General features: G+C 38.1%; 1 protein-coding gene across 3 annotated transcripts; it reads right to left on the bottom strand.

Moving 5' to 3' along the window:
- Positions 1-50,754: 50,754 nt before the first annotated feature.
- Positions 50,755-60,230, bottom strand: MKRN3 (makorin ring finger protein 3). 3 transcript variants are annotated; one of them, XM_053566914.1, is made up of 2 exons: positions 59,193-60,230; positions 50,755-51,000 (listed from the first exon to the last, which is right to left on the bottom strand). In XM_053566914.1, the coding sequence occupies exons 1-2, from the start codon at positions 60,138-60,140 to the stop codon at positions 50,962-50,964; spliced, it is 987 nt and encodes a 328-aa protein (XP_053422889.1). In that variant the 5' UTR covers positions 60,141-60,230; the 3' UTR covers positions 50,755-50,961. The 3 variants fall into 3 exon arrangements, with proteins under 3 accessions (XP_053422889.1, XP_053422897.1, XP_053422880.1); XM_053566922.1 differs by having other exon boundaries at positions 59,204-60,230; XM_053566905.1 differs by lacking the exon at positions 50,755-51,000 and having other exon boundaries at positions 57,863-60,230.
- Positions 60,231-72,089: the final 11,859 nt, after the last annotated feature.

The following is a 72,089-nucleotide window of genomic DNA, read 5'->3' as shown; positions in this document are numbered from 1 at the left end:
AAAAATGTCCACTGGACTTACGAAAAACTTGATACCCATAATTTTACCAGACTTATCAATATTCTCCATTAATGTGAACTGCTCAAACTGTCCTCTAAAGGGGCATAGGTTAGATGACTGTATACAAAAACTCAGGCCAGATATTTGTTGCATACAAGGGTCACATCTTACCTTAAAAGACAAATATAGACTCAGGGTGAAAGGATGGTCATCAATGTTTCAGGCAAATGGTAATCATAAAAAACAGGTGTTGCAATTTTATTTGCAGATACACTAGGCTTTGAACCAACAAAAGTAAGGAAGGATAAGAATGGTCACTTCATATTTGTTCAGGGTAATACTCAATATGATGAGATTTCAATTATGAATATCTATGCACCCAACCAGAATGCACCTCAGTTTATAAGAGAAACTATGACAGACATGAGCAACTTGATTTCATCCAGTGCCATAATAGTTGGAGATTTCAACACTTTTTTGGCAGTGTTGGATTTATCCTCCAATAAGAAGCAGGCACAGAAATTTTAGATTTAAACCTAATCAGCCAACATTTGGATCTAGCGGACATCTTCAGAACATTTCATCCCAACAAAACTGAATACACATACTTCTCATCAGCCCACAGAACATATTCCAAAATTGATCACATCATAGGTCACAAGTCTAACCTAAGTAAATTTAAAGGAATAGAAATTATTCCTTGCATCTTCTTGGACCACCATGGAATAAAATTTGAACTCAGTAATAACACGAATCTGCATACTCATACAAAAACATGAAAGTTAAATAACCTTATGCTGAATGATAGCTGGGTCAGACATGGGATTAAGAAGGAAATTGCCAAAGTTTTGGAACAAAATGACAATGAAGACACAAATTATCGGAACCTCTAGGATACCGCAAAGACAGTCATAAACGGAAAATTTCTAGCACTGAATGCCTTCATCAAGAGAACGGAAAGATAGGAAGTTAAGAACTTAATGGGACATCTCAAGCAACTGGAAAAGGAAGAACATTCCAACCCCAAACCCAGAAGAAGAAAAGAAATAACCAACATTAGAGTGGAATTAAATGAAATTGAAAACAAAAGAATAATACAACAGATCAATAAATCAAAAAGTTGGTTTTTTGAAAAGGTCAATAAAATAGATTAACCTTTGGCTAACCTAACCAGGAAAATAACAGTAAAATCTCTAATCTTATCAATCAGAAACGACAAAGACAAAATAACAACAGACTCCTCAAAAATTCAAAAAATCCTTAATGAATATTACAAGAAACTTTATTCTCAGAAATATGAAAATTTGAAGGAAATTGATCAATACTTGGAAGCATGTCACTTTCCAAGACTTAGCCACAGTCAAGTGGAAATGTTGAACAGGCCCATATCAAGTTCTGAAATAGCACCAAGAATACAAAACCTCCCTGAAAAGAAAAGCCCGGGACCAGATGGATTCACATCAGAATTCTACCAAACCTTTGAAGAGGAATTACTACCTACATTACTCAACCTGTTCCAAAAGGTAGAAAAAGAAGGAAGACTACCCATCATGTTCAATGAAGCAAACATCATCCCGATACCCAAACCAGGAAAAGACCCAACAAGGAAAGAAAATTATATATCAGCATCACACTTTATGGGGGCAAGACATGATTGCAAGAGGGACTTTACCTAACAATTGCAATCAGTGTAACTGGCTTATTGTACCCTCAATGAATCCCCAACAATAAAAAAGAAAAAGAAAAAAATAATAAAATAAAAAAAAAAGAAAGAAAATAGATGCAAAATTATTCAACAAGATCCTAACAAACAGAATCCAGCAACACATAAAACAAATTATACATCATGACCAAGGTGGTTTTATCCCATGTTCTCAAGGCTGGTTCAATATTCGTAAATCTATAAGTATAATTCAGCATATAAAGAAATTAAAAAAACAAAAATCATATGATTCTTTCAATTGATGCAGAAAAAGCTTTTGATAATATTCAGCATCCCTTCATGATCAGAACACTTAAGAAAATTGGCACCGAAGGGATATTTAACAAATGGAAAAACATACCATTCTCATGGCTGGAAAGAATCAACATTGTTAAAATGTCCATAGTACCCAAAGCAATATATAATTTTAATGCAATCCCTATTAAAGGCTCCACTGTCATACTTTAAAGATCTTGAAAAAACAATACTTTGTTTTATTTGGAATCAGAAAAAAACTCAAATAGCCAATACATTAGTCAGAAATAAAAACAAAGCAGGAGGAATCACACTACCAGACCTCAGACTATATTACAAATTGATAGTGATCAAAACAGCATGGTCCTGGCACAAAAACAGAGAAGTAGATGTCTGGAGTAGAATAAGCAACCAAGAGATGAATCCAGCTACTTACCATTATCTGATCTTTGACAAGCCAATTAAAAACATTCAGTGGGGAAAAGATTCCCTGTTTAACAAATGGTGCTGGGTTAACTGGCTGGCAACCTGTAGAAGACTGAAACTACACCCACACCTTTCGCCATTAACTAAGATAGACTAACTGGATTAAAGATTAAAACTGAAGACATGAATCTATAAAAATACTAGAAGAGAGTGCAGGGAATACCCTTGATGAAATCGGTTTGGGCAAGTATTTTATGAGGACCCCCCAGTTAATTGAAGCAGCTTCAAAAATACCGAACTGGAACTTTATCAAACTAAAAAGCTTCTGCACAGCCAAGAACACAGTACACAGCTACGATTGAATAAAAAAAATAATAATAACCTTTGTTGGAGACATAACCTGCAAATATCTTCCTCCATTCTGATGGCTGTCTGCTTGCTTTACTTACTGTGTTCTTGGCTGTGCAGAAGCTTTTTGTTTGAAGGATTAATAAACTGTGGTGTATGTACACCATGGAATATTATGCAGCCTTAAAGAAAGTTTGAGACTTTACCTCTTTCATGTTTACATGGATGGAGCTGGTACATCTTCTTCATAGTAAAATATCTCAAGAATGGAAGAGAAAGTATCCAATGTACTCAGCCCTACTATTAAACTAATTTTTGGCTTTCATATGAAAGCTATATCACACGTATAACCTAAGAATATGGGGAATTGGGGGAAGGAGGGGAGGGAGTGGGGAGGTGTACGGAGGGATGGTGATTGTTGGGATTACACCTCGGTGCATCTTACGAAGATACATGTGAATCTTATTAAATGTAGAATGTAATTGTCTTAACACAATAACTGTGAAAATGCCAGGAGGTCTATGTTAACCAGTGTGATGAAAATGTGTCAAACTGTTTATAAAACCAGTTTATGATGCCCCATGATTGCATTAATGTACACAGCTATAATTTCATATTAATAAAAAAAATGTTAAAAGATTTCAGTGTATCAAAAAAAATTTGTAAAGAAGGTACATTTCTTAAACTGATAGAAGCCATCTATAACAAACCCAAGGCAATATCGTTTTGAATGGAATTAAACTGAAATCATTTTCACTCTTATCAGGAACCAGACAAGGCTGCCCATTGTCTCCACTGATCTTTAACATTGTGATGGAAGTTTTAGCCATCGTAATTAGGGAAGAAAACGTGATCAAGTGAATCCATATAGGGTCAGAAAAGATAAAACTTTCCCTCTTTGCAGATGATATGATTGTATATCTGGAAACCAGGGATTCTACTACAAAACTCTTAGAAGTGATAAATGCATACAGCAGCATCTCAGGTTACAAAATCAACATTCATAAATCTGTAGCCTTTATATATACCAACAACAGTCAAGCTGGAAGAAGTGTCAAGGACTCTCTTCCATTCACAGTCATGCCAAAGAAGATGAAATATTTGGGAGTTTATGTAACAAAGGACGCAAAAGATCTCTATAAAGAGAACTATGAAACTCTAAGAAAATAAATAGCTGAAAATGTTAGCAAATGGAAAAACATACCATGCTCATGGCTGGGAAGAATCAACATTGTTAAAATGTCCATACTACCCAAAGCAATATACAATGTTAATGCCATCCCTATTAAAGCTTCACTGTCATACTTTCAAAATCTTGAAAAAATAATATTTTGTTTTATATAGAATCAGAAAAAAGTTCAAATAGCCAAGATATTACTCAGAAATAAAAACAAAGCAGGAGAAATCACGCTATTGAACCTCAGACTATACTATAAATCAATAATGATCAAAACAGCATTATACTGGCACAAAAACAGAGATGTAGATGTCTGGAACAGAATAGACGCCCAAGAGATGAATCCAGCTACTTAACGTTTTTTGATCTTTGACAAGGCAATTAAAAACATTCAGTGGGGAAACTATTTCCTATTTAATGAATGGTGCTGTGTGAACTGGCCAGCAACCTGTAGAAGAAAAAAACTGGACCCACACCTTTCACCATTAACTAAGATAGACTCTAACTGGATTAAAGATGTAAACTTAAGACATGAAACTATAAAAATACTAGAAGAAAGTGCAGAGAAAACCCTTGAAGAAATCGGTCTGGGCGAGTATTTTATGAGGAGGTCACCCCAGGCAATTAAAGCAGCTTCAAAAATACACTACTGGGACATGATCAAACTAAAAAGCCCCTGGACAGCCAAGAACACAGTAAGTAAAGGAAACAAACAGACCTCAGAATGGAAGAAGACATTTGTACGTTTGTCTCCGACAAAGGTTTAATAACCAGAAGATGACTGAAAAGAAAAATACCTTGGATTGTTTCACCTTACAAAACACGGGTAATCTTGGTCAGGGCACCAGGACAAATAGCAGCAAACACAAATCAGTTTTCCCAAAAGAATGACAGAGATTAAAGCTCCTCCTTTGTGCAAAGCTGGGAAAGTTAAGTGGAAGTTCAGACTCCAAAATCTCCAGATATCACTTCCTCCAAATATCAGATGCACACAGAGCATTGGCATCCAATGACCACAAACAGAGGCCAAATGTTCATAACATTTAATGTCACAGGTCACTCAGCCTGTCTGGGAACAGTGTTTTTGCAAGGACTTCCTACATAGGTTCAGCACCTGTGCCAAGAGCAGGCCAGAGTCTGCTTGGCCAAGCAAAACCAGGCATGCCAAGAAAGCTGGCATGGATGTTCCTGGACATAGATCCAGCCCAGAGCTCAATGGGACGTGGTGATGGGGGAGTTACCAGGCTGGTTCAACAGAAAACTACACTTTGGTCATTTCCTACTGAAACCTGGGTTTTGATAAGCCAGTTAAAGTGTTTGAAAAAGGAGCTTCAGAAGAGGAAAAAGACAGTAGCAGCAGCAGCAGCAGCAGCAGCAATGAGGACAGTGAGGTGGGACAGTAGCCAGGGGACTGTGCTAACTCCAGATCAGGAATCCAGGCTTTCTTGGAAGTATCTTGGGATGAGTATTGAGCAGCATCAGGGGCTGTGGGTACAGGAGGGCCCTATGTGTAGGTCAGGAAGAAGCAAGTATAAGTCTGAGAGCTAGAGGGATGAGTCCAGTCTTGGCTGTCCTCTATCCCTAGACCCCTTTCAGTTGGAAGGATGCAGAGAAGTGTCTTTCTCATCAGAAGTTGAAATATTTAGTACATAGAATAGACATCAGGTGGTTGGCAGCACAATGAATGAGGTATTGGGCAGCCCAGGACCCGTGAAGGGAATGGTGTCTTTAAGATCAAATGGCACAAAGCCAGTGTTTCCATCCCATCTGGCTGAGCTGAGAAGCCCCGGGAAAAGTCAGAAACTCACTCATGCTTACAGTTCTGTGTAACCCAGCCCATCAGATTCTCTGAAAGACAGGAGTGAGAGACAAAGGAGCAAGAGGGTTCTTGGCACCAAAATTACAGTATGTGAGGCTCTCCATGGGATAACTGCAGAGCACCAGCAATGTAAATGGGTCTTTGGGTGAAGCAAGAGAAATCCCCACAGGCAAGTACCTGAAGTGTGGGCTCTAAGTATTTTGAGAACTGAGGTGCTGTGGCAATCTTTCTGTCAGTTGCCAGAAGATGGGGACATAGCCAGCAACTGCCATAGTTATCCAGAAATGAGCCATTATCCCACTCAACCCCATCAGATGGGCAGAAGCAAATGTGACTAGATTGAAAGCCCCCTGTTTGTGAGGAAAGGGGAAGTACTGGGCAGGCTCCCCTGGTGACTGTGTATTCAGAGGCAGAAACGATTATCACCAGGGAAGCCTCCAGCCCTGAGTCTCACTTCAACCCTTAGGAGTCCAGGTTCTTCAGTCAGACAAATGTGTGGGTAAAATATCCCTTCAGATCTACTTCGTTTCACTTTATACAAAGGGTCCCAGATATGTCAGACTCAGAAAAGGGGGTCAGAGGTCCTTCCAACGTGACTGAATGTTTACATGAGAAACTCATTTCCTTGCCAAGGTGAGCGGATCCTGCCTGACAGCCTGATAAAAATGAAGGAGGTGAGTTTGATGCCTCAGATGAGATTTCTGAGTTTCAGGAGCACTGACTCCCTGTAGGAGACTGAGGAACTGAAGACCACCAGGGGGCCAGGATGGGATGCCCCAAGGCTTTGTGTCTGTCTGTGGTAGTTGCCAGGCACAAAGAATTGACCACTCACAGTCTCTCTCAAAGGAGGGCATTTCTTGGGAAGTAGCAGCACACGAGTAGAATGTTTACCATGACCATGTTGCCCGGGTGAGGAGTTAAGCAGGAGAGCAGGTGTTCTCTCTGAATTTGGATTCCTTAGATCATAAAAATTACCAGGTTGGTGAGAAATGTAAATCTGCATATTCAGAAAAGATCAAGATTGACCATGTGAATTGTATTATCAAAAGATTCTTCTTCTTCAAAGAATTATTCAAAAGCTTTCCTTGAGGGGGAGGGGCAAGATGGCCTACTGGAGCCAGCTTTTGAAAGAAGTACCCATCAAGAGGGAAGAATTATGACCAGAAAGTACCACAAAATGCTGAAGACTAGAGCTGAGCTGAGAGAGAAGTGTGATAACTGTATGTCACCTCTGCTGAGGCAAGCTGCAACTCCAAGAAAGCAAATTTCAGGAAAAAAAAACTCATCCCAAAGGAAAAGTATCCACCCCTTCCCCCAAAAATGTTTTTTTTTTTTTTTCTCACGGTAGGTTTTATACAGGAGAGCAGTGAACTGAAGACCTCTTGTCTCACCCCATGGAAGAGAGTTGTTCGAAGTGGGGACTACTTATCCAGAGGGACCAGGCTGTGACCCTGAGCAATCTCTTGCCAGGCATGAAAATTGAACTAACATTTTCCCTGCCATTTTGAACTTCCAGTCCACCATCTTCCTTTTCCCCCCACCTGATAGTCCAGAAGCCTAAACCCTGCAGAGGCCATAATGTCTGCAGTTCATTGCCAGGTCTGGGTAATGCAAGGGCCATGGTAGAAAAGCTACACTGTAACAGTGAGCCCAGTAGTAGTGAGCTACATTTGAGCATCCAGTAGCCCTCTGATATATAGTTGCTGAAAACTTTTCAAATTCTCACACTTGAGAGTTGGAAATGACTAGGTAAATTGGTTTGGAACTCCTAATCCCAAAGACCCTTTTGGGTGGTACCCTGGTTGTGTGGCAATGAGAAGGGTTGATTTTCCTCTCCCAGATGTTTCCATGGGAGGGGGGGTGGAGAGTCTTAGTTGCTTGTAATTCTCCATAGTTGAGACTTCAACCAAGAACCACTGATACACTAGGATTGGAAAAAGACCACCTGAATACAAGACAGAGCCACCTAATCCCACCACACCAAGCAGGTCCCCAGAGCCTTAGAATGTAATAATGTATGGGTCCTTTGCAAAACTGTAGGGGAAAAAGCTATAGTTACCAGTCCCAGATCCTTTCCAAAGGGCTGGTAAACCACAAGTATAGGAGCCCCCAATCCAATTTCACCTTACTTGCCCAACTAGCAAAATGATGAAAAATAATCATGGCAGAATCAAGGGAAAAACTGGCAACATGAATAATCAGAGTTGATCAACTCCCACAAGAAATGACAAAACAAACCCCACCTTAACTTCATTGAAAAACAAATGCTGAGATGTCAGAAATCAAGTTCAGAATTTGGACAAATAAGATAAACAAAATGGAGGTAAAGGTGGAATTAGAGTTTCAAGGAGAAATTCAAAAGTTGTCTCAAATTCCATGAATTCAAAGACAAAAGGACCAATAATTTTGACACATTGAGGCAAGAAATTGCAGCCCTCAAAAATATGAAAAATACAGTAGAATCCCTCAGTAACAGAATGGAGCAGGCAGAAGAAAGGCTCTCTGATGTTGAAGACAAAGCTTTTGAATGCTCCAAAATGCTCAAAGAGGAAGAGAAATGGGGATCAAAAATGGATAATTCTCTCAGAAAGCTATGAGATAATTCACAGAAAACTAATATTTTCCTTATAGGAATTCCTGAAGGTGATGAGATTGCTTCTAAAGGTGCAGATGCTGTAGTGCAAGAGATAATCGAGGAGAAATTCCCAAACATGGCAAGAGATTCTGAAATACAGATAGAAGTTTCAGAACCCCAGCACAGCTCAACCCAAATAATCCATCTCCCAGACACATTATAATTAACTTCGCCAAAGTTAATATGAAGGAGAAAATTCTGCAAGCAGCCAGATGTAAGAAAATCATGATCTACAAGCAGAAGAATATTAGAATGACTGCAGATCTCTCTGATGAAATGTTTCAAGCTAGAACAGGGTGGTCATAAACCTTTAATCTTTTAAAACAAAATAACTTTCAACCCCAGATTCTTGTATCCAGCTAAACTGAGTTTCATTTATTATGGAGAAATTAAACACTTTAATGACATTCTCATATTGAAAAAATTTGCTATAACTAAACCAGCTCTTCAGGATATTCTCAGACCTATCCTCCATAATGACAAGCACAATCCTCTACCACCAAAGTAAACCCACTGAAAACTTTTAATCAAATTCCAACTTCCACAGTGGTGAAAGGATTAAAAATGTCCACTGGACTTTTCAAAAACTCGATAGCAAAATACTCCCAGGCTTATCAATACTCTCAATTAATATTAATGGCTTAAATTGTCCTCTAAAGAGGCACAGTTTGGCTGACTGGACATAAAAACTCAGGCCAGATATCTGCGGCATACAAGAATCTCATTTTACCTTAAAAGATAAGTATAGACTCAGGGTGAAGGGATAATCATCTATATTTCAGGCAAATGGAAATGAAAAAAAAAAGCAGGTGTTCCAACTTTATTTGTAAATATAATAGGTATTAAACTGACAAAAGTAAGGAAAGATAATGATGGTCACTTCATATTTCTTAAGGGCAACAATTAACATGATGAGATTTCAATTATTAACATTTATGCACCCAACCAGAATGCACCTAAATTTATAAGCGAGAGCCTAACAGACCTGAGCAACTTTACTTCCTGCAGCACCATAATAGTCAGAGATTTTAATACCCCTTTGGCAGTGTTGGATAGATTGTCCAATAAGAAACTAATCAAAACGACATGAGGAGCAACGTGGTGGCTGTGTAACAGCCTCCTTGCAACTGGGCATGATGAGACTGGGGAAAGAAGACTCTAGGCATCTCTGGCTAGACGATATGCCCAGAAAAATCCCTTTGTGGACACAAGAAGTCAGCATGAGACATCTGGACCCGTTGAGGAGGAAATAAGCAGTGGAGAAATGGCAAGTGTTTGAGTGTGTTCCTTCGGTCTAAACCTGCAGGCAGCTGTAAGTACAGCAGCAGTGAGATTACAAACTGGGAAGGCCTTACCTGTGAGCTTTTTTTGTTTTTTTGGACTTGGATCAGTTGAACTACCTTGGGAGAACTTAGGAAAGAGTGCAGAGGACTTTAATCATTGTTTAGGGCCCCAGACTGAGCTGCTGAGCAGGATGCAGCTAATAGTATTTGGCTCTGGGCTGTGCCCATGGAGCCATTGTAGGAGAACTGCCCTGGCAAGCTCTACTCTCAGGGTCACAGAACAAGGATCGGGTGCGTGTGAATAATATAGGAACTGAGCAGCCTAAAAGTGGGGACTGAGACGCCTTACTGCCTTAGCCCTCAGGGGCATAGAGTTAGACCAGTTTTGGCACACTGGGTAAATGGATAACCATTTCAGGAGTGATCCCAGTGACAAGTGCTTTCCTGGGAAAGCTTCTGCTTAGTCAAGGTTAGCAGTTTAAAGTGACTATTAAGTGGGCGGAAGAGAGATTTAGGTTCTCCAACATGCGAGGTTGGAAAAAACAGCAGAGGCCTCCAGTCTCCATCTCCTATAGTTGTACCAGCATTGTGATTAACATCTCATACCCCAGAAGATCATCTGTTGCCCAGAAAAAATCCAGTAAGATATATATATATACTGCTTTGTTTTTAGTTTTGTTTTTTGCTTTTTTTATTTCAGTATTTTTCCTATACATTTTTCTATTATTTTTTCTCTTTTCTTTCTTCATTTTTCTACTCTAAATGCAATTTTCCATTGTTGCCTTTTTCAACAATTAGAACTTCATTTTTGCTAGTGTTTCTAGCCCTATTATTTGTTTTTTTCCCCCAATTTTATCCTGTAAATTTTTTTGTTTCTTTGTTTTGGTTTGATTTATAACATTTTTGCAATTCCTTTCTACTTGACGGAGGTGGGGTACTGTGTCAAATCAGGCTAGCAAAAACCTGCTTACCTCAAGGAAACCACCCAACCCTGCACCCCAAGAGGTTGGGGTTTTTTTAAGGTTGGGTCAAAGGACCCTACTGTGCACCTATATTGCTCCTGTCTCCGTCTTTCTATGCCTCTCTTATTTTTGTCAATATTCCCTTTTACCCACCCCCTCTCTTACCTTTTCTCTCTCTTTTCTTTTTTGCTTTCTTTTTTCCTTTCTTGCTCATCACTCTTCTCATCCTTCTGGTCCTGTGCCAAAAGAACTCATCAAAACCCTAGTCCAAAGGCATAGTAACTTAAACATCAAGGGGAATTGAGAGGAAGATTAGGGAAAGGAAACAGATAAAAAGAAATCACTCATGAGGAAGAATCAGCAGAAAACTCCTGCAAAAAAAAAAAAAAAAAAAACAGTCCAGAGCAACCCCCCAAGGAAGTGTGAGGCAGTTACTGCAGAGGATTTCACCTATAATGAAATGTTATAAATGACAGAAAGGGAATTTAGAATACATATAATGAAAACAATGAAGGAAATGATGGAGACAATGAAGGGAACGGCTGATAAACTGGAAAATAACCAAAAGGAAATCCAAAAACAGAATCAAATAAGAGATGAACAATATGATAAATATAGAAAGGATATATCAGAGCTAAAAGTACTGAAGCAGTCAATTAGGGAAATTAAAGATGCAATAGAAAGTATCAACAATAGATGAAATCATGCAGAAGAAAGATTTTTGGAGGTAGAGGACAAAGCTTTTGAAATAACTCAGATAGTTACAGAGGCAGAAAAGAAGAGAGAGAAATCAGAATGTTTACTGACAGAATTATGGGACTTTATGAAGTATTCAAACATACGAGTGATAGTATCCCAGAAGGGGAAGAAGAATGTCCCAGAGGAATGGAAGCCATACTAGAGAATATTATAAATGAAAATTTCCCAAATATCACATAAGATTCTGACACACTCCTTTCAGAGGAATATCAGACCCCAGGTTGCCTCAACTCTAACCAAGCTTTTCCAACATACATTGTGATGAACCTGTCCAAAGTCAAGACAAAATAAAAGATTCTTGAAGTGGCTAGGAGTAACCACCAGTTGACCTACAGGGGCAAATATATCAAGGTGACTGCAGACTTCTCTAATGAAACTTTCAATCAAGAAGACAATAGTTATCTAACTTTAATCTATTTAAACAGAATAATTTCCAACACAGAATTCTATATCCTGCTAAGCTAAGCTTTAAAATTGACAGAGAAATCAAATAATTTACTGATATACAAACATTGAGGAAATTCACCACAACAAGACAAGCTCTACAAGAAATACTTCAACCTGTTCTACACACTGACCATCACAATGGATCAAAGCAGGGTAAGAACTAAGAAGTTAAAGAAAAGGACGTAACTTCCACACTGATGCAAAAGGTAAAACTAAGCAATGGACTCTTACAAAATAAGATGAATAGAGCACTACCACACTTATTGATTATCTCAATAAATATTAATGGATTGAATTCCCCACTGAAGAGGCATAGATTGGGTGACTGGAGTAAAAAACAGAAGCCATTCATTTGCTGTGTGCAGAAAACACGCATAGCTTCAAAAGACAAATTAAAACACTGAGTTAAGGGTTGGAAGACAATTTTTCAGGCAAATGGAATTCAGAAGGAAAGAGGAGTTGCAATCTTATTTTCAGGTACAAGTGGGTTTAAAGCAACTAAAGTCAAATAAAGGCAAAGATGGTCACTTTATATTGGTCAAGGGAAAAATACAATAAGAAGACATTTCAATTCTAAATATTCATGCACCCAATTTAAATGCTCCCAGATTCTCGAAACAGACCTTATTCAGTCAGAGCAATATGATATCCTATAACACCATGATACCATGGGAATTTAACACTCCTCTTACAGAGCTGGACAGATCCTCTAAACAAAAATTAAACAAAGATATAAGGGACTTAAATGAGACCCTGGAACAACTGTGCTTGATAGATGCATATAGAACTCTGCATCCCAAAGATAAAGAATATAACATTCTTCTCATTGACCCATGGAATGTTCTCCAAAATTGAGTATATACTAGTACACAAAACAAACATCAACAGAATCAAAAGAATTGAAATTTTACCTTGGATCTTCTCAGACCAGAAGGCACTAAAAGTGGAACTCAACTCCCACAAAAACATTCAACACCACACAAAGGTATGAAAATGAAACAAACTTCTGTTGAATGACAGTTGGGTGCAGGAAGAAATAAAACTGGAAATCATTAACTTGAGCATAACAGCAAAAAAGACACAAGCTACCAAAACATGTTGGATACTGCAAAAGCAGTTTTGAGTAGAAAATTTTTTGCCTTAGATACCTACGTCGAAAAACAGAAAGAGAGTGCATCAGCACACTCACAAGCCATTTGACGGAATTGGAAAAAGAAGTACAATCTAAGCTTAAACACAGCAGAAGAAAAAAATCCAAAATTAAATCAGAGATCAATGAAATTGAAAACAAAAGAATCATTCAGTAAATTAATGAAACAAGGAGTTGTTTTTTTGAAAAAATAAATAAAATGGGTAAAACTTTGGCCAGAATAACTAGCCATAAAAATGTAAAATCTCTAGTAACCTCAATCAGAAATGATACAGGGGAAATAATAACTGAAGCCACAGATACATAATCCATCATCTCTGAATACTACCAGAAACTCTGTGCCCAGAAATTTGACAATGTGAAGGAAATAGATCAATATTTGGAATAACAACCTCACCCAAGACTTACCCAAGAAGAAATAGAGCTCCTGAACAGACCAGTTTCATTAAGTGAGATTAAATAAAAAATAAAAAAGTTTTCAAAAAAAAATATACCTGGTCCGGATGGGTTCACACCAGAATTCTACCAAACCTTCAAGGAAGAGCTTATTCCTATACTGCAGAAATTATTCCAAAAAATTGAGGAGGAAGGATTCTTCCCCCCAAAAGTTCTACAAAGCAAACATCAACCTGATACCAAAACCAGAAAAAAACCAACTGAAAAGGAGAATTTCAGACCAATTTCACTAATGAATACAGATGCAAAAACTCTCAAGAAAATTCTAGCCAATAGATTACAGCTTATCATCAAAAAAGTCATACATCATGATCAAGTAGGTTTCACCCAGAGATGCAAGGGTGGTTTAACATACACAAATCCATAAACATTATCCACTGTATTAAGAAAAGTAATAAAAAAGCCTACATGATCCTCTCAATAGATGCAGAAAAAGCATTCGATAAAATCCAGCATTCTTTTCTAATTAGAACACTGAAAGAATAGGCATACATGCACATTTCTTAAACTGACACAAGCTATCTATGACAAACCCACAGCTAATATTTTACTGAATGGAGTAAAACTGAAAGCTTTTCCTCTTATAATTGAAACCACACAAGGTTTTCCTCTGTCACCATTACTATTCAAGGTAGTGCTGGAAATTTTATCCAATACAATTAGGCAAGACAATGAAATAAAGGGCATCCAAATGTGAGCAGAGAAGGTCAAACTCTCCCACTCTGCTGACGATATGATCTTATACTTAGAGAACCCAAAAGACTCAACCTCAAGACTACTGGAAGTCATCAAAAAGTACAGTAATGTCTCAGTATATAAAACCAATTTCCACAAGTCACTATCCTTTGCATATGCCAATAACAGTCAAGATGAGAGGCAATTAAGGACACAACTCCCTTCACCATAGTTTCAAAGAAAATGAAATACCTAGGAATAAACCTAACAAAGGAGGTGAAGGACCTCTATAAAGAAAAGTATGAAATCCTAAGAAAGGAAATAGCAGAAGATATTAACAAATGGAAGAACATGCCATGTTTATAGCTGGGAATAATCAACATTGTTAAAATGTCTCTACTTTCCAAAGCAATCTACCTATTCAATGCCATTCCTATTAACATACCAACATTATACTTTCAAGATTTGGAAAAAAAATTATTCTGCATTTTGGACGGAACCAGAACAAAAAAAAAAAAACACAAAAAAAAACATATAGTTAAGGCAGTTCTTAGGAATGAAAGCAAAGTTGGGGGTATCACCATACCAGATTTTAGGATGTACTACAAAGCAATAGTGGTCAAAACAGCATGGTACTGGCACAAAAATAGAGACGTAGACATTTGGAATTGAATACAAAACCAGGAAATGAAACTAACATCTTCCAACCACCTAATCTTCGATAAGCCAAACAAGACCATACCTTGGGGAAAATGCTCCCTATTCAATAAATGGTGCCTGCAGAACTGGATATCCACATATAAAAGACTGAAACTCGACCCACACATTTATCCACTCACAAAAATTGATTCAAGATGTATAAAGGACTTAAATTTAAGGCATGAAACAATAAAAATCCTCAAAAAAAAAACAGGAAAAACACTGGAAGATATTGGCCTGAGGAAAGACTTCGTGAATAAGACTGCCATGGCAATGGCAACAACAACAAAAATAAACAAATGGGACTTTATTAAACTGAAAATCTTCTTTACAGCTAAGGAGACAACAACCAAGGAAATCGATTACCCACACAATGGGAAAGGATATTTGCATATTTTGAATTAGACAAAAGCTTGATAACTAGGATCTATAGTGAATTCAATCCAAATGAAAAAATCCAACAATCTCATATATCAGTGGGCAAGAGATATGAATAGAACCTCCTCTAAAGAAGACAAAAGGCTAACAAATGAATAAATGCTCATCATCCCTAATTATTAGAGAAATGCAAATCAAAACCACCCTGAGATACTATCGAACCCCAGTGAGAATGGTTCACATCACAAAATCTCAAAAAAGCAGATGCTGGTGTGGATGTGGAGAGGAGAGAACACTTTTACACTTCTGATGGGACTGTAAATTAATACAACCTTTTTGGAAGGAAGTATGGAGAACTCTCAAAGAACTCAGGCTAGACTTCCCATTTGATCCTGCCATCTCATTACTAAGCATCTACCCAGAAGGAAAAAATAAAAATCATTTTATCATAAGGACACTTGCACTAGACTGTTTATTGCAGTTCAATTTACAATCAGCGAAATATGGAAACAGCCTAAATGCCCACCAAGTCAGGAATGGATTCACAAGCTGTGGTATTTGTACACTCCAGAATACTGTTCAGCCATTAAAAAAAGTGGAGACTTTATATTTTTTGTATTAACATGGATGGAAGTGGAACACATTATTCTTAGTAAAACATCACAAGAATGGAGAAGCATGAATCCTATGTACTCAATTTTGATATAAGGACAAATAATGACAATTAATGACACAGTTGGGTGGGGGAAGGGGAGAGCAGAGAGTGAAAGAAGAAGGGAGGGGTGGGGAAAGGAAGAGCAGAGAGAGGGAAGGATGGGGGGTGGGGTCTTTGTGTGTGCCACACCTTTGGGGGGCAAGACACGATTGTAAGAGGGTCTTTACCTAACAAATTCAATCAGTGTAACCTGGTTTCCTGTATCCTCAATTAATCCCCCAAGATAATTTTTTAAAAAAGTATATATGATAAAATAAAATACAGTATTTACAAAATAAAGAAAAAACTAAAGAAAGAAATTATAGAATTAAACTTAATGTTTCAACAATTGAATTTAACAGACATCTACTGAAAATTAAATCCTATCAAAACTGAATATGCATTCTTCTCATCAGTCCATGGAACATCCTCCAAAATTGACCACATCTTAAGTCACAAGTCTAACCTCAGCAAATTAAAAAAATATATAAATTACTTCTTGCGTTTTTTTTTTTACCATAATGGAATAAAAGTTGAACTCAGTAACAACAGGAATCTGCATACTCAGACAACTACATGGTAACTAAGTAACCTCATGCTCAATGAAAGCTGGGTCATAGATGAGATTAAGAAGGAAATTACCAAATTTTTGAAACAAAATGATAATAAAGACATTAACTACCAGAACCTCTGGGAAACCACAAAGGCAGTCCTAAGTGGGAAATTTATAACATTTCAAGCCTTTCTCAAAAGAATGAAAATGAGGAAATCAACAACTTTATAGGACATTTGAAGAAACTGGAAAAAGAAGAATATTGCAAACCCAAACACAGCAGAAGAAAAGAAATAACTAACATTAGAGAAAAACTAAATGAAATTGAAAACAAAAGGATTATACAACAGATCAATAAATAAAAAAGTTGATTTTTTGAAAAGATCAATAAAATAGATAAAATTTTGGTCAACCTAACCAGATATAAAAGAGCAAAATTCTTAATTTCAATAATCAGAAATGATAAAGTTCAAATAACAACAGATTTCTCAGGAATTTAAAAAAAAATTCTTAATGAATATTACAAAAACTCTATCCTCAGAAGTATGAAAATCTGAAGGAAATACACCAATACTTTGAAACAAACCACTTTCCTAAATTTAGCCAGAGGGAAGTGGAAATGTTGAACAAGCCTATGTCAAGTTCTGAAATAGCATCAACTATAAGAAATTTCCACAAAAAGAAAAGCTTGGGACTAGATGGCTACACATCAGAATTCCACCAAACCTTTTAAAAGGAACTAATACCTGTATTACTTAAACTTTTCCAAAACATAGAAAAAGAAGGAATGTTATCCAACATATTCTATGAATATCACCCTGATCCCAAAACCAGGAAAAAAAAAAAACTAACAAGAATAGAAAATTATACAGCAATATCTCTAAGAAATATTGATGCAAACATATTAGAATAGATCATAGAAAACAGAATCCAGCAACACATCAAACAAATTATACATCATGAGCAGGTGGGTTTTATCCCAGGGTCTCAAGGACGGTAAAATATACATAAGTCTATAAATACAATACGTCACATAAACAAAATAAAGAACAAAGATCATATGATTCTCTCAAATGATGCAGAAAAAGCTTTTGATAATATCCAATGGCCTTTGTTGATCAGAACACTTAAACTGATAGAGGCCATCTACAGCAAACCCACAGCCAATACCATATTGAATGGAGTAAATTTTAAATCATTTCCACTCAGATCAGGAAGCAGGCAAGGTTGTACATTGTCTCCACTGCTTTTTAACATAGTAATGGAAGTCTTAGCTATCTTAGTCAAGAGAAGACAATCAAGAATATCCAAATAGGATCATAGGAGATCAAACTGTCACTCTTCAAAGATATGATTGTATATCTGGAAAACCCTATGGACGCAACTACAAAACTCCTCAAAGTGATCAAGGAGTACAGCACTGTCTCAGTACACAAAATCAATACTCACAAATCTATAGCCTTTGTATATAATAACAATAGTCAATGTGAAAAAACAATAAAGGACTCTATTCTCTTTACAATAGTGCAAAAAAAGATGAAATACCTGGGAGTGTACCTACCAAAGGACGTGAAATATCTCTATAAAGAGAACTATGAAACTCTGAAAAAATTAATCGCTAAAGATAGGAAAATATATGATGTTCATGGCTGGGAATAAGCAACATTGTTAAAGGGTCTATCTTCCCAAAGCAATCGACATATTTAATGCAATCCCTATTAAAGTACCTCTGTCATATTTTAAAGGTCTGGAAAAATTAGTGCTTAATTTTATAGGAAAACAGAAAAAAACTCGAATACCCAAGTTATTATTCAGAAATAAAAACAAATTAGGAGGTATCATGCTACAAGACTTTACACTATAATATAAATCTATACTGATCAAAACAACAGGGCACTGGCAAAAAAATAGGGAGGAAAATGTATGGAATAGAATTGAAAACCAGGAGATAAACCCCAACACTTATCATCATTTGATCTTTGATAAGCCTATCAAAAATATAAATTGGGGGAAAGATTTCCTATTTAACAAATGGTGCTGGGTGAATTGGCTGGCGACTTGTAGAAGACTGAAACTGGACCCACGCCTTTCTCCACTAAGAAAAAATGACTTTTACTGGTTAAAGGACTTAAACTTAAGACATGAAACTATAAAAATTCTTACAGAGAGTGCAAGGGAAACACTTGAAAAAATTGCCCTGGGAGAATACTTTATGAAGAGGATGCCCCGGGCAATTGAAGCAACATCAAAAATACATTACTGGGATCTGATCAAACTAAAAAATTCTGCACTGCCAAGAACACAAGTAAGTAAAGCAAGTAGACTTCCCTCAGAATGGGACAGGATTTTTTCAGGTTATATTTCTAACAAAGGTCTAATAACCAGAATCCACAGAGAATTCAAATTTATTAATAAGAAAAGAACAAGTGATCCATTTCATTATGGGCAAAAGACATGAACAGAAGTTTCTGTGAAGAAGACAGGTGCATGACCTACAGACACGTGAACAAAATGCTCATGATCTTTATCATCAGAGAAATGCAAACCCAAACCACTTTGTGATACCATCTAACTCCAGTAAGAGTAGCCAACATCACAAAATCCCAAAACTACAGATGTTGGCATGGATGTGGAGAAAAGGGAACACTTCTGCATTGCTGGTTGGAATGTAAGCTAGTATGTTCCATGTGGAAAGAAGTTTGGAGGACACTCAGGAATGTATATTTAGACCTGCCATTTGATTCTGCAATTTCTCTACTAGGTGTATATCCAAAAGACCGAAAATCACTTGGCAACAAAGATATATGCACCAGATTGTTCATTGCAGCTCAATTCATAATTGCCAAGTCTTGAAAGAAGCCCAAGTGCCCATAGATCCATGAATGGATTAATAAATTATTATATACGACATATATATATATACTATGTATATAATATGCCCTCTCCCCGGCTGGTGATGGACCTGCCTAGGTGTGTTCCTGATGGTCTCTGGCTGAAGGGCATTGCCACATGCCAAACCTATTCCATTTCAAAGGCTTTGCATGGGGAGGAGACAAGATGGCTGACTGAAGCCAGCTTTCCACAGAGGCTCCCGTCCAGTAGGAGAGTTAAAGGACAAAAATTCAGCAAGTAACCTGGTGGATTTGAGCTGCACTAAGAGAGAAGGTTGAAGAACACACGTCAACCCCGCTGAGGTGAGCTGCAACCACAAGGATACAAACAAAAGGTACAAAATCCATCACCAAGCAGACGGGAGTCCCCTCCCCCATAAGAACGGCTCAGAGTGCCCCACAAACAATCTGGCAGACTTCAAAGTTCCTCCCACTACACTCCATGGGAGAGACCCTCTAAAAACTGGACCTATCCCCCCCTACTAGAGTGCCACGGCATCCTCCTGCCAGGCATAAAACTGTATAAACTGTATATAGTCTCTACCTGGAGTTCTGAGCTCCCAGTGCTCTCCTTTACTCATACTGAGGTCTGGAGGCCAGTCCCGGTCAGTGCAGAGGGGACCGCACCGGAGTGGCAGTTCCCTGAGGCACAGTGCAACAGCCATCTTTTGGTGAGAATATGGCCAGACATAAAACTGTGTAAAGCTGTGTGTGTTCTCTGCCCACAACCCCAGGCTCCCAGTGCTCCCTGCACTCCCCTCTGCTCTCACTCCAAGGTCTGGAGGCCTGTCCCCCAGGGGTCCAGACTCTTGGGTGATTGCTCGAAGGGTGTAGACAGTGCTGGGCTGCAGCCGGTTGGTGCAGACTCTGGGGTATGGGAGTGGAGAAAGGACGGTTGGCCGGAAGGGAGCTACACCAAAGCAGCGGTTGCCTGAGCCATAAAACAGCAGCCCTCTTTTGCTAGCAATATGGCTTACTACCGAATATTCTTTTTTTTTTTTTTTTTTTGTAGAGACAGAGTCTCACTTTATGGCCCTCGGTAGAGTGCCGTGGCCTCACACAGCTCACAGCAACCTCCAACTCCTGGGCTTAAGCGATTCTCCTGCCTCAGCCTCCCGAGTAGCTGGGACTACAGGCGCCCACCACAACGCCCGGCTATTTTTTTTTTTTGGTTGCAGTTCAGCCGGGGCCGGGTTTGAACCCGCCACCCTCAGTATATGGGGCCGGCGCCTTACTGACTGAGCCACAGGCGCCGCCCCAACTACCGAATATTCTGAAGCCACACTGAGGCTACTCCAACTTGCAAACTGGGGAAATTCCCAGGGCGGGGCTGACCCGGAGGTCCGCTTTACTAAACCTAAGATGTACCTGGCCCTCAGGGGATCATCAGCCCATAGACAATACAAGAGCAAAGACAAGCTGATTTGGAACTCAATTCAGCTTCTCTTCTGCAGGGGAACCGCAGAGTTGTTCTGTTTTGTTTTGTCAGTAATATTAATCAGGGGCTAGACTGGACCTGAGTGAAAACCCCCCAAACTTCATCAAGTGCCTGAGGTTGTCAGGCCTCACCTCCTCCTGCTAGAGAGAGGCAGAGCGCAGCGGCCTGGCATACTTCCTTGTGATTCAGGCAGGTGCAAACTCCTGGAGTACCAATTCACTACAGGCAACTGGGTCAGCCAGGGGCAGGGCTATCAGTAACTGGGTGTGACAGTGGTAAAAGGTAGGGAAGGAGGAATCAACCTTCCCAGACTGATCTATTGGCTGGGTGGCTCCTCCTGACTCCACGCAGCACTGGAGCAAGCCACACCAGAGTGGTCACCAGACCCCTGTGATCCAGTTCCCAGAGACCTCTTAAACTCTCTCACCCGGGACAGGTGCAGACTGAGACAATTGATTTGGACTTTTTGAATGGAATCAATTGCCTGAGGACAAATCAGGTGGTGCCCTGGGTGCCCGGTGGTAGGAAGGTTTGATTTTTCTTTTCCAATTGTTTGTCAGTGGGGGGTGGGGTGACTTAATTGCTGATATTTCTCCACAGCTGAGACTTCAATCCAGAGTATCTGTTTCACTAGGGTGAAACAGAAACCAGCTGAAAACAAGACAGAAGCACTTAGCCCCACCACACCAGACAGGGCCCCAGTTTCTCAGGCCACAACACTGTACAGGCCCTCAACAAAGCCCCAGGGAGAAAAATCAGAGGTAGTACAACAACCATGGGGTGGAATCAGTGGAAAAACTCTGGTAACATGAATAATCAGAATAGATCAACCCCCCCAAGGAAAGATATGGCAGATACAATTGAAGATCCCATTCATGAACAACTGGCTGAGATGTCAGAAATCAAATTCAGAATTTGGATTGCAGACAAGATTAACAAAGTGGAATTAGGAATTCGAGGAAAAATTCAAAAGTTGTCTCAAGAATTTAACGAATTTAAAGATAAAACCACCAAAGACTTAGACACACTGAAGCAAGAATTTGCAGCTCTCAAAGATATGAAAAATATCGTAGAATCCCTCAGCAACAGAATGGAGCAAGCAGAAGAAAGGATTTCTGACACCAAAGACAAAGCCTTTGAATGCTCCCAAACTCTTAAAGAGGAAGAGAAATGGAGAGCAAAAATGGATTATTCTCTCAGAGAGCTCTGGGATAATTCAAAGAAGGCGAATATCCAAATCATAGGAGTTCCAGAAACAGATGAAGTGGACTCACTGGGCACAGAGGCCCTTCTGCGTGAAATTATGAAAGAGAATTTTCCAGACATGCCTAGAAAATCTGAAATTCAGATAGCAGACAGCTTCAGAACCCCAGCACGACTCAACCCCAATAAGACATCCCCCAGGCATATCATAATTAACTTCACTAAAGTTAATATGAGGTAGAAAATCCTCAAAGCTGCCAGGAGAAAGAAAACCATTACCTTCAAAGGGAGGAATATTAGAATGACTGCAGATCTCTCTGCTGAAACTTTTCAAGCCAGAAGAGGGTGGTCACTGACTTTTAATCTCCTAAAGCAAAATAACTTTCAACCCCAGATCTTGTATCCTGCTAAACTGAGTTTCATTTATGATGGAGAAATTAAATACTTTAATGACATTCGTATGTTGAAGAAATTTGCCATAACCAAACCAGCTCTTCAGGATATTCTCAGACCTATCCTCCACAATGACCAATCTAATCCTATACCACAAAAGTAAACTCACTCAGAAACTTCGGATCAAACTCCAATTTCCACACTGGTGAAAGGATTAAAAATGCCTACTGGACTTTCGAAAAACATGATACCCAAAACTTCACCAGACTTATCAATATTCTCCATTAATGTGAACAGCTTAAACTGTCCTCTAAAGAGGCATAGGTTAGCTGACTGGATACAAAAACTCAGGCCAGATATCTGTTGCATACAAGAGTCACATCTTAACTTAAAAGACAAATACAGACTCAGGGTGAAAGGATGGTCATCCATATTTCAGGCAAATGGTAATCAGAAAAAAGCAGGTGTTGCAATTTTATTTGCAGATACAATAGGCTTTAAACCAACAAAAGTAAGGAAGGACATGAATGGTCACTTCATATTTGTTATGGAACAGTTTTAGAGGGCAACAAGGGACATCAGTTGTTCATTTTGAATGTTTAGGTATTAGACATCTATTAGGTATACAAATAGAGATGTTGACTGGATAATTGGTTGTATGAGTGAAATTTAGGAGATGTGAATTTCAGAGGCATAAAAATACAGATGGCATTTAAAGGCACAGGTCTTGTTGAGGCCATCAAGTGAGTGAGTGTGGATAGAAAAGAGGAACAAAGCAAGGTCAGTGACTCACACCTGTAATCCTAACACTGTGGGAGCCCGAGGTGGGTGGATCAACTGAGCTCAGGAGTTTGAGACCAGACTGAGCAAGAGTGAGACCCTGTTTCTACTAAAACTAGAAAAACTAGTTGGGCATGATGGCAGGTGCCTGTAGTCCCAGCTACTTGAGAGGCTGAGGTAAAAGGGTCTCTTGAACCCAGGAGTTTGAGGTTGCCGTGAGCTATGATGACTCCATGACAGTCTTGCCTGGGTGACAGAGTGAGACTGTGCCTCAAGAAAAAAAAAAAAAAAAGAAGAAGAAGATAACAAGGATGGAGTTCTGGGTGTACTTTTCATTCAGCAGTCCTCAAAGTAGGAGGAAGTCACCAGTGTGGTGGGAGAAGCACGAAGGAACTGTGGTTTCTACAGGCCAAAGCAGAAGAGTACTCCACTGAGCAGGACACGATGGGATGGGTCGCGTGCCGTGACTAGTCACGAACATAAGAATAGACCAGACCATGATATATAGAAACATGGAGGTCATCCATGAACGCAGTAAGAGCAAATTCAAGGGGGTAGGGGGTGAGGTAAGCCAGTGAAGGGGCTTTAGGAGAGAAATGAAGGAATTGAGCTGGTGATAGTGAGTATATACAACTTTTTTGGAGAGTTTTTCTTCAAAAATAAAGAGAGGGGTTATGGCTGGTAGTAGAAGTATGAGTAAGTGATATTTTACCTTTGGTATAAAAATTACCATCATGATTTTAGGTTCATGAGAATATTTCAAAGAGTGACAAATTAATAATACACAGAAAGAGGGGAGAATTGTTAAAGGATATCAATTGATATGAGAGGGATTGGGACCTAATCCACCAGTGCAGGAAAGGGCATTAAATAAGAATTTTTATAGTTTATTGATGACCTCGACATGTGGAGTCCCTAATTCTGCCCTCAAATCAATCTGTTGATTTTTATGTATACATCATGCTTCATAAAATTCCTGAAAGTTATTTATTTTGCTATATGAGATCTCCTTTGGTTCTTGCTTAGTTTGTTCAGGCTGCTCTAACACAATTCCAAGATTTGGGTGGCTTAGACACAACAGAAGTTGATTTCTCATAGGCTGGGCAGTTCACAATCAAGGTGCCACAGATTTGGTGTCTAGCAAGGCCCTGTTTTCTGGCCCTGTTTTTAGGCAGCTGGGCTGTCTTGTGACTGTGTCCCAACATGGTGAAAGGGGTGAGGGAGCTTTCAAGGGGTCTCATTCATGAGGGCTCCACCCTCATGACCTAATCACCTCCACTAAAAGACCCCCCACCTTCTATTACCATCACCTTTGGGTTAGGTTTCAACATACGAATTTTGGGGAAACACAGACTGCAGGTCAAAACTCAATTCTCTTTCAGTATACCTATATATACATACATATATATGCAATGGACCTTCAGTCTGTCCCTTCCCAAGGCTCTATTTCATTATGAGATAGCAGTGATAAGATTTTCCTTGTTATTAATTACTGAGGCCTAATTTTGTACCATGATCATCTGTGATGCTGTGTCTCTGTGCACCTGCTCTCTCACCTATGGTAGCTCCTCCCAAAACCTCACACTTCCTATAGTCACAGAAACTTCACACACTGCTCCTATTCTGACTGATGTCTTCATATCCTTCAGGTATGAAGTGATTTCCTCAGGGAAGCTATTCCTTACCTGTGGGATGAGCTTAACTCACACTTTGTTCACTTTTATTGCTATAGTTGGTGTAAGGAGTTTTATTTTTAGTTGTAATTGACAAATTATAGTTGTATGTATTTGTGGCATCCAAAGGAATGTTATGATCCCTTTATACAATGTGAAATGACTAAATCAAACTAATCATTACCTCCATTATATTCTATGGTGAGAAAATTTGAAATTTACTCTCAGCACTTTATGTATTGTAATTTGCTATATTCACCAGGCTGTGCAATGTATCTCAAAAAATAAAACTTACTGCTCCTGTCTAATAAAGCCTTTGTATTCTTGGCTGACATGTCTGTTACCCTCCCCCAAACCCCATTTCTGGCACACCATTCTACTCTGCTTCTTTGAGTTTGATTGTTTTAGATTCCACATATTTGATTGTTTTAGATTCCACATATAAATGAGAACATGCAATAGTTGGCTTTCTGTGCAGCATAATTTTCTCTAATTCTGTCTGTATGGTCAAAAATAACAGAATTAATTTCTTTGTAAAGGCTGAATAGTGTTCTGCTTTACATTGTAGACACTACATGTTCTTTATCCATTCCTCTGCTGATGGACACTTACTTTGATTCCATAACTTGGCTATTAGAATGGTGCAGCAATGAATGTGGAGATGCAGAGATCTCTTCAATCTACTGATTTCAAATATTTGGACAAATACTGAGCAATGGGATGGCTGGATCATATGATAATTCTAGTTTCAGTTTTTTCCATACATGTTTCCATAATGGCTGCACTAACCTACTTATTTTATTTATTTTTTTTTTTTTGAGACAGAGTTTCAGTCTGTCACCCTGGGTAGAGTACTGTGGCATCATAGCTTACAACAACATCAAAGTCCTGGCTTTGAGCATTCCTCTTGCCTCAGCCTCCCCAGTAGCTGAGACTACACACTCCTACCACAACAACCAACTAGTTTTTCTATTTTTAGTAGAAATAGGGTCTCATTCTAGGTCAGGCTGGTCTTGAACTCCCGAGCCCAAGCTATCAGGTGATCCACCTACCTCAGCCTCCCAGAGAGCTAGGATTATAGGCTTGAGCCACTGCACCAAGCCATTAACTTACATTTTTACCACTGGTGTATACAAGTTCCCATTTCTTCACATTCATTCCAATACTCATAAGTCTTTCATTTTTTTGATGATAGTCCTTCTGATAGGTGTGAGGTAATATTTTATTATGGTTTTTATTTGCAGTTCCTTGATGATTAGTGATGTTGAGTACTTTTTCACATATCTCTTGGGCATCCATATGTCTTTTTCAGGCAAATGTCTATTCAGTTCCCTTGGCTTTTTTTTTTTTTTTTTTTTTAGACAGAGTCTTACTATGTCACCCTGGGTACAGTGCTGTGGTGTCACAGCTCACAGCAACCTCAAACTCTTGGGCTTAAGCAATTCTCTTGCCTCCTCCTCCCAAGTAGCTGGGACTATAGGTGCCTGCCACAACACCTGGCTATTTTTTTGTTGCACTTGACATTGTTGTTTAGCAGGCCTGGGCCAGGTTCCAACTTGCCAGCCTCAGTGTATGTGGCCAGTGCCCTATTCACTGAGCTACAGATGCTGAGCCTCCCTTGACTATTTTTTTTTTTTTTTGAGACAGAGTTTTACTATGTCACCCTGGGTAGGGTGCCATGGCATCACAACTCATAGCAACCTTAGATTCTTTGGCTTAAGCATTTCTCTTGCCTCAGCCCCCCAAGTAGCTGGGACTACACGCACCTGCCACAACACTCAATTATTTTTTGTTGCAGTTGTTGTTTAGCTGGCCCAGGCTGGGTTCAAACCCACCTACTTCAGTGCATGTGGCTGGTGCCATAACCACCGTGCTACAAGCGCTAAGCCTCCCTTGACCATTTTTAAATGAGATTTTTTTTTCTATATAGTTATTTGAGTGTATTATACATTTTGGATATTACCCCTTTATCAGATGTAGAATTTGTGAATATTTTCTGTCATTTAATAGATTTTGTCTTCACTTTATTGTTTACTATCTTATAAAAAAGATTTCTATTATATTTTGATGTAATCCCATTTGTATATTTCTGCTTTGATTGTCTGTGCTTTGGGGGTAAAATATTAAAAGAAAAAAATTATTACTCATAACCGGTGTCATGTAGTTTTCTTCCCCTGTTTTGTTCTAATAGTTTTACAGTGTCAGGTCTTATGTTTAAGTATGTAATCCATTTTGAGTTGTTTTGAGATAAGGGTCCATTTTCATTCTCCTGTGTGTGGATATCCATTTTTTTAGAGCACTAATTATTGAAGAAACCATCCTTTTTCCAGTGTGCATAGTTGGCACCTTTGTAAAAAATTAATTATGTCTACATGAATGGGTTCTTTTTTGAGTTTTCTGTTCTGTTCCATTAGCTGATGAGCCTATTTTTATGCAAGTATCATGTTGCTTTGATTATAGCTTTCTAGTATAGTATGAAATAGGGTAGTGTGATGACTCCACCCTTGTTATTTTTGCTCATTATTTGCCTTGGCTATATGTTTGTTTGCTTGTTTTTTTCTGATTACATATGAACTTTAGGATTTTTTTTCTATGACTATGAATAATAACATTGGACTTTTGGCAAAAATAGCATTGAATCTGTAAATCATTTTGAGTAGTATGGACATTTTAACAATAGTGAATGCAGGATATATTCTTACTCATTTCTATCTTATTCAATTTACTTTTTTAATGTTTTATAGTTTTCTATGTATTGTCTTTCACCTCCTTGGTTAAACTTATTCCTAAATCTTTTATTTTTGTAGCTATGGGAAATGAGATTGTCCTCTTGATTTGTTTTTCAGAATACAGTAGAATCTCCACAGTTGACCATCTTCCTACATTGACCATTCCTTAATTTGACCTAATTTTCATAGACTGTACTTGCACATATTTTCCTTTTTTTATTGTTGGGGATTCATTGAGGGTACAAGAAACCAGTTTACACTGATTGCATTTGTTAGGTAAAGTCCCTCTTACAATTGTGTCTTGCCCCCAAAAGATGTGTAACACACCTAGACCCCATCTCCCTCCCTCCTTCCCTCTTTCTACTCTTCCTTTCCCCTATCCCCTTCCCTCCTTCACTCTCTCTCTGTTCTCCCCTTCCCCTATCCCCCACCATGTACTAGGTCATTAATTGTCTGCATAACAAAATGGAATACATAGGATTCATGCTTCCATTCTAGTGATGCTTTACTAAGAATAATGTGTTCCACTTCCATCCAGGTTAATACAAAAGATGTAAAGTCTCCATTTTTTTAATGGCTGAATAGTATTCCATGGTATACATACACCATAGCTTGTTAATCCATTCCTGGGTTGGTGGGGGAATTGTTAGATCAAATGGGAGGTCTAGCTTAAATTCTTTGAGAGTTCTCCATACTTCCCTCCAAAAAGGTTGTATTAGGTTGCAGTCCCACCAGCAGTGTAAAAGTGTTGCCTTCTCTCCACATCCACACCAGCATCTGCAGTTTTAAGATTTGATGATGTGGGTCATTCTTGCTGGGGTTAGATGATATCTCAGGATGGTTTTGATTTACATTTCTCTAATAATTAGGGACTAAGCATTTTTTCATATGTTTGCTAGCCATTTGTCTGTCTTCTTTAGAGAAAGTTGTATTTATGTCTCTTGCCAATTGATATATGGGATTGTTGGCTTTTTTCATGTGGATTAACTTGATTCTCTATAGATCCTAGTTAGCAAGCTTTTGTCTGATTCAAAGTATGCACATATCCTTTCCCATTGTGCAGGTTGACTGTTTACTTTGGTTGTTGTCTCCTTAGCTGTACAGAAGCTTTTCAGTTTAATGAAGTCCCATCCATTTGTTTATTCTTGTTGTTGTTGCAATTGCAATTGCCACAGAAATCTTCTTCATAAACTCTTTCCCCGGGCTGATATCTTCCAGAGTTGTTTTTTTTTTTCTTTTTTTTTTGTAGAGACAGAGTCTCACTTTATGGCCCTCAGTAGAGTGCCATGGCTTCACACAGCTCACAGCAACCTCCAACTCCTGGGCTTAAGCGATTCTCTTGCCTCAGCCTCCCGAGTAGCTGGGACTACAGGCGCCCGCCACAATGCCTGCCTATTTTTTGGTTGCAGTTTGGCCGGGGCCAGGTTTGAACCCGCCACCCCTGGTATATGGGGCCGGCGCCCTACCAACTGAGCCACAGGCACCGCCCCTTCCAGAGTTTTTCTTTATGCCATTTTTTTTTTGAGGATTTTTATCATTTCATGCCTTAAATTTAAGTCCTTTATCCATCTCGAATCAATTTTTGTGAGTGGAGAAAAGTGTGGATCCAGTTTCAGTCTTTTACATGTACATATCCAGTTCTCCCTGCATCATTTATTGAATAGGGAGTCTTTCCCCCTGTGTATGTTCTTATTTGGTTTATCAAAGATTAGGTGGTTGTATGGTGTCATTTTCATTTCCTATTTTTCTATTCTATTCCAAATGTCTATGTCTCTATTTTTGTGCCAGTACCATGCTGTCTTGACCTCTATGGCCTTGTAGTACAGCCTAAAATCTAGTTTTCTGATGCCCCCAGCTTTGTTTTCATTATTAAGAACTACCTTAGCTATACTGGTTTTTTTCTGGTTCCGTACAAAATGAAGAATCATTTTTTCCTAGTCTTGAAAGTATAATGTTGGTATTTTAATAGGGGTGGCATTCAATAGGTAGATTGCTTTGGGAAGTATAGACATTTTAACAATGTTGATTATTCCCATCCATGACCATGGTATGTTCTTCCATTTGTTAATATCCTCTGTTGTTAACTTTCTTAGGATTTCATAATTTTCTTTATAGAGGTCCTTCACCTCTTTTGTTAGGTATATTCCTAGGTATTTAATTTTCTCTGAAGCTATGGTGAAGGGAGTTGTGTCCTTAATTAGCCTCTCATCTTGGCTGTTATTGGCATATACAAAGGCAACTGACTTGTAGACATTGATTTTATATCCTGAGACATTACTCTATTTTGTGATGATGTCCTGGAGTCTTGTGGTTGATGCTTTGGGATTCTCTAAGTATAAGATCATATTGTTAGCAATGAGGGAGAGTTTGAGCTCTTCTGCTTTCATTTCAATGCCCTTTATTTTCTTCTCTTGCCTGATTGTGTTGGCTAGAACTTCTAGCACTATGTTGAAAAATAATGGCAACAGAGGACAACCTTGTCTAGTTCCAGTTCTATGTAGAAAAGCTTTCAGTTTTACTGCATTCAGTAAAATATTAGCTGTGGCTTTGTCATAGATAGCTTCAATCAATTTAAGAAATGTGTCAATTATGCCTCTACTCTTCAGTGTGCTAATTAGAAAAGGATGCTGGATTTTGTCAAATGCTTTTTCTGCATCTACTGAGAAGCTCATGTGGTCTTTATTTTTGCTTCTGTTGTTATGGTGAATAACATTTATGGACTTGCATATGTTATACAAGTCTTGCATCCCTGGGATGAAACCTACTTGATCATGATGTATGACTTTTCTGATCATATGCTGTAATCTATTGCCTAGAATTTTGTTGAGAATTTTTGCATCTATATTCATTAGTGAATTTTTTATGAATTTCTCCTTTTTAGTTGTGTCTTTTCCTGGTTTTGGTATCAGGGTGATGTTTGCTTCATAGAACGTGTTGGGGAACATTCCTTGCTCCTCAAGTTTTTGGAATAATTTCTGCAGTATGTTAATAAACTCCTCTTTGAAGGTTTGATAGAATTCTGATGTGCAGCCATCTGGACCAGGGCACTTTTGGTTGGAAGAATTTTTTATTGTTTCTTTGATTTCAGTGCTTGAAATTGGTCTGTTTGGGAGATGCATTTCTTCTTGGCTAAGTCTAGGGACAGGGTATGATTCCAAATATTGATACATTTCCTTTACATTGTCAAATTTCTGGGAATAGAGCTTCTGGTACTATTCAGAGATAATCTCCTATATCTCTGTTGCATCAGTTGTTATTTCCCCTTTATCATTTCTGATTGAGGTTACTAGAGATTTTACTTTTCTATTTCTAGTTAGTCTGGCCAAAGGTTTATCTATTTTGTTTATTTTTTCAAAAACCAACTCCTTGTTTTATTAATTTTCTGAATTATGCTTTTGCTCTCAATTTCATTAATCTCTGATTTAATTTTGGATATTTCTTTTCTTCTGCTGAATTTAGGCTTAGATTGTTGTTCTTTTTCCAATTCCATAAGATGACTTGTGAATTTGTTGATGTACTCTCTTTCTTTTTTCCGTATGTAGTCATCTAAAGTGATAAATTTTCCTCTCAGGATACTTTTGTTGTATCTCACAGATTTTGGTAGCTGTGTCTTCATTGTTGTTATGCTCAGGGAAGTTAATAATGTCCTGTTTTATTTCTTCCTGCACCCATCTGTCATTCAACAGAAGGTTGTTTAATTTCCATGCCTTTGTGTGGGGTTGAATATTTTTGTTGGAGTTGAGTTCCACCTCTAATGCCTTGTGGTCTGAGAAGATGCAAGGTAAAATTTTAATTCTTTTGATTCTGTTGAGGTTTGTTTTGTGTCCTGAGATATGATTAATTTTGGAGAATGTTCTATGGGCCTATAAGAGGAATGTATATTCTTTAGCCTCGGGATGGAGTGTTCTATATACATCTATCAAGCACAGATATATTTTTGGTTCTCATTTAAGTCCCTTATACCTTTGTTTAATTTCTGTTTAGAGGATCTGTTCAGCTCTGTAAAAAGAGTGCTAAAGTCCCCTGCTATTATGGTGATAGGGAATATCATATTGCTTAGACTAATTAAGGTCTGTTCAAGAATCTGGGAGCATTTAAGTTGGGTGCATAAATATTTAGAATTGAAATGTCTTCTTGTTGTATTTTTCCCTTGACCAATATGAAGTGTCTATCTTTGTCTGTTTTTGACTTTAGTTGCTTAAAATCCACATATATCTGAAAATAAGATTGCAACCCCCCTTTTCTTCTGAATTCCGTTTGCCTGAAAAAATTGTCTTCCAACCCTTAACTCTGAGTTTTAATTTGTCTTTTGAGGCTAGGTGCATTTCCTAGAGACTGCAAATGGATGGCGTGTGTTTTTTAATCCAGTCAGCCAATCTATGCTTCTTCAGTGGGGTATTCAAGCCATTAATCTTTATTGATATAATTGCTAAGTGTGGTAGCATTCTATTCATCTTATTTTGTGATAGTCCATTCCCTGGTTTTGTCTTTTGCATCATTGTGGAAGTTAGACTAGGTTCTGTCCTTTAATTTCTGGTGCTTACTTTGCTGGTTGTCCATTGTGATGGTCAGTGTGTAGCACTGGTTGAAGTATTTCCTGTAGAACTGGTAGAACTGATCTTGTTATGGCAAATTTCCTGAATGTTTGGATATCAGTAAAAGACTTGATTTATCCATCAATTTTAAAGCTTAACTTAGAGGGATATAGAATTCTGGGCTGGAAATTGTTCTGTTTAAGTAGATTAAAGGTAGATGACCATTGTCTTCTTGCTTGGAAAGTTTTATTAGAGATGGATTTGCCCCTACAGGTCAATTGGTGCTTACTCCTGGCAGCTTACAGAATCTTTTCTTTTGTCTTGACTTTGGACAGGTTCATCACAATGTGTCTTGGAGAAGGTCTATTAGAGTTGAGGCAACCTGGGTTCCAATATATCTCTGAAAGGAGTGAGTCAGAATCTTTGATTATATTGGAAATTATCATTTATAATATTGTCTAGTATGGCTTCCATTCCTCTCAGGCATTCTTCTTCCCCTTGTGAAATACCTATAATTCAAATGTTTGAATGCTTCATAAAGTCTCATAATTCTGTCAGTGAATGTTCTGCTTTCTCTTTATTCTTTTTTGTCTCTTTAACTATCTGAGTTAGGTCAAGAACTTTGTCCTCTACCTCTGAGATTCTTTCTTCTATATAGCCTAATTTGTTGTTGATACTTCCTATTGCATATTTAAGTTCCCTAATTAACTGTGTCAGTTCCTTCAACTCTTCTATATCCTTTCTGTATTCTTCATATCATTCATCTCTTATTTGATTCTGTTTTTGGATTTCATTTTGGTTATTTCCCACTTTCTCAGCATTTTCCTTCATTTTTTCATCATCTGTATTTAAAATTCCTTTTCTGTCATTTCTAACATTTCTTTATAGGTGGAATACTCTTCTGTAGCTACCTCATGGTACCTTGAGGTGGGGAGATGTTACTCTGGACTGTTTTTCATGTTGCTAGGATTATTTTGCTGATTCTTCCTCATGAGTGTTTATTTTTATCTGTTTCCTTGCCCTAATTTTCCTTTCACTTCCTTTTGCTCTTTAAATTACCATGCCTCTGGCCTAAGATTTTGATGAGTCCTGTTGGTATGGACCAAAAGGATGAGAAGATTGAAGAGCAAGAAGGGTAAAAAAGATTAAAAAAAAAAAGAAAAGAAAAAAGAAAGGAGAGGAAGTGAGTAAGGGGAATTTTGACAAAAAGAAGAGAGGCACAGAAAGAGGGAGACAGGAGTAACAAAGGTGTACAGTAGGGTACTTTGACCCAATCTTAAAATCCGCCAACCTCTGCGAGTGCTGTGTTGGGTGGTTCCCTTAAGGGCAGCACCTCTTTTCCAGCCTGTTCAGATGCAGTACCCCACCTCCACTAAATAGAGAGGAAAAACAAAAATACTGTAAATCAAACCAAAACAAACAAATAGAAAACCTTACAAGATAAAATTTGGGGGAAAACCAAATAATAGGGGCAGAAACACTAGCAAAAATGAAGTTCTTATTATGAAAGAAGGCAACAATGGAAAATTATCTTTAAACTAAAAAAATGAAGAAAGAAAAGAGAAAAAAGAAAAAAATAAAAATATAGAGGGAAAATGTTGAAATAAAAAAAGCAATATATATATATATATATATATATCTCTTTCTGAATACTGTCTGGACAACAGGCATTGTTCTGGGGTATGAGATGTTAATCACAATACTGATACACTGTATGAGATGGAGACTGGAGGCCTCTGCTAATTTCTCAAACCTGGCCCGGTTGAGAACTGAAATCTCTCCTCAGCCTGCCCAAAAGATAGTTTAAACCATTAAACTTGGCTAAGCAGAAGCTTTCTCAGGAAAGCACTTGTCACTGGGATCTCTCCTGTGACAAGTGGCTGCTCACTTATCCAGTGTGCCAAAACTGGTCCCATCTATGCCCCTGCAAGCCAAGGTTGCGAGGCAGCCCTGCTACTGCCAAACACTAAAATCTCTGCTCTTCCCCAGCATCTCAGTCCTGGTCTTTGGTGCTGCTCAGTCACTAGATAATTCACCAAAGGTCTCCAAGCACTAGTTTCTCCTCTGTGAAACTGAGAGCAGAGCCTGCAGGGGCAGTTCTCCCATAATGGATGCATGTGAGGCCCACAGCCTAATAATATTATCTCCATTCTGGCTCAGAGTCTCGGTCCAGGGCCCTAAACACCCTAAACACACTTAAAGTCACCTACACTTTGGCCCAAGTTCTCCCAAGTCCAAAAAAAAAAAAAAAAAAAAAAAAAAAACGGCCCACAGGTAAGGCCTTTCCTATTTGCAGTCTTGTTGCTGCTGGAATTACAGCTGTGGCAGCCACAGCCTGAGACCAAATGAACACAACCACTTGCCTGTTCTCCGCTGCTTTTGTCCTCCTCCTGGGGTGCAGAAGTCTCTCGCTGTCACCTTGTGTCCCCTAAGGGATATTTCTGGGCAGAACCCACAAGCCAGAGATACCTTGAGTCTTCTCTCCCCAATGTCACTGTGCCAGGTTGCAAAGAAGCTGTTACTCAGCCACCATCTTGCTCCTCCCACTCGGACTTGCACATGTTTGTATCAGTACAGCAGGCCTCATTCCTTATGTTAAGCACCTCCGTATATTAACCAATTTGTTACAGTCCCTATGTGGTCAAATTATGGGGGCTCTACTGTATTTCTTGTTAGTGAACATGAACATGGACCTCTTTAGTCTTGTCTGCTGCCAGATCTAACTAAATAATTCATAGAATGTCTTGAGGGAGAAATCAGCTGCAACAACTTATACTTAATTTTTTCATTCTTGATTCATTTATGTGACTGCTAAATTTTGTGCCAGTTTCTCTGACTCTGGGATGTGGCTTACTGCTCTAGCCTGAAGCATCACTCAAAAAATACCTCCAGAAAATAGCAGCAGTAGATAATCAGTATATTCCTGTAAGATTGTTTTGTTTCTAGGATTTTAGATCCTGTAGTTTTTCTTGCTTCCACACCTTCCCGATACCATGCAAAATAAGATGTTTGCAATTGATCCACTTTTTTTGGTTCCATTCACATACACACACATATGTACATACATATATTAGGTTCATGGTACTATTATATAAATGTATATAATAATATGTGTATATACATATATGTTAGCATTTATGTACATGTGAAATCTCATCTTTTGAACTTAGACTGAAACGACATTACTGGTTGGTCTTCCTGGTCTCCAGCTTGTGGATGGCAGATTGTGAGAAGTCAATTGCTTACAATAAATCCCTTTATCTGTCATCTATCTATGCTATTGTTTCTGTTCAGACACTAATGACTTTATTTCCAGTAAAGAAAACACTGACATATTACCATGACATTAACTTGTAACAGAGACAAAATATCTCCACTGAATACTCCTAACCAAGTGTTTATACAGAGTAAGGAACTGGATATATGATGCTTTGTGGAAAACTAATGAATGCAACAAGGTTGGCTGCTTGATTGTGATATTTCTGGAAAAAGTGATAAAAGAAAAGGATGAACTCAAGGATACAAATTCTGAGCTCAAGTGTTGGATAATGACCTGAAATTTTTACGTGTGCCCTGGAGGAGACCTTTTTTCCTAGAGCCACAAAACTGATATTGCTAAAAATCAAACACCAGATCTCATCTTGTGACTAGCTTAATTGAAATTACATGTGAACTCCTAGTCTCACCAAATATCTACTATTAAATGGTGGATTGGATGGATAATGAATAATTCTTGGGAAAGAATGAGATAGTGTAAATTTAAATGAATATGTATCAAAACATCTTGATGAAGGGAAATTAAACACCTAAATTCTGATTAGTTACCAGGGCTGGTGACTCACACCTATAATCCCAGCACTCTGGGAGGCTAAGGTGGGTGAATTGCCTGAGCTTAAGAGTTCAAGTCCAGCTTGAGCAAGAATGAGACCCTGTCTCTACTAAAAATAGAAAATCCAGGCAGGCACTGGGGTAGATGTCTGGGGAGGCTTAGGCAAGAGGATCACCTGAGCCCAAAAGATTGAAGTTGCTTTGAGCTATGTTGATACCATGACACCCTACCCAGGGCAACACAGTGAGATTCTATCTCAAAAAATAAATAAATTAAAAAAATTCTGATGAGTCTTCTTTGCTAGGGTGAATATCTTCTCGTCCCCAGGATAAGTAGTCTCCCAACCCCAGAAGAAGCAGAGAACAATCCCTGTCCTACCTCAGATCAACTCTCCAACCCATGTTATACTTTAGCTCTCAGGCACTTCTGAAAACTGTTCCCTTTCACAAGACAAAGCAAGGGTCTGGGATATTGCGTACATGGCATTGACCCACTACAGATGGTACTAGGTTGATTAGACCCAGTAAGCAAAAAGTAGCAAATTCTCTAGACTTATTGTTAAGAAATTTGTATACCAGAGTGGGAAATAAATCCAACCCAAATTCAGAGATTTTATTTCTACCTTAAGGAAATTTCAAAGCATTCAGTGGTATAAAGTATGTGAAGATATCCCTTCTAAGGCGGAGGCTAAGTCCTTGCATCTTGCCCCTCCCACAGCTGAGGAGGAGGTGCATGCACAATAGTACAACACCTGTTTAGGTTATGGAAACAATAAATTCCCATTTGAAGGTGTTTCCTTGACCCATTTGGCAAGTGATCTGAAACGCTTCTAGTTTTGAATGAGGTCAGAGTAAGAGAAGGCTCTGTGACAAACCCAGGCTGCCTTGCAATCCACTCTCACACCTGCCATCTTATTCAGCAGATCCAATGGCACTTGAGGTGTCAGATGCAGGTAGGGACGCTGCTTGTAGTCTCTGGGAAGCTCTGATAGGGAATGGCAGTGCAGGCCCTTACTATTTTGCAGCAAAACTCTGTTTTACTCCATAGATAACTGCCCTTTTTAAGAAACACCTCTTGTCCAGCTCCTGGGCCTTGGTAGAGATTGAATGTTAACCACCGGCCACAAGTTACCTTGTGACCTGAGCTTCCAATCATGAGCAGAGTGTTATCTGACCTATCAAGCTACCAATGTTGGGTGCACATTGAAGGGCCCTATCATCACAAGGAAGTGATCTTAGCAGGCCCCAAAGGCAAAGTAAGCTACCTGAGGTGGCCCACATGCCCATTGACCCCACTTGTGCAGCATGCCTTCTCTTCCCCTTCGACCCCTTGGAGAGTTACTAATGACCAGCAGATCAAGGAAGCAAATATTCAGGCCTGGTTTACAGATGGTTCAGCTTAGTATACCTGGCACCACCTGAAAAAGAACAGCTACAGCACTGCAGCCTCTTTCTGGGGCATCCCTGAAGGACAGCCAGCACATCTGGTGCTCTCTGTGCTTGGAGGCAGAAACAGGGAGTCATATGATTATATAACATTTCCTAGGCTGTGGGTGAAAATTTGGCTTGATGGTCAGAGACTTGGAAGCAATGTTATTGAAAAAAATTGGTGACAAGGAAATTTGAGGAAACATATAGATATATCATCCTGAATGATGAAAAATGTGAAGGTAGTGGTGTTCCATATGAATCCTCACCAAAAGGTGACCTCAGTAAAGGAACATTTAATAATCAATTGGAGAGAATAATCTGTTGATTAGGCATCAGTCTCTTTTCCCAGTCATCCTTGTTCACTACCTGGCAAGTTCATCAGCCAAGTTACCATGGGGGCTTGGATGGAGGTATGGGATCAGTAACATGGACTTCCACTCGCCAAAGCTATGCAGACTGACGTGTTCAATCTACCAGCTGCAGACACCGACATGGAGCCCTCTGTGCAGCACCATTCCCCACATGGCGGCAGGCTGACTTATACTGACTGCTTCCATCATGGAAGAGGCAGCGTTTTGACCTTAGTGCCAGTGAAACTTACTTATAGAATTGCCTTCCAGGCATGCAGTGCTTCTGCTGTAGCTATCACCTGTGGACGTGCAGGATGCCTTAAGCACCATCACAGCACTCCAAATAGCATTGCTCCGACAACAAACATACTTCACACAACAGAAGCGCAGCAATGGTGTAGACTCACTAAATTCACTTGCCTTACTATTTTCTACAGCATCTTGACGCAGATGATGTGGGAAGAGCGGAATAACCTTTTGAAAACTCAGTAACAACACTAATGCATAACTAGGGGATCCTTCCTTGCAAGGTTGGGTGAGGCTCTCTCACGGCACCGAGCTTGTGCTGCAGCAGTGTCCAGCAGATGGCGCTGTTTCTCACATATACGGCTCACAGGTGCAGGCAGGGATAGAGCTCCCCCTAGTGGCGTGCCCCAAAAGTTCTGCTTTCCGTTTGTTTCTTTTTTTTATTTTAATTTAATTTTTATTTTTTAATTAAGTCATACATACATACACCATGAATATATTTACACCATTGTGGGATTCAATGTGTTGATTATTTGTACAAATTGGAGTGCTTACATTCTACTAATTAACATAGTTTTCACCTCATTTACTTAATCACAGAGTTAAGACATTTCTGTTCAATACTTGATAGATTTGACTTGTACCCTTGCCATATGCTCCACAGGTGTGGCCGCAACATTAACCCTCCCTCTATCAAACCACCCCCTCCCTTCCCATCTCCCTCCACTTCCCTCCTTCATCCTGGGCTATAGTTGTGATTCATCTCTCATGTGAAAATGTGAGTAATTATAAATTGGTTTTATAGTAGTACTGAGTACATTGGATTTTTTTTTCCATTCCTGAGATACTTTACTGAGAAGAACATTTTCCAAGTGCCCATTGACCCATGAATGGATCGATAAATTCTTGTATATGTATACCATGGAATACTATGCAGCATTAAAAAAGATGGAGAGTTTACCTCTTTTATGTTTACATGGATGAAACTGGAAAATACTCTGCTTTCTATCTGAGTGATCTTAAGTGCAGTTGACCAGGGGTCTTAGATCCAGAGCAAGAAAGGCTTCCATCAGGACACACAACAATTGAAGGAATTAAGATTGCTTGCTTCCTTACCATTTTGCACTCCCCATGCTGCTATGCAGACTCTATGAGGCCTCTGAATCACAGGCACACCAAAAAATCAAAGTGTTGGCTTGATTTATCAATTTATTTTGATTACAGAGGCAAACTTGAACTGCTAGTCCACAGTGAAGGTGTAGAAGAGTGTGTCTAGAATACAGGAGATCCCTTAGAATGTCTCTTAGTAACATTATACCTTTTGATTAAGGTGAATGTAAAACTACAGATAGACTAGGAAGGACATCTAATGCTCCATATCTCTTACAAATAAAGGTTTGAGCAACTCCATGAGGTAAAGATCAATGACAGCTGAGGTACTGCTGAAGGCAAAGAAACTACAGAATGGGTAGTGGAAGGAGGTGGTTATAAACACCAACTAGGACCAGTTCTAGAGTTGTGGGCAGGAATTATCATGAGTATTTCACCCTTATTTTGTTATGAATGCATATGTGTGCATGGGTGCAGGTGTAGTGTGTATACTTGTGGCATGGTAAGGGGCACTCAGACCAAAATGGTAAAATAATTAAGTTTATTGGTCACAGATACCAGACAGAAGACAGTAGTATGCCTCATTGTCTAATGAGAAAGAAGGAGCTTCCCAGGATATACACATTCAACTGGGAAGCAGGGTGCAAAGATAGAGGGGAGAACCTGTGGGATGAAGCCTAACTTAGGGCCCATGGCATTAGCTAGGTGGGATTCACATGGCAAGGGAATTGGTTAATTTGTAAAGAGCTCAACATGAGCAAGAGAACCCATGGGTTACATTATAAAGTTTACCAGTCTGAAAGCAGTAGTCTAGAAGGCAAAGGGTTCAGGGTACAGGGCCTCATATTTTTAGAGCACAAAAATGGGAACTAAGTAGAGACTGCCTCAAAATATGTAGGTCAAAGTTAATAAGCCAGCATCCTGATAAAATGGATGCTGAGGCAGTACTACTATGAGTAAGAGTGAGGATAGTCCATTCCCTGATGCTCCAGCACCACCTACATGGATTATGGTTGCCACCTGAGTGGTGGGTACATTGATTACTTATCCAGTGGGCCAAGCATTTATCTGAATCATTTAATATTAAAATCAAGATGAAAATGATTACTACTATTTAAAATCTCTTGCAAAGCCCCACATTGGGGAGCAGACAGGAAAACATATCAAGAGCCTCTGAGTGCATGGTATTTGGTGGAAAGTTTTAATGATGTTATTAAAAATCTTAGCCTCTTTAGTAATCTTTGTAAGTCAGCTTGCACCCAACCTGAGTTATCAGTATATGTGCAGCAGGGAGTTCCCTGAATGGAGAAGATTCTGCCTTCCTCAGCTAGTAAATAATCTAGAACTAGTTCAGAATTATTCAGTTATGCATGAAAACCCGGGCCAAAGAATCAAGCTGTTGCTGCCTTAGGAACAGAGTTTCAAATAAATTTTATATTTGTCTAGTTAGGGTGGCCATCAGGTGTTGTTTAGAGCTATGAATTTGATTTTGGGGGGACACAGAGGCAGCAGTGGTGCTGAGGTCTGTGATCTTGTTGCTATAACTATTCCTATGAGTATAGGTGTGAAAAATTTCCCCTTATGTCTGGAAGAGGGGGATACAGGAAGAAGGGACATGCAAAGGGAATAGATGGTGATTGGGGCACTGAAGGTCACTATAGAGCAGTAGTAGGGTCATTTTTGTGGAGAAAGGCTGGGGACGACAGGGAGAAATGCACTCATCCATGCCTTTAGTTATCAGGTTCTCAGGACAAACCACAGTGGCATTGTTTATCACCAATGGGGACTTGGCATGAAGAGTCAGGTCAAGAAACTGTGTTCTTAGGTAGTAGCACCTTCTAGGAAATAATATAGTGGTTGATTTGGTGGTTCAAGTCCCCTTCCTCAGTGTTCCCCAGCTGTAAGGAGGAACATCATGCCCAGTAGAGGGTAAGGACAAGAGTTTTGTCTAGAGTCAAAACTAGACTCTAGACAAATGAATATGCAGTTGTAGGACTGCTTAAAATAGAGGGCAATACCAGCACTGCTGGGGGGTTAGGATGCAAGCTACAATTTTTGCCACCTGAATATAAATATTAGTACAATTCCAATGTACCAGAGAAGGGGAATTAAATGTGTTCTGTGACAAATGGCTGTATTATGTGAGAAGTCTACAAGCAGGCATTTGAGTGATGAACAGTGGTGGCCTTGTGGTAAGGGAATCTCTGGAAGTCACATCTGGTAGAAAGAGAAACAGCTGTGTTATATAATACCTGTCATGGGCTACAGGGAAAGGGAGGGGCAGGACTAGAGGAATTTAGACAGGGTAATAGTGGTGTGTTAAGAGGTATCCCCTTATGTGGTAAATCTTAAGATGTATTGTTTGGCCTGCCATGGGTGCTGTGTACAATATAAAGCACCTATGAAACCATCAAGTTCATTATTCATGGTTTGACAAGCATTTTGAAGAAAGGCCATCTTTAATCTAGTGAGAGTCTATCTTAGTTAATGGTGAAAGGTGTGGGTCCAGTTTCAGTCTTCTGCAGGTTGCCAGCCAGTTCACCCAGCACCATTTGTTAAACAGGGAATCTTTTCCCCACTGAATGTTTTTAATTGGCTTGTCAAAGATTAAATAACGGTAAGCAGCTGGATTCATCTCTTGGTTCTCTATTCTGTTCCAGACATCTGCTTCTCTGTTTTTGTGCCAATACCATGCTGTGGAATGTAAGTGTCTTGGCACAGTAACTGAGAGAATGCTAGGTAGGCTATGTTAACCAGCGTGATGAAAGTGTGTCAAACGGTCTGTGAAGCTAGTGAATGATGCTCCATGATCATATCAATGTACACAGCTATGATTTAATAAAAAAATAAAAAAACAAACAAAAAAAATATCACAACAAGTGGTAAGAAAAAATAAAATGAAGATGGGGGTTAAAAAAAAAATGAAGAAAAGTCAGCACCAAGATCAAAGAATTGGTAATTTCAGCAAAACAGTATTCCAAGGGCTCCTGCTTTCATTATTCCAAGCACAGGTACATTTCCTGAGACAAGTCTGGAAGGTCCACACATTTGAGGCTCACCCAGAGGAAGATATTAGTTATCCACCTGGGACCTTAACATGATACGCATGCAAGTTTATAACAACCACACATTAACACTTATTCTCCAAGGTCATTGTCTGGCACACAGTTGTTAAGGATGAAGTCACCAATGGGTACTGGGCATGAAGGCTTCAGCATACCACCCAGACTCAAATACTTCGTTTCCAGAGGACGGCTTCCATAGGTCTGTTCAATTAGAACTTCTCAGCACTTTGGTTGGCTCCAAAAAGTGCTCCAATGTGGGGACTAGCAGAAATTTGCATTTTTACTGGGTCTGAAAGGAAACAGACACTACCACTCTTCTCCACTATGATAGAGGTTAAAGGTAAACAGACACTACCACTCTTCTCCACTATGATAGAGGTTAAAGGTTCCCACATGTGCAGGGTGTGGCATGACACAGCGTAAGTGTGGCTATTGCAATGGAGAAGGGTTTGAGCAACAGCAGAAGGTTTTTATGGAGCCACCTAGTTAGTTCGAAATTGTGGTTGGATCCTTACATTAGAGCATTTTTGGGGTCTTGAAATTTGGATGCTGGTTGTTCTGAAATTGAAATTAAATTGTGTGGCTCCCCATGTCTCTTAGTTGCCAATAGATGGCACCCCATGGGTAGTAATGGGCTGTATGCCAATCAAGGTAATTGTGATGTTGGCACTGGGATGGTTTCCTCTCACCCCATATAAGAGACAGATTCCCCACCTGGCATGAGAAAGCATGCCTTCCTCATGGCTTCTTAGGTAGTGTGACCTGTGCCCACCAAACTGAGGATTGCTCATGGTAGTTGTAGGATACCCTTTGTAAAATATAACTTTCTTTCTTTTTTTTTTTTGTGGTTTTTGGCCGGGGCTGGGTTTGAACCTGCCACCTCCGGCATATGGGACCGGCACCCTACTCCTTGAGCCACAGGCGCCACCCAAATATAACTTTCTTTACTGAGAGTCAAAAGGAGTCTCCTCTGGGTTAGAAATAAATTCCATATAATTATTATGTTGGATGTTCTCAGAAATGACATACCCACTGAACAGCACCCATTTTAAGTAAGAGGGAGCAAGCATCCTCAGGAGTTCTCCACTGCCATTGAGCTTCAGCTGTAATCACTGCTACAGTGGAATACGTCTTCCTTCCAGGCCATGAAAAAAAAGCAAGTAAGGGTAATGACTGCTCTTCTTCTGTCCTCTGTGTGGAGGGTCTATCCTCATCATGTGAGCTTTCCATAAACCTCTTTTCTATTTTGGAAGCTTTGGCTTCTCTAGATGTAGTTAAGCCCCGAGAGTGGTTCAGGGTTCGGATTATCATGTTAAGAATTTGGCCCATAACATATGGCAGGTCTTCAATAAATTATAGGTTTTGAGATCTTTGCTTATGCCTCCTAATTGCCTCTTCTCAGTAGTCATTAGTGGTAACTCTGAACCAGTATTAAACACATATAATAACCAACCTACCCTCTTCTCTCTTCTGATTTTCCTCTACTATGGTCTTGAGGTCTCTCTCTCTGGAGAGTGGCTATAAAGTTTACAACTTTTCCTTCAGGGATCCAGGGGAAGTGGTTGTGAGTGTCTACAATATGCCTTACACAGGACACTTCTTTATCCTGGTAAACAGCCTGTTGCATGAGTGTCTGACCTGTAAACAGGTGTCCCTCTCACAAGAAACTTGGTATACATGCGGATGTCCTTGTGGCTCTTGTCTGACCTGTGTCCACTTCATTGTACACTCTACGAGAGCCCTTGACTGGAAAGAGTGTTAGGTTCAGGGGTGTCATTCATGGAAGGGACAAAGGAGGCAACAAAATAAAGCACATGCTGCTTTTATGATCACCTACAGATCGTACTGAGAAGAGGGTAGCATGGCCAAGAGGAAGGAAGGGTCATTTGGGATATTTACACTTGACTGGTGGGGAGCCACCAAGCAAGGTGCATGAGGGCCAAACCACTTAATGGGATCCAGGGCATTACCTAAGCAGGTTTCCCGTGGGAAGTTTTAATTGGTGGGTTTAGAACAAGGAGGCTCAAGTCACAGGAGGCCACACCATGACTGGGTCACTGCAGCAAAGCTGTGCAGTCCACAATGGGGCATGGGGTCAGTGGAATGGTCAACAGGTTGTTATCGAGTTGTCCTGCATGAACAAGGCAGATGTCTGGATATCTGGATTGACCATCTTCAGGAACTGGAAGTGGAGAAGTGGACACAGCATCAAGAATGACTGAACCCTATTTCTGGACATTTTTAAAACAGATGCTGAGGCATAAAATTATAAGAATTCTCTGCATTCTTCCCCTCCCTTTGCACATAATCTTTAAGAATGATTTTAACTTTGAATTGGGTAAATTAGCTGGTCACTACTCTTAGTTTCTGTTTTTCACTCACACATTCCACTTTGTTAAGTGGCCAAGAAGATTCACAGTCTCTGCTGGCCCCAGCTGAGGCAGCTGCTTCCCTCTTGTGGTGTCCTAATCAGCTCATCTAGCTTCAGGTTAGGCTCATGACTGAATGGCGGCAGGATCTTTGACAAAGCCCCAGGCCCTTGTGAGCTTAAGATCAGGCTTTAGCATGTCGACAGTCTGCAGCCCTCAGCACAGCCCAGGTGCACTGGGCATTTTGTATTTTCTTTAACAGTGTGCTAACCTCATGAGGGGTCTCCAGAGAGGCGGGAACAAGATGTCCCAGGCCTTTAATCCAAGTCATGAAGTTCTTTGCAACTTTGCACTGGTAATTAGATCCTCCGTAATCCACAGGGTTAGGGAATGAAGAATGACAGGAGCAGGGAAGGCAGCAGTGGAGGGACTGCAGATACAGAAGCACGCCCATACAAGATGCCACAATTCCCTACTTAGTAGGGATGTCCCTCTTGCTAGGTGGGGACTTTGTAAGTAGCTCCCTGTACCACTCACAGACATAGCAGTTGGGGGAATAAGGGAGTTTCCTTTCCCATTCATTTCCCACTTCTAACCTTCTACCTATTATCCACAAGCCAGTCAGGATTATATACCACATGTTCCCTTCCCCCCAAAAAAATACAAGCTCACAGGGGCCTTTCGTCACTTTATAGTCAATGTGATTAAGAACCAGTTGTTCCCATCTGAGTGAGTGAAGGAGGAAATCCTCTCCTCTAACTAAGTCAGGGCTGGTCCAATGTAGTCTGGGGCTTAAAGGACTCTGACTTTCAAAATTCACAATTGGGGGTAGAGGTCTTGCCAGCCCTCTCCATAAACAGATCCAGCAGCACCCAGAATGAAACCTTTGATTCTTCCTGGATTCTCAGATGGTCACAGTCACTCTGGTTTTCAAGTTAGTCAGCTACGAGGAGTGAAAGGGAATTCCAGGGTGTCCTTCAAAAACAGTGAAGCTATTTTTGGGGTGGTTTTTGAGTGAGGTATTCAGTTAGATTTGATGTAGTCAAGTTTGGCAGAGTGAGGGGCAAATAGACTGAAATGGCAAAACGATTAAATTTATTACTTATAGGTCCCAGTTAAAAAAGTAAAGCATGTGTCACAGGGTCAATGGGAAAAGTTGGGCTGCCTGGCTCCTGAATGGGGAGGAAAAGAGACAAGAGAGGGACTTGTAAGTTGAATGGGGGTGCCAGGGTGTTACTCTGGTAGGTTTCCTGCAACAAAGCTAGATTTGTTCATTTGAAGAGAGAGGGGGTTTAGTGCATGGATTTTAGGGATCACAATATCAAGTTCACCAGGTTTAAAGCAGAAGATGGTCAAGCAGTTCAGTGTATGGGCCCTTATCTATCTAGAACATGAATATGGGAGCTGGGTGGAATTCCCATTGTGGAACTGCCTCAAAATATGTAGGTCAAGGGTGGCAAGCCAGGGATAGGAGAATGAGATGGATGCAGAGGCAGAGGCAGCACTAATATGAATAAGAGGAATGGTATTCCCTCCTATTACCTTATTATGTAACATAAGATTTGTTGACTTGTTATTGTGGTATTTAAGTACTGTTAATTTTGCATCATAGTATTTAAGTTACAGGGTATCATGGGAAATTATAACCATCACTCAGGGATTCTTACCACCTCTTCTGGGTGAGGGATTAGTGCATTTTCAGTTTTGTGCAGGGAAGTTGGATCATGTTTGTTGGAAGTAGGACCTGATATTGTCACTTGAGTATTAAGTATGGTGTAAGGATATGTGTATAAATGGAATCTAGGCAAGAGGTAGATTTGTAATGGTTAATTTTTTGTGCTAACTTGTCTTGGCCATGATGTGTCTAGGTACTTGGTTAAATATTTTACTGAATGCTTCTGTAGGAGTGTTTTTGATTATATTAAAATTTTATCTGTAGACAGATTAAATTTTCCTCCCCAATATCATTGGGTGTTATTCAATTTTTTGGAAGTCTGCAAAAGACAGGGTAAGGGAGAACTTGCTCTCTATATATTCAAACTGGGACATCCGTCTTTATCTGCACTCAGATTGCAACTTAAAGAATTGTCTTTCCTAGTTCTCAGGCCTTCCCACTTGGACAGAACTACATCACCAGCTTTCCCGGTGTGCCAGCTTGCAGAAGGTAGATTGTGAAACTTCCCAGCTTCCATAACCATATATGCTAATTCCTTATAATAAATTTTTTTATAGGTTCTGGTTCTGTTTCTCTGAAGAGTCCTGTGAATATGACATTTGGTTCTATTTCTCTGGCAAATGCTGATATAATCACCATGCTTCAAAGCACAGTTGAAACATTCAGGACTGTTTGGCTTATTTGACAGTCATGAGAATGAATCTGGAATACCTGTGACCACAGAGACTTTCACTAATCAAGGGCCCAAGCTCCTGGTTTCTGAAATCCATTACCACATTTGTGTCAAAACCATGTTTCTTTGGGCTGCTCACAGGTAATGAATGAATGTGGCTAGTCCCATTTCTGAAAGATACAGGATGCCAGTGATTGCTGACTATGGCTTAGGGACTCCTGCATGGCCTTCCTGAGCCTCTGTACTAGACTCCCCAGCAGGGCTTCCATCCTGCCTTCCCTTTCTCCTTTACATGAACTCAGATTCACATCATGTTTTGAAATATCTCCAAGCGTTCCTGTCCCTCTCCCCATTTGCTCTTGTTGGAATGACCCCAAATAAAATCCTCACACATTTAATCCTGTCATGGTGTCTGCTTCTCAGAAGATTCAAAACTATCTCCCCTCATTTATCATTTGGGTAGTATCATTTTGAACTAGACAATACTGTAAGAAATAAGCAAAGCCATAGTACTTTTATGCAAGTGATATAATTCCATAAACTTCAGTATATATATTTCCTACTTACCACAATATGTTTCCAGGTCAGCCCATGCGTAGTTCTTCATGCTTTTGTCTTTACTTTTAAAACATGGAATTATAATATTTCCCTGTATGGCTATGCCATTTTTTAAACCAGTTGAACTGTCATTTTTAAGCTCTTACTGTTATTAAGAATGCTGAGATTAATATCCTTATACTTTAATGATTTCATATGTGTGGAATATATCTGTAAGTCACATTTATATAAATGGAATGTCTAGGACAAGGGGTCTATGTGAATTTATGATTTCATTATTTCAAATGTTCCTCCTCCATAGAGAAGGTGTGGCAATTATACTCCTACAAACCAATTATATGCCTATTTTCCTCAATACAGTGTTTGGATCTTTGACAGATGGAAAAAAATCAAAACTCCATGCAGTTTTGATAAGCATTATTACTAGTCATGCTTGACAACTCTTTTTGCCTTTAAAACTGTGCATTTCCCTTTCTGTGCAAGGTTTATTTATATTTTGTGTTAATTTAAGTCATTGGTATTTTCTTTTGTTTTATTGGAATACTTTATCTATTATGGAAATAAGCTTTTGCCCCATTTTATAAAATCTTTTTTTTTTTTGGTAGTTGTATACTTTTTTGGAGGGGGTGTTGGCTCATGTTAAATTTATTATCTCATTCTAAGGTGATTACATTTGTAAGACAGTGCAGAGGCTGAGAGGTTGGGCCCTGAATTCAAGAGGATTGGCATTAACAATGAAGCTGTGAGCATTTCTCTTAACCACACTGAGCTTCAGTTCTCTCAGTTGCTGCAAGGGGATAATAATAGTACCCATCTCTCGGGATGACTGCAAGAATTAAATGAGATAATTCATGTCAGAATGAGCTTGTCACATAATATATTCCATGTAGTTAGTGCTATAATTACTATAAACTTTTCTTTCATATTTTAATCAAATGTCACAAAAAGGCATTCTTGACCATAAGACTTCAAAAGAAAAAAAGTCCTATTTTCCTGTACATATTTATGTTTGAAATTACTATATAAGTGGAATTTATACTGGTATAAAGTATGGTATGTGGATCCCATGTATTTGTGTTTAAAATGACTTCTGAGTCACCTAACAACTTTTATTGAATAATTCAAAATTATTTTTATTATCTTTATCATAAACTCAATTCTAATATATATATTAGAATTATATATATATATATATATATATATATAGGCTTTTATTTTGTTAGTCATATTTTGGGGTTCATCTGTATCAAAGCATAGGTTTACCCAGCTAATACAAGATTTCTTTTTAAAAAAAAAATTGGTGTCCTGGAGACAGAGAGCAGAGAAGTAACTGAACAAAGATGTAATAAAGCATACTTTTTTAGGAGATAACATTCTTGTTCTTTGTATTTACAGAGCTTAAGTCGTACTGCGGCTACCACTAAGAAAGAACAAATTTTCAGTTAATGTATTTAAAGATATGTGTAATATGTCCCCTCATTCCCACTAGGTGGCACTTTATCTCTTCAAAACTGCTCTATTTTTAATATATTGTGGAATATATCCACTCATTCTCCACTAGGTGGCACTAAAGACCTTATAGATCTTCAAAACTGCTCTATTTTGTAATATATTGTGGACTATATTCCCTCATTCCCACCAGGTGGCACATAAGATCCTTTATGCTTTCAAAAGAGGTACTTAATGTATGTATTTTTGATTTATCAATTGTTGATGTGTTTTACCTGGTGAGGTTCACTGACCGGCTATTTCTTCAATTCTGAAATGTTTGGGTTATACTGGCTCTTTTTCCCCACAACATATGACCTTCCATGATACTTCTGTTTGTTGTTTGCTTAATTATAATTGATTTGATTGTGCTTTATTAGGAATTTGGCAAATGCATAAAACAATGCCACATTGATGATGTTGTATTTCTCTATAAAATTACATAGTATATATTTGCATTTCTATAAGTATTACTTACAATTTTTAGAGGTGTTTAACTGTATCTTTTTGTAGATTTTACACATTTAAGTTTACTCCTTTGTATTTCAATTATTTTTCAATAACAAATATTCCATACATGTTCTATGTGGGTTTTGCTTTGTATGAAATTTATTTAACTTTAATGCTATTGTTTTTCCTAGAACCCTTTGAACCTTTCCAGATATTTTCAGATTTTCAACATATATCATCTGTTCAGAAAGATGAATTCATATCCTTTTTTGAAGAATGTTTTATGTATCTGGCTCATTTTTGTCCTTGTATACAACTTCATTTATTGAATCATCAAAACAATAACTGATGGTGAAGAGAGGATAGAGAATATGAGAAACGGAATTTGATCAAAAGATCGCTTTGAACTACCTGATCAAAATGGATGTTTTTCCTTTGATTAAAGAAATTAAAATGCTGAAATATTTTGATTCTGAATCTTATTAATATTTTCTTAAATTTTTCATCATTATCACAAATAAATTTGATGATTTTGTATGTCTTTGTGATTGTGTGTGTTTTTTTTTGTGTGTATGCGTGTGCGTACTACCTCAGTTACATTTTGTTTTGAAATTGCATGTCACTCATTATTAAACATGCCAATGGCTCTTTCCACTTTCCAATTTCTGAATTGTGGTACATATCACTAAAATTTTCTGTTTTTTAAAGTTTTTATGGAAATCTTCACTTTTCAAGGTAAAACTGGTAACCTTTTTTTGATTATATGTTAACTGATAGATTACATTTTCATATATTTTATGGTCAAGGTTTGATAAATTATGTATGCTTAGAAAATTATCCATTATTTCAGGTTTTGTAACTAATCCTCATCTACTTGAGTGAGGTGTTTTCCTTATTTTTGTTTAATAGACTCTTAGTCATGAATTCATCCTAATGGAAGTGTGCATGTACTTTTTGTTATTTTTTTTCTCATTTTCATGATTAACTTAGATGGTAATTTATCTATTTAATAAATTATTTTCAATGACTCAACTTTTATATTTAATATTGAAGTTTCTATACCATTTAATTTTTGCTTTCATCTCCTTTCCTTAGCCTTGTATATTTGTGTGAGATTTTTTAAAATGGAAAATTGGATAATATATGTAATATGTATATACACACACAATATTATACCTTATATGCCTGTATTATTTACATTAAATAATGATATTGATCAAAAATCTATTTTCTTTTATGGGTATATAAAGATACTTGTGTGACTATTTCCTTTGATATATAAGATAAATATTTTCTCATATTTTTCCATCTTTGTTTTCCTAGAATATAACGTACTCCTTCCTGAAGTCTTATTCTTCAACTATGCTATTTTTTATTTCTAATATTTCATTTTATATTTCTTACATCAATATTCATAATCAGATTGATCTCTATTTATTTTTATTGTTATATATGGTCCTCCAAAAAAGCTTATGTTGGAAAGCCAATCCCTAATATAACAGTTTTGAGATTTGCAGGACCAAACCATATGTAAATGATAGCACTCTTTTCCTTGCCCTTCAAATGTCATGTCCTGCTCATATCACAAAATACCATCATCCTATTGCCAAAGTCTTAACTTTTTCCAGCATCAATTCAAAAGTCCAAAGTCCGAAGTCTCATCTGAGAATCAAGGCAAGTTTCTTACAGCTGGGAGCCTGTAAAATAAAGAAACAAGTTATTTAGTTTCAAAATACAAAGGGACAACAGCCATTGGGGATGAACATTCCCTCTGCAAAAGAACAAAATCAGATAGAGAAAGGGGTAATATGCCTCATACAAAGTCTAAACCCCAACAAGGCAGGTAGTAAAGCTCCAAAATAATTTTCCTTGTTCTCTTGCCATATGTTTTGGGCACACTGGTAGAAGTATGACCCAAACAGATGCTATCATGAATTGGAGGCCAATGCCTCTGGACTTTCCAGGCATACAGTGCATGTTGCTGGTGGCTCTGTAATTCTGGGGTCTAGAGGGCAGTAGCTACGCTTCCACTAGCCATGCCTGTGATAACATACTTCTGTCTTGGCATCCAGGCATTCCCATACATCCTCTGAAACATGGGTGGAAGTTGCCATGGCTGACCAGTCTTTCATTTTATGTACCTGTAGACTTAGCACATGTGGAAGCTGCCAAGGATTATGTCTTGTGCCCGCTGAAGCAGTGGCTAGAAGAGTACCTGGGGCCCTTTGAGCCTCCCTGTAGTTAAAGTGTTCAGAATGTAGGAAGCAGTATTCTGAAGCTGGATAGGGGAGCAGCACCCTGGGTTTGGACTCCCGGAAACCATTCTGTCCTCCTAGGTTCCTTGACCTATAATGGGGGAGCGGGGCTACCTTAAAGATTTCTTCATGCCTTCATAGCCATTTTCTCATTGTTCAGACTATTAGCACCTGGCTCCTTTTCATTCCTGCTAATCTCCCTAGCAAGTGGCTGTTTCACAGCAACTTTGGATTACTCACATAAAAATGGTCTTTCTTTCTGTGCCACCAGCCAGCCTATGAATTTTCCAAGTTTTTCATCTTTTAAGCTCTGCTTCCCTTTCAGTCATCAGTTCCAACTACAGATTATTTCTTTTCACTCATATCTGACAGTAAGCTGTTATAAGCAGCCATGCTACTTCTTGAATGTTCTTTTGCTCAGAAATTTCTTCTGCCAGGTACCCTAGATCATCACTCTTAAGTTTGGCCTTCTACAAAGCTCCAGGGCATGAACAAAATGCCCTCATGTTCCTTGCTAAGGAATAACAAGGGTGACCTTTGACCCAGTGCCCCATAAGTTCCTTATCTCTAAGACCTCAACAGCTAGCCTTTACTATCTACATTTCATCAGAAATGTACTATCTACGTTTCATCAGAATGTACATCAAAATGTATTTTCTGCATTTTGTTTACAACCTCTTAACCAATCTCTAAGATATTCCAAACTTTTCTTCATATTCCTGTTTTCTTTTGAATCCTACATATTGCCCAATCTTTGCACATTACCTACTTCCAAAGCCGCTTCCAAATTCTCAGGTATCTTTATAGCAATACCACACTCCTCAGTACCAATTTTGTGTCTTAGTCCGTTTATGTTGCTATATTGGAATTCCTGAGGCTGAGTAGTTTGTAAAGCATTTTATTTGGCACATGGTTCTGGAGACTGAACAAGAAGCATGACATCAACATCAGCTTGTGCTGAGGGCCTCAAAAAGCTCCCGCTCATGGTGGAAGGAGAAGAGTAATAGCCTCGTATGTTAAGAGAGAAAGCATGTGAGAGGTGGAAGAGGTGCCAGACTCTTTCCAGCAGCCAGTTCTCTTAGGAACTTAGAGTAAGAATCATATACACCTGTGAGAATGACACCAAGTTGTTGGTGAAGGATCTGCCCTAACATTTCAAACAACTCCTATAAAGCTCCACTTCCAGCAATGGGATCAAATTTCAACATGAGACTTGGTGGTGCTAAACAAATGATGTCCAAACCTTAGCAGTGCTGTAGACTTGTATGTGTGTCTCCTCAGAATGACTATGCTGAAACATAACCATCAACGTGAGGCTATTAAATGGTATGACCATTGGCAGGTCATAAAAGTGGGAGACATCCTAAATGGAATCAGTGTTCTTAATAAAAGGGACCCAAGTTTCTCATTTCAAATAATACACAGATTTTTTTTTTTTTTTTTGTGGTCTAGTTCCCACATGTGTGATTCCTTTGTTTTATATATTGTGCTAGTCTCTGGTTTAACTTGCATAAAAATTTCACTGTATATATGGTATTGTATGGCATTGCTTCGAGCACTTCTTCCCTGAAAAATAACCTATACTTTAAAAATAAAACAAAGATAAGTAATTCAGTTAATTATTTATTGTTTTTCATTTGTTTTTAAAGTAAATTTTATTGTGTATAAAAAATACTTTTCAAAAGGGGCCCCAGAGAGCAACCTAGACCCTTCTACCATGTCAGGACACCATGAGAAAATGGCCATATATGAACCAGGAAGTGGCACTCACAAGACCAAATTGCCTATACCATACTCTGGGAAGTCCCACATCCCAGAGGTGTAAGAAATAAATTTTGTTTATAAGCCACAAAGTTTAGGGTATTTTGTAATAGTAACTAAAATGGATTCAGGCAAATGGTTTATATATAGTCTTGTAATATATTTAAATGTTTTAGCAAATTTCAGGGGACAATTTAATATGCATGGACTTTTCTTGTTTGTTGTTTTTTTGCATGTGGCTAGTGGGGGCTGTGATAGTAAATACATCCCAGAAAATTTCCTTAACTCTTTATTAGTAATTAGTTTAGTTAATTTTGGCTTCTGGATTGATGTTTATATAATTATGTTGAAAAATTTCTTTCATATTTTCAAGTGAATTACCCACAGGTGTAATAAGGAAAACATTCATCTCCCATTTCTTTAGTGTCTATTAGTTTTGATTACTTCCTTTTTATTATTTTCTATTTTATGTAACTTTACTTTCTCCAATATTTTTTAAATTACTTAATACTTTATATGTTTGTTGATTTTAGTGGTCTATCAGTTTATTGATTTTTATACAAAAAAATCACTTTATCTTTTCATGTTGTTATCTACTAATTTCTGCTTTAATCTTTTTTTATTGAATCATATATACATATACCATGAATACATTTATGCCTTTGTGGGATTCAATGTGTTGATTATTTGTACAAATTGGAGTGCTTACATCCTACTAATTAACATAGCTTTCACCTCATTTACTTAATTACAGTGTTAAAACATTGTGTTCAATACTTGGTAGATTTGACTTGTACCCTTGCAATATGCTCCATAGGTGTGGTCCCAGCATTAACCCTCCCTCTATCAAACCACCCACCTCCTTTCCCATCCCCCTTCCCTTCCTCCCTTCTACTTACCTTTGCATGTTTGTGTACATGTGTTTTTTCATATTGTGATCTCTTTAAAATTTAGATCTAGATTCCTATTTAGTTATGTTATTTGTCTTTACTTTAGACAATATATACTAGTGTTTAAAAATTAGGACTTTTACTCTGAACACAGATCCTGCACTATGCTGTTGGTTGTGTATAATATTTCCATTATCATAGTCTATCCTGGTACATGAGAAGTCCTTACAAGAGATAATTTTTTAAATTTCACGTGGTACTTGTTTATTTTCTTTATTGACATCAGAGAATGTTACTTATACTACTTTAAATATTTATATTTAATTTATAGATTCACTTTAAATATTTATATTTAATTTATAGATTCACTGTGAGCTATTACACATTTATTTTAGTATTCCAACAATGTTGAAAAATGTGATATACTACGATTTTCCTATTTCCATGGCAAGACTCTAACATGCATTAATTTACATCTTTGCATTAGTGCAGGGTTATTGACCATATATCCCTTTTCCCAGTCCCACTCCAATTCCATCCAACACTGAGGCTGTAGATTACTTAATACTTTATATGTTTGTTGATTTTAGTGGTCTATCAGTTTATTTATTTTTATACAAAAAAATCACTTTATCTTTTCATGTTGTTATCAACTATAGAAACAGAAACCACACTGCCAAGAGCAAAATGGATGAGCATATGGGCATCAACTGTGGACTGGAAATATTTCCCTGTTAGTGAATTCAGTAAATTGATTCAGTGACATGTGAGACCTGAGAAAAAGTGGGTTTCTTGAGATGAGGGATTACTAGGCAATATTCCTTTAGCAAATCTGTATGTGTGGATATCCACAAAATTTAGACACATAAAAAGATGCAAATCTGTTCTGCTTCAGACTTCTTTTAGTTGTAGCTGAAATGAAACTTTCTTTGTGGACCCCTGGGCTGAGTCCCTGAGTCCTCCTGGGGGCAGGGACTGGCACACATTCTTAACAAATCACAGAGGAAACCTTTTGTGTGGCAAGGGCTTTTTTGTTCTTGACTGCAACATGTGTGGCCCAGCTGCACTTATGGGAAAGTCCTTGGAAACAGCAGTGACATCTCTGTTATTTGACATCTTTCTGAATGTGCTGATGAGGGAACTAGGAATCCCATTTAAACAAAATCATATTTTTAGTTTTAAGTAAATGATTTGTGCTGAAGAAAATCTTGGTCTTTTAAAAATTATGAATGTGAGGATCTAACCTTAACAAAAATTTCCAAGATTCTTGAAAATAAAATCTTGGTGATTAATTCCTGTGCAAGCACTTCTTACATCTACAAACATGCCCAAATACCACTTCTATACATGTCACTTTAAAAAATTAAGTGTTTCAATGTCTTTTGTCCAAACTATATTTGATCCTCACAATGCTACAAAAACAGGTGGTATTGTACCCATTTCTCAGATGAAGAAACTGAGGTAATTTAAGTAAGTTCCTAGCTTAGCCTGTAAGACTGCATGGTTAGGAATATTCAGAGTCAAGATTCTAACTATGCTTTGTCTCCCAAGAACAATTTATTTTCTGCTAACCCTTGTCCCACTGTATCTCCTGAACTTGCAATTGTCTAGTTCAAGATACTATTTGAATATAAACATGATATTTCACGATGGTGGGCAGTATACATCCAGATAAAGTTTCCACAGTTTCCAAGACTCAGCCTGAAAGCCCCTTCCTGGCATCTTAGCCATGGCAGAAGCTCATTTTTTAAGGGTTTGGTGTCAGCACAGTCTTTGAGCGGCCCATCTGGTCCCATGCTTTGATTGTTTGGTTGATCTACCATATCTTTCCCATGCCTAACCATGGTGGAGGAGCCTCAGAAGTTTGGAATTTATTTGGAATCAGTCACCTTGCATGCCAGTGATATTCAGACATCTAGGGTCTCCTGACTGGTGAATTACTTTGCTAAGAGGAATCCAGAGGGAAGGAATATAACAAAACCCCCTAGAAGACTGAACTAATTACTAAGAGAATTGATAATCATGAAACAAGGGGCAGGTGGTGTGAAACTATGGGAGTCTGAGGCATTCTGAGCATCAAGATAAATGATAGTGAACTAGCAATTAACACAGTAAAGCACTAAGGCTCCCACGTTCTGTGAGAATGTTTTTATGTCCAAGTATGCCCCACGTGTATGAAGCATTCATATTTAAAGGCCATTCATATTTAACGGATATTTCTGCAGCAGCTATATTCATCCAGTCCACCTGCTTCTGGTGAGCATGGCCAGTGCAGGCACTCTAGAAACATGCTATTTGAGCTTCATGCCTCTTCTACTGATTCACAGCTATGGGCAATAGCTACAAGGGCAAGAAATTTAACTTCTCCATTTTATTAACCTCATGAGGATAAATGAGGAAAAGTTACGGGCAAGTACCACATAAGGTAGTTGACAATTAACTTAGAACTTTATAGCATGCATGGTACATGGTGCAAATTTTGTGAAAGTGCTATCTTTGCTGCCTAGTCAGGGCAGTGTGAATCAGCCTGGGACTCAGGACTCAGGCCTTCAGTACATTTCTCAGCTATCTCAGTCGAGAGACATGAATTGAGCAATTTATGCCAATAGTAATCTATACAGATCAATTAATTATGGAAATGGTTAAAAACATATTTTTTTCTGTCAGATTCTTTCCTTGATTGTCAGTTGCTAAAAAGATATATAAAAATTTCCCACTAAGGCTTTGCATTTGAGATTTTCTATTTTTATCAGCTATTTATATCTAATGCAATGTTATTAAATGAATATAAATTTTGAACAATTGTATATATTCCTGGTGAGTTATAATTTAATGTTATGTATCATTTCTATTTCCAGCAAAGTGTTTATCCTTCATAGAAACTTTATGATGAAGTTATAGTACTTTTGTTTGTTTCATTCCCATTCTGTTAATGCTTCTGTATTTTTTATACTGTGTATTTAAAACAGTATAGTTTCAATTTAATTTTAATAACCTTAGGTTTTCAGTTTTTAAACTACTTTCATTTAATATAATTAATATATATTTTTATTTAAATATAATTACTATGTAATTATTAGTAATTTTATATATGACTATAGTAATATAATTAGCATATACTATATACTGTATATTGTGTACTATTTTAGTATAAATATTAATTACTGTTACTATATGTATTATATATTACTATTGTATATGCAATAGTAGTATCTCATTATTTTATCTTTCCATTCTTGTATTCTGACTGATCTCATTATTTGTATTCTATTTCCCCTTTTATACTCTTGTTAATTTTATGTTGGAAACTTTAGTCTAAAATCCCTTGTTTGGAAAGTCTAGAAACTTTATATATTGAATACAAAAAATCATATGTCTCAGTCTAGGACTCACTGTTTTAAAGAACAATGAGATTGTTGCTTAACTGCATAGGAAAACAAACCTCTCTGTTTATAATGCAAACATCGAGCTACACATCATAAGAATTACTAATGCCATATTTTTTAATCCCTTAATATCTGTGTCTGTTACATTTGGCCAGACCTACTTGAACAGTCTTTTTCAGGATATATATAAATCATTGACATCTGTGCAAAGGACAAAAAGATTATTCACAGAACTCACACTCACACAACAGCCAATCCTGTTAGGCTTTGACCTTCAGCCTTTATTTTATTACATAGACATAAATATTATATTATGGGGTGTATATTCTTTTATATATGTTTTCAAACACATAACTTTTATACACACATATGCACATATATTATGTATATACCATTATTAAATATAGACTTCCAAATGTAAATAATAAATAATTTCACGTCAAGCTAAACAGGATAAAAACATGTAAACATATACACTTGGTTTTGGTCAAGTAAAATGCAAAATCACAAGGTTATCACAAGTTAACAAGTGCACTTGAAGGAGAATCAGGGAAAGAACAGATTGTAAACAAACACATGAGCAGCTGCAAGTCCCTATGTGGATCCATTTGTTAAGGCTATTGTAGCGCAAAGCTCCTAGTTCAATTAACACTTTTCACCCTGTCACATTTACACTTGAGTAACTTCAAAATGAGTGTGGAAATTCTGTAAACACCAGACGAGCACTGAGTTAATCTTGCTGAAAACAGTAAAGACAAAATAAGCCATTCACTGACAGTAATATTAATTCCACCAAAATAATAACTTTGAGGACTCATTTTTTAACACAATGAAACACTATAATCCTAGAAGGAAATATTTCAGGAAGAGACAAGGAAACAGAAACATTGCATTAAAATGTCCTCAGCAGGCTCTAAAAGCAATAGGTGTTTCAATATAGGGAAAACAGGCAACATCAGGTGACAGAACTTCAGCAGACTAGACCACATGCCACAGCATGACACTACAGATACAAATTGAAATATTCTTCCAGTGCATAATGAAGTGAGGCGCACTCGTCCTCAGAGGAGGCCTCATCACTCAGTGGAAACAATTGCTTAAACAACAGACTGGCCAGCCGAAGTGCGACAAGCTCCTTGTTCCTGCTTTCAAAGAACATTCTGCCCTCTGGCACTTGCACAGGCTCTGAACGTTGAAGCCAGTATGCGCTGAACGACCCACCACTTGGCCCAGGAGGGTCATCTCCCTGGCCATCATGGTATTGATGCTTGTAAAAACAATACTCTCCAAACGGGCAGTAACCCCAGCCTCCAGCAAAATACAAGCAGGGAATTTTGCTCATTCCCTCTTTGTACCGTTGAATAAGTCTCTGTTTCTCTTCCTCCTCCTCCACCCAGTAAAAACTGGGAATGACAAAGTTGGAGGTGACCCTGCAATGTGGGCAGGACTTGACAGTCCTGCTCTCATAACTTGGGTCTCTTCTCCATCTGCGGATACAGCTAAGACAGAAGGTGTGGTTGCAGTTGATAAGAATCCCAAAGCGGCGGTCGCTAAAGCGGGATTTCTCATAGACAACCTCCATACAGATGCCACATACCTTGTCCATACCTGGCTGGGCTGTAAGCAAGCATCCCATATCTTTCACATGTGTTGCCATGCAGGCCCTCATGTGGTCTCCCCACTGGGCAGCATTCACTGGGTATGGAAACTGCTGACCACACACGTCACATGCTTCTCCGTGGGAGTATCTACAGCTATCCCCATAATAGCAATATCCCCGGGCAAAATAGCGGCAAATCTGCCTCCTTATGCCCACAGCCATCTGCTCCCTCTTAGGCACCCAGTGCACTGGTGCCTCGGGGATAGGCAGGATCATACGGCCTCGGTACGGCTGCCCTGGAACAAACTCAATGGCATCCACCCAGCTTTCTGCAGCTGCTCCTCTTGCAGCTGCTCCTCCGGCAGCCCCACGGCCTGCATTGTCTGTACCAGCTTCAAAGAAACCACTTTCAGTAGCTGAGCCAATCACAGGCAAGGAGCCAGCGGATGCAGCAGAGGGGACTTCCGCCACTTCCTGAGTCGGGGGTTCCATCTGCGCAGCCGCAAGATGGCCGACGTCTGCAAAGGCCTCGGGAAGGCCGCAGGCCTCACTGGCCATCTGGCCATCATCTAGATCATGAGAGTAGCGACAGTTCTCCCCCTCCTTGCACATCCCATGTACATAATACCTGCAGATGACTTCCTTTGTCCAGCTGCTGCTGCTGCTTCCGGCAGGCCGGTTGACGAGGCTGGCCCCGCCCCCTGGGGAACCAGTAGGCCTCAGGCCTTCCGGGCCGAGTTGGAGAAGGCCTGGAGCCTCATACGGAGGGCCAGAAGACACATTAAACACACCAGAACATAGGGAAGATGTGTCTTGCGACAACAAATTCCCAGAGATTTCACCCAGGGGTAGGTTAGGCCCAGAAGGACCTTCTCTTACTCCCTGAACACCTGCCTGGGCCCCAGGACGCCTGTAGGCCTTGAAGGGAGCTGCAGACTCTTCCATGATAGCCTCTGTGTGCCCAGAACAGTGCCAAAACGTCTCTAGAAGGCTTTATTTTCAGCCTTGGGGCTCGGAGAAATGCAGGCCAAAAAATTTGCCGTCTTTACCGGAAGTGTGCAACTTTTTTTTCCTTCCCCCCTGCTCCCTGGTCCCTGTGACTTTTTGTTCCTACCTAGTTCCTCACAGGAAGTAAGGAGGACACTTCCTGTGGTGACGTCTTTATGCCTTTGTGCTGCCGGGTCTCGGTCACCGATCTCCAAGCGTACAGCTTTTTTGTTCATGCAGTCAGGGACCGATTCAGCTCCTTTGTCTGGCCTCTGGTCATGCTTCGCTGTGTTCCGGCAGTCCCTAATTACCCTTCTCACACCGTTTCCTCCGGAGGATGAGGTTTTAATTTAATCTTTTCAAGTTTCCATCATTTGTATTATACTTGATTACGTTTCTTATATGTTTTTGTTTCTGGAAGCTTTTTTGCAATTTGTTATGTTGACAAGACATAGTTTCTTTTGGTTATTTGGTAGAAATTCTGCGGACTTATGTTGGATCTGCTTTTAATCAGTAAGGCATTATTAGCAGGGAGCACTTCTGAGCTAAGGCTATTAACTAGCCTTTCAGATGTCTTTCTTTTCTTGCAGTTTCTAATGCTCACTCCCCCATTGTGCAGAAGCCACAGAGTTCATCCAGCCCAGATGCTGCCTTAATAAGCCACTGCCCCCTGTGTGACCTGGGCTTTTATTGTCTTGATGGTTTAATGCATGGAAGCCCTTTATTTCCCTTCCTTTCACCCTGATCTGTGCTTTGTTGCGGCAGGACAGCCTGCATAATGTATTTTCTACCATACTTCCCACAAGGGATGCTTTATAATTTCCATGTGTGTGAGCATTTTGTCATTTTTACAGATACCTTTAGTGAATTAGTTTTCTTTTTGTCTTTTCTTCTTACTTTGCTAACAGTACTTATCAAACTATACACTGAATTTTGGCATGCAGTTTTTGAAAGATAATCATGTTGTTCCCTTTATTCTCTTAATGCAATGTTTTGCACTAATGTAGTTTTAAGTATTTAACCATTTTTTCTAAGAATAAACCTTTCTGTATTTTGATATGTCATCATTTTATACATTACTGGACTATTTTGGTATAACAAGTTTCTTAGATGGAATTTTGTAGCCTAAATTTATGTTTTTAAAGTGGAAAAATCCTGAATATTCATGATACAACCATCCAAGTCCACAAATTAAATTATAATTAAATAGGTGAAAACAAAGAAAGCAGAGTGAAGCCAATAATAAAGACAAGAAAAGCAATGAAGAAAAATAAACATGAATAATGGGAATAAATCAAGTAAAATTCTTTAAAAGGATTATTAAAACTGATACATTTCTGATAAACTTATCAAGAAAAATATGAAGAAAGTTCAATTAACCAAGATGACAAATTTCAAAAGGGTTATCTATATATTAATAACAAATATGAAAAATTATGAAAGGCTATAAGAAACAAGATTAGGACATTAAACTGGAAAATTTATATGAAATGGTTACATACCTAGAAATGCAGCTATTCATATAAATGACAAGAAATATTAAATATGAATGTAGACCTATTGAACAAACAATATCTATAATTTATAGCAGTATCTATATAAAAGCTTTTAAAACTTTTCTTCTAAAATCAATATAAAGACTAAACATCTGTATTATGGCAAGTCCTGGCTAGTGCCTGTAATAGGACAAAGAAATAAAAGAAGTTATAATTATAAAGGAATCATTGATGGAAAGCAGCAGAAAATAATTTACAGATAAACTATTAGGTTTCATAAGTATCTTTAGCAAGAACAGTGCCTAAGAGTGTAGTATTTAAAAAATCAGTTGTCTTTCTATCATCAATGACATTTGACAAACATTTTAAACTACATTTAAACTACATTAAAATTTAGCTATCCTAGGAATTAAATGAATTAAATTATTTTTATGTAGAAAGCCCTAAATAAATTGTGGAATACTTCATGATCAGTCAGTAGAAGTTTCACTATTTTTAAAAGGTAATCTTTTATTAAATTGATAATCATTTGAACATGTTGGTGCTTTTCCATCATGAATTTAGGAAATACTAGGGATTTTTCTTTTTTTCTCATTTATAGAGTATTTTTTATTTTTGATACCAAGTCTTCCAAAGTCTAACTTACTTGAACTGTCCTTTATATTCTAAATGTATTGGTTAATGAGGATTCCTTCGACAGCCCTGATTTTTTTTTACAGGAAAAAGACTTGCAGCACAGATCTCAGACTTACATACAAAGCTTTCCACATATCCACAAACATAAGAATGCTGAATATACATGTTTAAAAATGATACGCTCTCCACACTGTGTCTAAATTACATTTAACCCTTTTTTATATACCAGCACTTTTCAGAATAATTTTCTGCCAAGAATTTATATAAATTTATATACATGCTATACATTATGCTAGCCACTGCCCCTATATGGCTCTTAAACACTTGAAATGAGGCTAGAGTGATTTTTCTGTTTAATTATAAAGCTAATTTAAATAGCCACCTGGGACTAGTAGTTAATATGTTGGAGAGTAATATCCTATAAGGTATGTGACCATCTCACCTTCTAACATAAGGAGACTGAAAACTAGAATATTTCCCGACCTGCCCAAGACTATACTGCTAGCACAGGGTAGCATTTGCTTCCTGTTCCCCACCTATATGGTTCCCAATCCTTACTATCTCATGGTGACTATATCTTTCAGTTTTATTATAACAGTATTTCTTATTGACTGTTATAAACTAAAAATATATGCCATGATTTTAAATATTATGTAAAATTAAATAACTGGAAATACTGGACAAAAAATGCATCTTAAGAGACATAAACAACTATTTCCCACTCTGGCCAAATCTCAGAATTTTTTCCAACTGCCTTTGTCCATATTCTTGTCCTGATTTCTTCTTTTATTTTTTTTTATTGTTTATTTTTGTTTTTAAGCATCAACATTGATATAACACAGCCTCTGAAAATATCTGATCTTTACAAAACACTGAGCACCTGGAGGCTGGGTTCTGGCTGGGACAGTTGTGTAGACACCAGAATGTAGGGGAGCATGTGGACTCTCTCGGCTACTCAGCATTTGGAGTCCAAGTGAAATGAAGGGAATTAAAGTTCCAGCGCAGCAGTCTGTGACGAGCACCTAGGTCACAGGAACTCACAGTGTAAAGGGATTAACGGTGCTGCAGAGTTGAGGCACAGTCCCAGCAGCCTAACAATAGGATAAGAGGCAGGAGACAGATTCAAAAGCTGCAGATGAGGTGGATAGAAAAACGCTGGAAAACCCTGCAGTCTGTTATTCCAAACAGCTCAAGCATGCCGGTCCCAGCCCCATATAGTTTGTATATCCATATTTAAAGAACACGTAATTGTGTCAAAGCAATTTTCTTGTCAAAACACACAGATGTTCCATATCTAACATTTAGGCGCTACTGCTGCGGACAGATGTGCGGGAGTGCACACGGGCGCCAACAGGAGGGCACAAGCAGGTGCACCGAGCACAGGCAACCGGGATTAAATGCAAGCGTCTAAAATCAGACATCAAAGGTTGAAGTCCCAAATGCACCACGCACTACCTGAACTTTCACTTTTTATAAGTCAATTGCTCTCTTTTACCTCATCTGCCAAATAACAATAATAATAATAGTGACTAGTTCACAGGTTTGCTGTGGGTATTAAATGAAGTAATTTTGTATAAAATGATTGGAACAATGCCTGTTACAAGGGCAGATCTTTGAGATATCTGTAAGTGTGTTTTCTATTTGAGAATCACCCTAAGAATCCAGTGACTAATATTTTTATTTTATTAATCCCCATTTTCTGCCGTTTGCACATAGCAATAAGTTACTGGCACATGAGAGGTTGTAAATCAATCCTTATTGTCTCATAGTGACGGGTAAACTCATCATATTTTGACATTTAAAGAGTGAGTTTGCTCCATTTGTAGTTCAGAAGTTCAGTCGTGGATATTATTCCGCCCTGCTCGCTTGTGGCAGCTGAAGGAGTCTGCCTGGAACACTGCTCCTCAGCTGGTCCTGGGAGAGGGAGGATTGCTTTCAGGAATGCACATCTAGTAACCCTGAGCAACGCCAACTAGCAAGAAAGTTACTCGGACGTGCCTTTTAATTTCAAAAGGAATATAGAAAATAAGAATAAATACTCCTACAGCCACTCAGTTTTAAGATCATAAAATTGCTCTGATTATAAAATTATAAAATTATACTGATGTATCTATATTATAATAAAGCACTGAAAATTTCAACAAATCTGGATGCTTTTCTACAAATGTCATGAATTTAGCTACATTTATTCTTTAGTGTGGTTAACGGTCATATTCCCATTTTGTCATTTGTATACTGATATATTTTACACAAATAAAACATGCCTAGATTTCAATTTCTAGCCAGATTAAATGGCTTACATCAGGCTAGTATTTCCCTCCAGAACAATGACAGAAAATAGATAAATACAGGAAGTAAATAATTAAATACGTAAATGCTTAAGTAAATACTTAAAGGACTTAGGAAATAGTTGTTGTGGTGAGTACTTAGGGGCAAAACCCAAGACCCCAGTAAATATTCTCATTAACCTATGGGTTATGGAAGAAATCACAAAGAATATTGAAAGATGTTTTTAACTGAATGACAATGAGTATATAATATGTGAAATTATTTGGGATGCACGTAAAGCCATGCTTATAGGGAAAAATTCATAGCCTTAAATGTATTCATAAGACAGAAGCTTCATTTCTACAATGTATTAAAAAGGATAAAATAAGATGGGGTTGAGATGGGGGACCATTCTAGTATACAGACTGAGGATGCGCTGTGTGCACAGATACACATGCTGAGACCACAGGGTAAAAGGACACAATTAACCAGAAGGGTACTTGGAGGAGGAATATGTTTCATTTTTAAAAATAAAAAATACTTCCATAATTCTACATGTTCCCTTCCTCTTCCAAAATGTTTGGACAGTAATTAGACAAATTGTGAACAATCACACCCTAGTGTCCTTATTTTATCTCCTGTATAAAACATAAGAAAGTGCATATGCATGACAACGAGAGGGCACAGATGTGATTGATTGAATGGCAGAGGGAGGAAAATGTCAGCAATGTCAAGGATTTAGATACTACAAATAAAAATGTTGTATATGAAAACACAAATAACGTAATTGATGTATATCAAATCACTGTACCCACCAAATGAAGACTGTGTAAATTAAATATAGAATATGTAAGAAACTTTACGACATACGGGATCTAAATCATGTCAATATTTTCAAATGATTGAAGTAATTCAGAATATATTCTCTGATTCCAGATTGAAATTGAGCCAGAAATCATTAACAAAATATAAACAGAAAATCAATTCTACATGGGCTCATTAATAAATGTATTTCTAAATGACCCATATGTCTAAGAGAAAATTCAAAAGTAGGTCAGAAAATATAATTTTATTATTAATAAAGGTATCATATCAAAATTTGTGTGTTTCCTAGTACAAATTTTAAAGCTTGGGATATATAACATGATATTTGGTACATTATAAAAAGAGAAATTCTGATTATTTCAATAAATCAAGTCATATTTACAAAAAAAGATAAAACATGTAAACAAAAGCATGAAGGAAATAACAAAAACAATAGCAGAAATTAATTTAAAAACCAAAACATAACAAGAAAAATAGACAGTTTGCTTCTTTAAAAGGATTAGCATAGCATACAGGTATCAAAATTTTACAAGTACTCAAAAAAGTATACAACTATTATATGACAATACAAAATGGATTAGCAAACCTGATAAAATTCTAGTTACCTTTTTCACTGAGATCTTCACTATTCAACTAGTAAGAAGAATAAAAAATGGCAATATCACTACTATTCATTTAGATTTTAAAGATATTACCAGAAGATACGATGAAACATAGGTCATTTAATTGTGGGAACACACTTGAAACGGTCAACTTTCTAGAAAATCCATAAATGATCAAAATTAAAAAAAAGTAAATGTAAGTATGAATAGCCTTCTATCTATTAAATAAAATTAATTATAATTAAAACCCTTCTTAAAAGAAAACTCTGGGACCAGACAGCTTCATAATAAATTTAATTACATTTTAGGAAGGTAAATTACAGACTCACATTGCTTATAAATTTTGGTACAAATCAATATAAGATTTAAAATAAAGTTTAATTTTATAAATATATATGAGATACAAAATGACAAAGAAGGGTTTATTCTAGGTATTAAAGGGAAGTTAAATACTAGGCAATCAATAGTGATTCATATGTATTTATATGTTCTTGTATAATGTATCAATATATAATTGATTTTATACTTAACATTTTGTTAACTGATTTCTGGCTCAATTTCAACCTGAAATGAGAGAATATATTCTGAATTATTTCAATCACTTGAAAATAATGATATGGTGTGGTGCCTGTGGCTCAAAGGAGTAGGTCACGGGCCCCATATGCTGGAGGTGGTGGGGTTCAAACCCAACCCTGGCCAAAAAAAAAAAAATGCCCCCAAAAAAGGAAAATAATGATATGATATGATATAGGTTCAATGTCTTAAATTTTCAAAAGTATCCTGTGTTTAATTTCCACAGATGGGTGCAGTGTTTTGATATATATTAATTAGGTCAGTATTATTGGTAGTATATTAGAATCTTTAATGCTGCTGTGTTTGTTTATCCTCTGCTATTCAATCAATTACACCTTTGCTCTCTTGTGGTCATATACAATGATTCAATGAAAATCATTAATTTACTATGGGAGAAAATCAAATAATAAGCTCTTAAAAATAATGGGCACAAGGTTAAGGTGTTTGGCATACTTCGTGGGGGCAGGACACAATTATAAGAGGGACTCTACCTAAAAAATGCAAACATTGTAACCTAATTATTTGTATCCTTTATATCTAGGATTAAACTAAATGTTCAGGATCTATATGAAGAAAATTACTAAATTTGGAGGAACTTTAGGAAAAAAAGATTTAAATGGAGAGACATACCATGTTCTTGGGTGGGAAGATTCAAAATTACAAAGATGACAATTCTCCCCATAGTAATCTATAATTTTAAGCACAATTCCATCCAATCAAAGTTCCAATGAATTTTTTGTTTTGAACTTGATTCTAAAGTTCATCTGGAAGAATAAAGGAGTGAGAAAAAAAAACAAAACATTGTAACCTAATTATTGCATCCTCACATTAACCTGAAACAATAAAAAAAAAAAAAACAGAATTTCCTGTTATAATAATATCAGAAGAGATTCCTTTGGATATTCCTAATAAAATACTTAAAATGCAAAGGTCTGCATGGCCATGTATTGGATACTTTAGAACATTTTTTGGCAAACTAACAAGTACAATGAGATTGGCTGGTCTCTCCTAATATCACTAGGTAAAGTTAGGAAAGGAAAAATTGAGCTCAGTGACTGGATAGAGCAGCTCATGCCTGGCTAACATAGTGAGACTCTGTTTTAACAAAATTTTTAAAGAAATTACCCAGTTACTGTGGCACATTCCTGTAGTGCTAGCTACTTGAGAGACTAAGGAAAGAGAATAGCTTGATCCTAGGAGTTTGAGATTACAGCAAGCAGTGATTGTGCCACTTCTCTCTAGCCTGGGAAACAGAACAAGACTCTGTCCAGCCCAAGTGCTCCATAAATAATCTGAAAGTTTCTTTGTCTGCCTTTAGGACAGAGACCCTCATCTCTTAATTTAGCAGGGATAAGCCTGGTAAAAATTAAATCCAGAGTCTCATTCTTTTCATGGTACGTTATAAAGCAAATTAATGCCCAACCTCATAACCATTAAAATGAGAACACTCGGAAGAAATAGGATCCTGAAAATTGGTATGAGACATATGGGAAGATATTAATAAAGCTGGTGACTTTGAATACCTATGATCTAATGGTACTCAGGGGGGAGTATTTTCTACTCCACTCTGAGAATAGCCCTGCTTTGCCAAAGGAAAGTATAATATCATTCCCTGGGGTAGCTGCCTTGCAGGATAGCACTAATTCTCCTCAGACTCATGCCCCATGCTTCTGTTTGCTTCTAGACTTATAAGTATACTCTAATCCTAAAAGGCCCCCCAGAACAGGTACAATGTGTGATCCAGGAGGAAGTGTGCTACACAGAGCTCCTAAATGTCTCGGAATTTCCCAGGTTATAAAAGCATTTTTCTTTTTTTTCCTAATGAGGAAACTCTTGATAGGCTCCTAAATGGGGGCTGGTGACTAAAACGACGAAACCATGATTTGAAGTTTGAAGCTTCAGCTCACAGACACATTCTCCAGAGAGAAAGAAGGGGCTGGAAGTGGAAATAATAAATAGTGATTGTGCCTACATGATAAAGCCTACATAAAAATGCCAAAAGTACAAGTATTATTAGTTTTATTTTATTATTATTATTATTGTTATTATTATTTTTGCCTAATTTGGTCTTGAGGGTTCTATCTATAAGCAAGATAACCAGTCTCTAAGGGACCCTCACCAAGGGAAACTTAGGTCAACATGTCAGTCAGGTGAGGTACAAGGAGGAAGTGAAACCAAAAGGCATAAAACAAGGAGGAATTTGTTACTCACATTCCAGAGGGGTTTAGTAATGCTGATAGGAAACTGATAGGATGTCCAGCAGTGGAAAGGAGCTCAACCAGCCTGTGAAGAGTGACAGAGAGGGAGCATGTGGAACTTGGCCTTTATTAAGGCTCACAGGTGGTATCCTTTAAGCTTTCTGCAAGGATTATGGAGTGGCTTATTTAAACAAAACACATGTGAAAGGGGAAGTTATTTACATGACTCTGGTGTAGTCACTTACATTTTATCATAGTCAACAAATATGAGGTCTGTTGTGCCTGAGTGAGAGGGATGAACAAGTAGCAAGTTAAACATGAGGTGGAGAGGGGCGTGACTCAAGAAGTGGAATTGCCACTTTTAACAGCGTATGATCAGTTATGGAAGCAAAGAAATGACCTAAAAATAGAATTTAAAACTAACATAGAAGTAGAACACAACCATTTGGAGAATTCACTTCTTGGCCATGTGATACAGTCCACTGTGCTATATTGTGCACCTAAACCAATATTCCAAACTGTACCTTTATTAAAGAGAAGAGTTTAAAACTTTAGACCATTTCCCTTGACACTTTTGACACAGGACTTAACATCTTTGTGAGTCTTAGAAACCCCTCTCACACCACTCCCTCTGTTGTTTATTTAGTATATTCTCAGTGAATTTCATTTTTCTGACTTTTCTTTCTTTTTTTTTTTTTTGTAGAGACACAGTCTCACTGTACCACCCTCGGGTAGAGTGCTGTGGCGTCACATGGCTCACAGCAACCTCCAACTCCTGGGCTTAAGCAATTCTCTTGCCTCAGCCTCCAAAGTAGCTGGGACTACAGGCACCCGCCACAACGCCCGGCTATTTTTTGTTGCAGTTTGGCCGGGGCTGGGTTTGAACCCGCCACCCTTGGCATATGAGGCCGGTGCCCTACTCACTGAGCCACAGGCGCCGCCCGCATTTTTCTGACTTTTCATTTTCTTTCTCTACTTCCTGTAGCCTGAGTAATTTCATTCTCCGGGAGCAACAATGAGCAGGGCAGGAGCCTTTACAGACATCCCTGGGTGCCTGGTGCACAGTCACAGAGGACCTAGTGAAAATATTCCTCCTCCAGACCATGGTCAGTCACCAAGGGGAAGGCCAGAGAAGGAGCAGAGGTCTTGGTGGGATTCACCTGGCCAGCTGCTCCCAATCCTCTGTCTTGGGTAGGCTTAGTGATCCAATTATTTACTAAAAAGACTGAGTTTTAAGTTACCACATATTGGTAACTTGCTTAATATTTGTTCTAGGTTTATGGTTTTGTTTGCAAATGACATATATATGTGTATACATTACATTTTTGGTCACATAAAAATCATCTGCAACCAGTTTTTATTAGTCTGTTGTGTGTCAATGCCTTTCATCTTGTCTTTAACTATTCATTCACCATATTTTGTCAAAATAACTATATCTTTTTTTTACTTTTTATCTTTTTCTTTATTCAATTATAACTGTACATTGATGCATTTATGGGATACAGTGTACTGATTTGATATACAGTGTGAGATGCTTACATCAAACTAAATAACACATCCATCACCACCTTGCTTACTTATTTGTTATGGTAAGACAATTATAATCTTTTCTTAATAGTTTTGAATTGTACCATTGCATTATGCACATTAGGTGAGATACCAAAAAACCCTCCCTCCTCCAACCTCCCCCTCCCCTTCCCTCTCTCTTCTCTTCCCTCCTACTTTCTGCACTATACTTATGTTTTAATATTTGTATGAATATGTAGGTGATTATTTATTGATTTCATAGTAGTATTGAGTACATTGGATATATTTTTTCCCCATTCTTGATATACTTTACTAAGAAGAATATGTTGCAGATCCATCCAGGTAAACATAAAAGATACAAAGTCTCCATCTTTTTATGGCTGCTTAGTATTCCATGGTGTACATATACCACAATTTCTTAATCCATTCATGGGTCAATGGGCACTTGGGCTGTTTCCATGTCTTGGCAATTATGAATTGGGCTGAAATAAACATTCTGGTGCAAATATCTTTGTTGTAAAATAATTTTTGGTCATCTGAGTATGGACTTAGTAGAGGATTTGCAGGATTGAGTAGTAGGTCTACTTTTAGTTCCTTGAGTATTCTCCAAACTTCTTTCCAAAAAGGCCATATTAGTTTGCATTCCCACCAGCAGTGTAGACGTGTTCCCTTCTCTCTGCATTAATGCCAACAAATTATTTTCATTCATCAACCTTTCCTAAGTTGAATAGAAATATTATGTTCATTAGGAAAAACTGAGGTTACATATGCTCTATTTTAGTGTTTTCTAGAAATTACCTCTGAAATACTTATGATTGAAAAAAGAAGAACAGAGACTATCCTGGGAGCCACAGGCAAAATTTGCTCAGAGTGTTATGCTAAAAGGTCTTATTTGTGTCTATTATATAGCTTAGTCTATTTTAATTGTGGAAGTTTCATAAAGAATTATTTGCACAGGCTTGGCACCTGTAGCTCAGTCAGTAGGGGGCCAGCCACACACACCGAAGCTAGCACATTTGAGCCCAGCCCAGGCTTGCTAAACAACAATGACAACTACAACCAAAAACTAGTCAGTCATTGTGGTGGGCACCTATTGTCCCAGTTACTCTGGAAGCTGAAGCAAAAGAATCACTTAAGCCCAAGAGTTTGAGGTTGCTGTGAACTGTGATGCCACGGCATTCTACTGAGGGCGACATAGTGAGTCTCTGTCTCAAAAAAATAAAAGAAATAAAAATAAAAGAAAAAGAAAAGAATTATTTGCACAGACATACTCTGAGACTCCCTCTAAGAACACTAAAAACAGGTATTTCTTTAATACACAATAGTAACTTCCAGTATATTGCTTGATTTTCTCTTACCCAAAGCTAATAGACATTCCCTAGAGTCTCTGAAATTTTCAACACAGTTTTTGCAAACATCTGCATGATGTATTTCTGTACATATGTTTCATAATATATATATGTGTGTGTATGTATATATATATATATATACACATTATTTCCTTGCCCTTTGAAGGGTGAATACTTAAAGTGTTTTTAGTTTTAAGGGGAAAATATTCCACTTAGAAAATATGTGCATACATCTCCAGAAACCACATAATTTTATAACAGAGTCATGTAAAGGGAGAATTGCAAATTATTTTTATCTTTAATTAGCAAGAAAATACTTTTTGTATTGTTGGGGATTCATTGAGGGTACCCTGGAGGGTAACCTTCAGGTTACATTGATTGCTTTTGTTAGATAAGTACCCTCTGATAGTTGTGTCCTGTCCCCAAAAGTTGT

The sequence above is a fragment of the Nycticebus coucang genome, chromosome 2 (assembly GCF_027406575.1).
Source record: "Nycticebus coucang isolate mNycCou1 chromosome 2, mNycCou1.pri, whole genome shotgun sequence".
NCBI classification, from domain to species: domain Eukaryota; kingdom Metazoa; phylum Chordata; class Mammalia; order Primates; family Lorisidae; genus Nycticebus; species Nycticebus coucang.
This window is presented reverse-complemented; position numbering and strand designations above follow the sequence as displayed.

Bases quoted from the DNA above. Each gene is read 5' to 3' on its own strand.
- MKRN3 (XM_053566905.1), bottom strand. From the start codon at position 60,140: ATGGAAGAGTCTGCAGCTCCCTTCAAGGCCTACAGGCGTCCTGGGGCC.